This window comes from Bufo bufo, chromosome 3, assembly GCF_905171765.1.
Source record: "Bufo bufo chromosome 3, aBufBuf1.1, whole genome shotgun sequence".
In the NCBI taxonomy this organism is placed as follows: Eukaryota; Metazoa; Chordata; class Amphibia; order Anura; family Bufonidae; genus Bufo; species Bufo bufo.
The window spans coordinates 601,858,319-601,930,407 of NC_053391.1; the positions used below are offsets into that span (position 1 = coordinate 601,858,319).

The 72,089-nt window shown below is 44.7% G+C and overlaps 1 protein-coding gene across 1 annotated transcript; it reads right to left on the reverse strand.

Moving 5' to 3' along the window:
- Positions 1-2,525: 2,525 nt before the first annotated feature.
- TSPAN31 (tetraspanin 31) lies at positions 2,526-37,796 on the reverse strand. Its single transcript, XM_040425943.1, has 6 exons — positions 37,626-37,796; positions 15,446-15,613; positions 13,417-13,497; positions 11,980-12,120; positions 9,267-9,374; positions 2,526-4,488 (listed from the first exon to the last, which is right to left on the reverse strand). Exons 1-6 carry the CDS (start codon positions 37,686-37,688, stop codon positions 4,414-4,416), a joined length of 636 nt encoding a protein of 211 aa, XP_040281877.1. The 5' UTR covers positions 37,689-37,796; the 3' UTR covers positions 2,526-4,413.
- Positions 37,797-72,089: the final 34,293 nt, after the last annotated feature.

Sequence of the window (72,089 nt, forward strand, 5' to 3'; positions counted from 1 at the left end):
AAAGCATATAGGTGAAGGCTGTATTCTGCTGCAGGTTGGATGTCATCGTGGCTTCTCAGAATACAATCACTAGGAATTAAATTGTATGTGGCGCTGTGGTCATGTGTGTATTTGGAATAGATCTGTTAGCTTCCAAAATGTGCACAGTTGTTCTGAATTATTGCAGACTGAGTTATAAATCAGGAAGATGCCGTTGGGCGAATGGAACGCTATGGATCTATTTAAAGGGCATCTGTCAGCAGATTTGCACCTATGACACTGGCTGACCTGTTACATGTGCACTTGGCAGCTGAAGACATCTGTGTTGGTCCTATGTTCATATGTGTCCGCATTACTGAGAAAAATGATGGTTTATTATATGCAAATAAACCTCTAGGAGCAATCGGGGCGTTGCCGTTAAACCTAGAATATCCGCTCTTTGCAATGGCTGTGCACTTTGAGAGGGCCGGGCAATGTAAACATCCTGCCCTGGCAAAGTGCAGAGGGCATGGTGGTTGCAGAGAGAGCCTCTAGGTGTGACGGCAGTGCCTCAGTTATGCACATTTGGCATCCAATTTCTGGGATGTTTTTTTTAAGATGGGGGGGGGGAAGAAAGAATATAAAATCTAATGGATCAGAAGAATGGAAAATGAAACGGTGATGTGATCTCTCACTTAGTCTTTTGTATTCTTTACTGTAACCACTTGCAAAGCTACACAAATTCAGGATTATTGCTCATCTGGAACATCTCCATCCTGCCAGTAAATCGATGCTGAAGACCGCGGTCATGCAGCCACAATAAAAGCTGTACATAATGTCTGTAGTTGTGCCGAGCATGAATGCCAGACCTGAATCGGCAAATCATTTGATGATGCCATGCGTTTGAGGTTTCTATATGTGCATAGTAAAGAGGTGACATCACCATAAGCACATGACTGTATTTCCTATAAATGTGTCCATACTTTAGGATCCACTCCTGTTTTTTCTTTGAGAGACTGCAAGTGTTTTTTTTGTCTTTTTTTTTTTTAACCATATAAGGGCCCTTGCACATGACCATATGCCCTCCGAGACGTATGGTCTGTGAGCAACGTTGATCGTGCGCACGGGAGTACACGGCATCATAGATTACAATGATGCTGTGCACGCGGGGCTATTGTACTGTATGATTTCTGTAGCATTGAGTCTTACTAAACATCGTATAGCTCTAATGACACCGCTATATACATGCTGCATGTCCTTTTTTTTAGCACAGATTTGGATAGCATGGACATAGTCCCAAGAGCAACAAATGACTTCTTTGGAATATCTTGCGTACACAGACACAACACAGGCCCAATTTGGTAGTTCACTGGAATACTTCTGTTCCACCCTAGCACCTCCTTAAAGGGAACCTGTCAGATTAAACATGGTGTTTGAGCTGCAGGCAGCATGTTATGTTAAAAGGGGTTATCCAGAACTAAGAGTGGCCCAGACCTAGGGGGGTGGTGGTGGTGGTGATGCTTACCTGATCCCGGTCTCCTGGGCTGGCTGTCTCATTCCCACGTGGGCTGAGGACAACATCCGTTGACTGGGGCACATGTGATGCAGGTCACCGTTGCAGCCTTTGATTGCCCGATGTCCCCTGGTGCATGTGAGAGCGGAAATGCCTGACCAGGAGCCTAAGACCAGATCCAGTGGCAGGGATCAGATGAGCATCACACCCACCCTAGATCGGGCAGGTCCATGCCACTCTTTTAGTGTTGGATAACACCCTTTAACTTGCTGCTCACCGAGCTCTGGCATCCAGGAGGCAGTCCTATCAGTGGTTGACAGACTTTACTCTAGGACTGTGTATACAGAGATAGCCGTCAATCACTCCTTGACTTCAAAGCTCAGAATGACAGAACAGCATGCTGAAGTTCTCCGTATCTGGCTTTGCTCACCAGAACCCAGACTATAATGGGGTCCGGTGGAGATCTAGCCACTACTCATCAAATTTGTCAGGAGCCAGCCAGTTTTCTGCTGGAGAGTGCAGGCGGAGATGTGAAAATAGCCTGAACTCAAATCGTGCACATGTGGCAAGTCTTCCATTACAGATTTCTGGGCAGATGATCCACAGCAGCCCTTACACTGATCAGATGGTGAAAATCCACCTACTATATGGAGAATGTGATACTTTGCACAATGCATGTGACAATGTAATACCTTATGAGAGGACAGGGGAGGGTACCTGCTCAGCAGTTTGTGTGGATCATGTGGGCCAAACCAGTTGACAGTTACAACTTGGCTACCACGTTGTCAAAGAAAGTGATGACCTAGTACAGGATGTCACTTTGTTTGGTGGTAGGTCCAACAGCACAGTCCCCACACTAATATCGAGAATGAAAGGGCCATGGTCCAGGTTCATCGAGGCATCCAAGCCCCATTCACTTGAAGGAAGAAGTCTGACTTCATCCAGTTCTTCTGCATCTGTGTCAGTACGCTTGACTTCAGTTTGTGAATCTGGGCTGCTTGCTTACTTCAGGGCACATGGCTGTACACGCAGTGAAATCAGCACAAGAAACCAATTAGAGGGACAATACTTTATTGTGTCTTAAAGCAGTTATTTAAGTAAATAACCCACATTATGTACTTTAGTATTTTTCATGCCAATTATAGGGAAGATTCGACCCTGGGGGACTTCTGTTTTCTAAACGCATGAGAAAGGAGCGGGATAAAACATCAGGCAGGGTTCGAGCTATTGTTTATATCCACAGAAAGTTAGTCATGATTCAGCAGACAGTGAAATCAGATCCCAGCGTCCGACGTTCTTACGGTACCAGGTCCATCTGCCTGTCACCCAGCTTTACAAAGTCTTCGACCTGGGTATTCTGAAAGTAAATCTGGTAGCGGTCGACTCTTCAGAAAATACAATGTACATTTCTATAGATGCTGCAGGTTAATCGTACCCTATAAAAACAGACGCATAAAAAAACAGCACACCTAAAGCCCCATGCCAGCATCGTATCGTGTTACATAGATTTCTTATAAAAAACAGAATGCAGCTAAACGTCTAATTTATCATCACTGGGGCAGAACATGTTAATGGTAAGTGGCCCAACAACATTACATGCATTGGCAGAACAATCTGCTGGGTCAGGGTTTCATTGTCACTAGCTGCCCACATGGTATCTCCAGTTGGGAAGCCTTTACATTATAAACATGGGGGGGAGGGGGCAGTTCACATTTTTAACAAATGGTAGAACATGCAGGAGGATGCACAGAAATTATAGGAAGAATGATACATAAAAGTCATTCTGGAGGACAACCCCATGATTGTTGGGAGGGAAAGCCTAGGACACAACCAACAAACTAGTTACCAGAACTGGAGGTGAAGCTATAAAACGGAAAGGAATAGCATGCCCATTGCTTGTACACTATCCCCATGAATTATTGGTGACCTATCCTGAGGACAGATCAGCAGGGGTGTCTGACTCCTGGGACCCCAGCTGATCAACTGTTCGAAGAGGCCGCACCGTGAGGGATTAGACCTCTTCCTAGACCAATGGCATCATTGTACATTGGTCACGTGGACTAGGTGCAGCTCAGTCCCATGCAAGTGAGAGGGGCCGAGCTGAAATACCAAGCGCAGCCACTATACGATGTATGGCACTGTGCTTGGTAAGCTGTGAAGAGACCGCAGAGCTTCGGCCTCTTCAAACAGCTGACATCGGGACCCCCACTGATCTCATACTGATGACCTATCCTGAGAATAGGTCATCAATGTCTAATTCCCGAATGACCCATTTCAGGTCTATGTAAAGGGACACTTGCCTATAAATGTTCTGAAAATGCCATTAATATTTAAAAGAAAAACCATGAAGTATTTGATGATGTAATTGTAGCTGCTTTTACAGTCCGTAGTCCTGTATCAGAATTTCCAGGCCTTTATCCAATAGATTGCCATACAATGTCATTACTGATACTTTGGTGCCAACACGGGACCTTTTACACTTCGCCATGAACATAAAAAACATCATTTCAAGAACGACTGGCATGTATCTTTACATATATGTACACCTCAACATACCCTTCATTCAATCCGCCCTTTAAAAACATGGCAAGCTATACCTCATTACAAGCAGTAAAATGAAACCGGGCAGCCGAGGGCCATAGTACAAGTATTTCAAGAGCACAGATATCCTTGTACCCATTTTCCACTAAATGCTCAGCACCCCAAAACACAAACAGAAGAACCTCATAAAAGATTTGCTAAAACTGGTCTACTCTGATTGCATTCCTGATAGAGCCCCCATATTGGGGAGCTTGGTCTGACTTCTTCCCCTGCCGGGTCCCTTTCTCCTAGCTAAGTGAAACGTGTGTGTTTTAGGGTTAGAAATTACCGGCTAAGAGACAGGACTGAAAGGGGAAAATTAAATACATGACTGAAGGGTTGTGGGAGAAGCTTCAATAATACTATAGGAAAGCGCTGGGATTTGCTCGAGGATCTTTCTGGTTTCTGTATCTGAATGCAAGCCATACACCAAGAATCTGAAAAACAACGGGAAGAGCAAAGGCAAAGATGGTAAAACCAATTATTACTTACATTTATCATGTACAGACCCAATACCTCATCCCATGGTCTGATTAAGGGTTCACACCACATATTTGCTGTAGAATCTGCACTGAAAATTCTGGAAAAGTTCTGCACAAATGTTAGTGAATGGGGTTTGACAAACCGCATTCACTCAACAAAAAGAAAAAAAAAAAAAAAAAGCATTCTTCGTATGCTGCAAATATAATAATCTGCAGCATGCCCTATCTGTTGCCAAAATGCTACAAAATCTCCCCACAGATTTAATTCACTGCATGTGTCAGAAGTGAATTTCATTGTCAATTTTCTTGCAGAAAAATGACTTGTTACTTATTTGTGTGTGAAATCGCTCTTCAAATAACAAAAAAAAAATAATCTATATAAAAATTTCCTTTCTGCAAGTGAGCTGGTGTAGATTTATAGAAAACCTGTCACCATTCCTGACACGCCTGTTAATAGTTTCATGCATTCCCCCATGTAATAATAATTCTGGGGCCTCCATGTTGTGCCGTTCCTTTATTATTTCTAATAGAAGTTAGGAATGTATTGCTAACAGTCCGCAGTAAGGGTACAGAGGGGTGGTAACCAGTTGGGGGGGGGGGTTGTGTACCTGCACAGACTCACTCTATCCAATCAGTGCTGCCATTGTCAGACTGTGCAGGTATACCCCCCCCCCCCAAACTGGTTACACCCCACTGTACCCTTACTGCAGACTGCTAGCAATTCATTCCTAACTTCTAGTAGGAATAATAAAGGAGCGGCACAACATAGAGCCATAAGAATAGAGGCTCCAGAATTGTTATTACATGGGGAATGCATGAAGCTAGGGATCGACCGATATTGATTTTTTTAGGGCCGATACCGATAATTTGTGAACTTTCAGGCCGATAGCCGATAATTTATACCGATATTCTGGGAATTTTCATTTTTGAGAGAAAAAAAAATTCCTACACAAATCTGCTGAAAATTAATATGTTTATTGTTAATGTGTATTTTTTTGTTTATTGTTAATGTGTATTTTTTTTTTATAAATCTTTTTCATTTATACTTAATATTTTTTTTTTTTTTTTTTTACTAATTTTTAGCCCCCTTAGGGACTAGAACCGTTGTCCTATTCCCCCTGATAGATCTCTATCAGGGTGAATAGGAGCTCACACTGTCCCTGCTGCTCTGTGCTTTGTACACACAGCAGCATGGAGCTTACCATGGCAGCCAGGGCTTCAATAGCGTCCTGGCTGCCATGGTAACCGATCGGAGCCCCAGGATTACACAGCTGGGGCTCCGATCGGAGGAGCAGGGGAGGGGATCCTGTGGCCACTGCCACCAATGAGTAATACTGGGTGGGGGGCGCACTGCGCCACCAATGTTTTTACTATTGGCCGGGATTGGGATGGAGGTGGGGGGCGCACTGCGCCACCAATGATTAATACTGGGGGGCTTGGGGGGGGCGCACTGCTCCACCAATGAAGATAAGTCTCTCAATCATTCATATACAGGAGGCGGGAGCTGGCTGCAGAATCACATAGCCGGCTCCAGACCTCTATGAGCGGTAGCTGCGATCCGCGGCACCTGAGGAGTTAACTACCGCGGATCGCAGCTACCGCTCATAAAGGTCGGGAGCCGGCTATGTGATTCTGCAGCCAGCTCCCGCCTCCTGTATATGAATGATTGAGAGACTTATCTTCATTGGTGGCGCAGTGGCCACAGCCCCTCCCCTCCTCTTATGTTCTCTCCTCTCATTGGCGGCAGCAGCACAGGGGGGAGGAGACACTGCTTCCTTCTCCCCTGTGCTGCGGAGGGAACACAGAGAGCGCTGAGAGCAGCACGGTCTGTGTTCCCAATACGTTATCGGTATATCGGCAAAATAGATGCCGATAACGTTCAAAATCCTCAATATCGGCCGATAATATCGGCCAAACCGATAATCGGTCGATCCCTACATGAAGCTATTAAAACAGGCATGTCAGGAGAGACGACAGGTCCTCTAAGTCTGTTGCAGAGCCTGCTGGAGGAAGCGCCAAACTTGTTTAGGGGCCGGTGCCTCCACATAATTTTGGTGCCTCCAGCAGCGCAGAGGCACTTAAAACCGGTTTGAAAAAAGACGTTCTTAATAAAATGTCCCACAATGTTTTTTGTGGGCCCAGCTTAGTTCTGCAACCCCTCACAATTAGCAGGCCATGTGAGCTGGGGCCATAGCCACCGGGATTCTGCTGTTTCAAACAGTAGATACCCGCAGCAAATGTATGTGTTCAGCCCTACAGCTGATAGCATACATTTGACCTCGCCATCTGAGCGGTCCAGAAGCTGAGATCAGGGAACCTGTTACGGTATAGTAATAGCCTGAAGCCTCAGGCAGGCTTTGGTAGCTATTACTAAAATATACAAATACAGGCCAGCAGGTGGCAGCACTGTATTGGTATTACTGTTGTATGATGGCTATTCAGCCATCACAGAACACAATGGGCAATCTAATGACAAACAAAAAAATGTTTTTATAATTTATTTTTTTTCCCCCAGTATATAAACGCAAGAAAAAGTATACAAAGTGTGCTATCCATGTAATCATACTGACATGGAGAATGAAGGAAACAGGTCAATTTTATCACACAGAGAATGCCGGGAAAAAAAAAAAAAGCCAGAATTGCGTTTTTTTCTAATTCTACCCCATTTGGAAAAAAAATTCCAGCTCCCCTCTACATCATATGCAATATTAAATAGTGCAACTTGTCCCACAAAAAATAAGCCTTCATAAGGCTATGTGAACAAACAAAAAAAAAAAAAAAAAAAAAAAAAGAAGGAGGTTATGGCACTGGCAAGGTGGGGATTGAAAAACAAAAACAAGGAATATCGCAAGGTCCTCTAAGGGTTACCCAAAAAGTGAATGCAAACTGCTGGCAGCTAAAAGACATCTGTTTGCATCAGTATTAGGCCAGTTTCAGAAGAGCGTGTTCACTGTGTGAAACGCTATGTGTAGGAGTGTGGATTCCCATAGTGAACTTATTATTGATAATGCTGTGTGTCTCTGCCCCACCTGAACTGTAATGATTGACACTGACAGTATTATGCGAGTACAAATCATTACAGTTGGTCGGGCAGAGAGACACAGCATTATAAATTGTAATGCCATGCGGTCCTGTCAAACGAGCGGAGTTCTCTACAGGAATTCATGCTCCCAACACAGAGCATGTTTCATGTAGTGAAAGCGCTTGTATGAAACTGGTCCTAGACAGACTTCTATGTTAAAAAAAAAAAAAGTTGCCATCTGTTGGGCATCTGATAAACGGATCTGCTAAATTGATGATAAAAATTTGATGTGAGCAATAAAGCAACTAGCCACTCAAAAGGTGAATGCTTGTGACCATTTGGAGGGCAATCCAACACGGACGCTTCAGTCCAGAACAGGGACCTTCTTCAGATATGGATTGCAGTGGTATACACTGAGTAAACATAAATGATGCAGTGGTGTAGAGTGGAGATTCCCACTAGGAGCAGGCCTATGTGCGGACAAGAAGTCAGTTTCTCTAATTATTTCTCCATGCGAGTCTCATAGGAATAAATAGAGAAACTGACTTCCTGTTCACACAAGACAATGAGGGGCAGTCGTTAACCCATTTCCACCATTACTGTGGTTTTAAAGTGTCGCAAATTTGCAACATTTTGAGCTTCCCTCCATTTTTCTGAAGTGGCGATAAAAGGGGCGTGGTTTATTTTATGGTGCACAGAGCGCCAGAGAAGCGCCTATCAATAAATTAGGTGCATCTCACTCTAGGGCAGGGGGATCAAGAATGGAGTACTGGAACATCATTCTTGATAAATGTCTCCCACCGTGTCATCATACATGTATCATTGTGTACGGCTGACTTTACAGAAAGGTCCATATCTGTGGAGGGAGCCATGTTCAAAGCTTCCGTCACAGACTATGATTTGATAAGTAAAGCGGCATTCAACGCAGTACTAATTTTCCGGTCTAAACAAGAGACACCACAGTGGACCCAAAGGGGTTCCTCTAGAAGCCAAGGGGGTCCTTGAGCACCAGATCCAGCAAAGCCCCGATAGAAAGTATACAAGGAGGAAGTAGTTCTCCCCTAAAAAAACCAACACTGCTGACGTTTGCAGCCGATCACAGGCCTCTTCGGTCACATTTGCTTATACTATATGTCACAGCAGTGACGTACTGTTCAAGCAGATGTGAATGCTGAGGACTGTGACTGGCTGCAGCGGTAATGGGACCATGCCACTTGCTGGTCCTGTGAGGACTGGAAGCGTCCAGGAACAGGGCAGTGTTGTGGACAGGTGGATTTTTTAATTTAATTTTTTTATGGGTCACTTGTTAGGACCATAGGGGCTGTCAGCTCCTAGGCCGGAAAACCCCTTTAACACCTTCTTCCTGTATGCATTTTGCACATTAATGAGCAAACAATTTCTTTTTTTTTTCATTTTCGCATTCCAAGAGCTACAACCATTTTTTCCCTAGTTTTTATGTTCACCTTGCGGCATAAATAACCCAATAGGTTTACTCTCTGGGTCAGTATGATTACAGTCATACCAAATACATGGCGTGCAGTGCTTACACTAGGCCGTGGCCTAGAATAAGGCCCCTTAATGACTGGCGTGAAGAGGCATATTGGCAGTCATTAAGGGGTTAAGCTTTGGTGAAAACTCTCTTGAACAACATGGCTTGTCCTTGAAAGGGGCTGCTATTTACAATACTGCACCACTTAGGAAACCATGTTACCTCAGTAAAGCTGAAGAAGAGTCCAACACCACCAAGGATTTTGAGGGCTTCACCAGCATGGGTCAACATTTTGTTACCGCACGTCTCACATGTGGTTTTTTTACACTCCTAAAAGTAAAGAAAATAAATAAATAAAGTAAATAAATGAGCGAGGAAGTGTCTGGCTGTGCCATAGCAAGAATCAATCAAACTGCCAAAAATAAATGGGTAACATGATGAATTCTTAGAACTAAACAACATTAATAATTCTGTACATGGGTAGAATTCTTGCCCCTCTCCCCTTCAATCACATCCCTATCCGTCCCTTGAGTAAACTTGTATTTTTTTTAACTGTACTATGTAACGCCGGTCCATGATATGAAAACTAACTTTTGATCTGATACCAGAACGGACCTGCATAAAGTAACACTCTAGGTAAGACAGACAAACCTTTATGGGTTACACGGCAACTTTGCCTTCAAAAAATGTCACGTGACCCAAGACTGCTATACAGCAGTGCAGCTGTAAAACGTATCAGAGTTTTGAAAAAGTTTGCATAATGGCTGTGCTTCTTTGTGCAATCATAACTGAAGGAACAGTTATGTTTGGGCTTCCCTAATGTTTTTCTCAGCTATATTATGACCCGTTTCAGCTGCACAGCTAGATGCATTTCACTCAGAAACAGGGGGCATCTCCCTTCTGCCAGAACTGTGCCGTTGTGACATCCTTTCCCTTACTTCCCACTATGTTTGTTTTCAGCTCCGGAGCTCACAGAACAGATAAGGAGGGATAAATCACACTTACAGACACACAGAAGGCTACTGTGATGTTCAGAAGCTGTGTACAAGCAGTTCTCTCAGGCTCAGGATCTCAGCTAGCTCTGATCCCACCCCCCTACACTTCCTCTCAGCCGTCTTCTGAGTCTGTTGCCAGGGATGGATCTTGCCTGACAATAGGCAGTGAACTGCAACTTAGGTAGAAGTAAGACCCCTAGTGACTGATTTTACAGCTTTTTTTTTTAGGTGGGTGCAGGCATAGTTTTGAAATGACGAGATTTAGAAATTTTCTAGTTTCACCATTCTCTACTAAATGAGCTGAAATTGTTTGAAAGTACAATGACTCTGTAATTTGCAATGCATAAGGGCAATGCACAGCAGATTCTCCATATAGTAATCGTCTGAACTGAATTTTAGACACTATCAATTTTAAAGGGGATATCCAGTAATATATAATGATGATCTATCCTCAGGTCCAAGTCCCGGCACCCCCGTCATTCAGCTATTAAGGGTATCTCTCCCAAGCACAACGTGTATAGTGGCTGTGCTTGCTATGGCAGCCCAGCCCCATTTATGTCAAAGGGGCTGAGCTGCAATGAGGCCACGTGACCGATGTACAGTGACGTCAAATGGCCTAGGAAGAGGCCGCGGCACTCACGGAGCTCCAGCCTCTTCCTACAGCTGATCGGCGGGGATCCTGGGTGTTGGACCCCCACCAATCTGATATTGATGACCTATTCTGGGGAAAGACATTCAAATAGTAGGTGACGGCAGCATCCTTCTCCAAAAATTCTTTATTAGTAATCACTCCATGAAAAATGTAAAAAAAAAGTACAAAAAAACTATTTGATACATATGCAAATTAACCTGAGATGAGTCCTGTCCCTGACTCATCTCACGTACAGGACTCATCTCAGGTTAATTTGCGTATTTATCAAATCGTTTTTTTAACACAATAAAAGCACACAGAGCTATGGGGACTGGGTATTGCGGATGTGCTAGTGGCTATCTAGCAACCCATGTCCTCAGCTCTATACCCAAAATCCCGGTGACAGGTTTCCTTTAAATCCCGATCACATGATCGGGTCACGCACTTACCGCCGGTCAATCAAGCCGGCGTCCAACGCCAAAAGCATTAAGTTGCTTAGAAAAGGATCGGGAACAATCAAATCCAATGTGTTGTCTGACTGACTATTCCACGCTATTAGGGGAGCTGGGATACCCCCATACACATTAAATGGACAGACAGCCTCACCACAAATTGGCAGGGTTCAGCTGACATTCGTTTGATGCTTAAGGCCAACTTTACTTTACTGTGAAATGTCAGATTTTTGTGCGATGATTAGTATTTGTACATTTTGTTTCCGTACTAAATACTAATTACAAACTGGTCTCCAGGGAAGAACCCAGCTCTGGTCATAAGGCCTATTGCACACGGACGTTTTTTTTTCCCGTTTACTGGACGTTTTTTGCGTTCCGTATACGGAACCATTCATTTCAATGGGTCCGCAAAAAAAAACGGAATGTACTCCGTATGCATTCCGTTTCCGTATTTCCGTTTTTCCGTTCCGTTTTAACATAGAACATGTCCTATTATTGCCCGCAAATCACAGTCCGTGGCTCCATTCAAGTCAATGGGTCCGCAAAAAAACGGAACACATACGGAAATGCATCCGTATGTCTTCCGTTTCCGTTCCGTTTTTTGCTGAACCATCTATTGAAAATGTTATGCCCAGCCCAATTTTATCTATGTAATTACTGTATACTGTATATGCCATACGGAAAAACGGAACGGAAAAACGAAACAGAAACACAATGGAAACAAAAAACGGAACAACGGATCCGTGAAAAACGGATCGCAAAACACTGAAAAAGCCATACGGTCGTGTGCAATAGGCCTAAGAGTGAAGAATGGAAAACCACCATCGACGTTGCCTACAAGAGATGGGAGCGCTCACCGCAGTGCAGACTGAAAACTCTTCTTTAAACTGTGCATATTTGTCTGTGGTGTTCAACCATCCACAACAGTTCACATTCTTCTCCATCTCTCTCCTGGTCACGTTGCCCATACTGGTCCATGCTTCGTTCAGAAACCGCTCCTGCAGAAAGCAAAGTGGTGCTGGTCACAGATGAGGTGGGGGAGCTGAGGGCATCCAAAATGCATGGTAATAGGTGTACTGCACATTGTTATACTGCAGCTTTACAACATGCAAGGGGTGAAAGCTTCCAATCTACAATGTGGCTATGAAACCTTTCAGCATAACTGGTCAGGACATCTAGAAGTCTGCACATATGATCACCATTTGCAGACCCACTTATGCTGTATTTACCAGTTACTTAAAGAGGACCCGTCTCCTCTCCTTACCTGCCAATTTTAATAGCTACATGCATTCCCCATGTGATAACAATTCTGGAGCATCTATTCTTATGTCTCTATGTTGTGCCGTTCCTTTATTATTTGCACTAGAAGTTATGAATGAATTGCTAGCAGTCTGCAGTAAGGGTACAGAGGGGAGGTAACCAGTTGGGGGCGTGTCCCTGCACAGACTGACAATGGCAGCACTGATTGGATAGAACAAGACTGTGCAGGTACCCCCCCCCCCCCCCCTCCCCTCTGTACCCTTACTGAAGGCTAATAGCAATTCATAACTTGAAGTGCAAATAATATAGGACTGGCACAACATAGAGACATAATAGATGCTCCATAATTATTATTACATGAGGAATGCATGGAGCTATCAAAACAGGAATGTGAGGGGTGGTGAAAGATGATCTATCACATGTGTAAGCTTTTAAAGGGGTTCTTTGGGCATTTCATCTAATCAGCAGTTGGCACTAACCAGTGAGAGGAAGATCCTTTAGATCGTACCCACCCTTTTGTCCCTCCACCGATGCTTCCACTGCACTTGCACCTTTCGGCTCTTCCACCCAGGTCCTGACCGGATGCATCTGCTTAATATGGTGTTCAGCTGCATAGTAGTAATTGCAGCCGAAAAAGAAGTGCGTACATCCAGTGGGATCCCAGGCACAGCGAAGGCATCACTGGAGGGCCGGACGGGTAAGTACCATCTAAAAGATCTTCCTTCCACTGGTTACTACCAACTACTGATTAGATGAACTTCCTGAAGAACCCCCTTGAATCTAGATACCTCCATCAACTGGCACCTCCCAATTGTTCTTTATGGCTTTATTTTCTTTGCATCAACATCCCCCCCCCCCCCCCCCACTTCTGAGCCACAGGGCCTGTTAGCTTGGTAGCCTCATATGCCAACAAGGCAGTGGTTAGCCAAGGAGGTGCCACCAGCACTCTTTTCCCCAAGTATAGACAGAGCATAGGTGACCGCCTGACCAGTCTCCTTTAAGAAAAGGTGTCCATATTTACAGCTGTCTCTTACCTGTAGAGAGCTATTCAAAGCCAAGCAGGAGCACGAGACCACCAGTTGGAAAATAAAGATGAGAATTAACACCACCATGTACTGGTACATGTCAGTTAAGGACACTGGAAAATGGGTATTGATTAACTAAGAACATTCTAAAAAGCAAACATTACATTTACATTGGGAATAATCTTCACAAATACGAACCTCCTCAGCTACAATAAATAGAAAACAACAATGGTTTTCTTCTGACTTCGGCTCACAAAACTGCATGTGTGGCTCCAGCCTACAAGCGGACTTGAGCATCCATGTATTACATAGCCGGGTACTCAACTGAATTGCCGCCGGCAGCTTTCCCTGGAAAAATCCGCTATTTGCCAGCGATGCAGGACCTGTGGTGATCAGCTACTGGGACAGATCTAACCTCTGATGAGACAATCCCATTAATAACGTATATCAACAAGAACAAGACCAATAGATATATAAAGTTGTATTTCAGTAGAACGTTGATTACACTAATTAGCAGTGAGCGCCGTGTACGTTATATGGTGTCTCTAGTATGCATTAAAGGGATTGTCTGGGAGTTTAAAGGGGTTTTCCAAGAATTTTGAAAATTAAAATACTTAAATATTACTTTATTATAAATATATTCCCAAATACCTTTCATTAGTTTTAATAGCTCAATTTGTTTAGGGAGCAATCATTTGGAGAAATAAAATGGCCGCTGTCCTATTAGTGCACACAAAACCTGTCCTAATTACACAGAGGACAAGTTACTTCACAACACTGAGATAGAGGAGGCTGAGACAACTCTTTCCTACTTGTCAGGGATTATGATACTGAATACAGATAAGAATGTTAGCCGAATCTCTGTAGGAATGGAGTTCATGAGGAGACATGAAGTACAGAAAGGACGGACTATAGCTCAGTGTAAAGAAGAGGACCGGCACTCGCAAATGGAATTTTCACTGCTGTGGTTTATTCAGTCACTTATAAACACATAGGGACGCCGACCTATTGACACGTGCACCGCAACCATCACAAGGCAGTGCCGACCCTTATCTTCAATATTATAGCTCAGTGTAGTAACTCGTCCTGCTGAATGATTAGGACAGGTTTTGTGTGCACTAATAGGACGGTGACCATTTTATTTCCCCTAATGATTGCTTCCTAGAAAAAATGAGCCATTATAACTAATGAAAGGTATTTGGGAATATATTTATAATAAAGTAATATTTAAGTATTTTCATTTTCTTAATTCCTGGAGAACTCCTTTAAGAAACTACCATATTTTTCGGACTATAATATGCACTTTTTAGCTAGAAAAAAAAATAATCTTGCTAAAAAGCATTGTGTCTTATAATCCAGTCTGGGTGCTCCAGCAGTGCCAGACCTCTCTGACCGCTTCCCTAATGATCCAGCAGAGCGCTCATACAGCAGACCTGGAAGTGCAGAAAAAGGAGTTTTCATGCAGCAGAGTATACTTGGATACATTTAATGAGGTCATCACATGTGCCATTGCCGTTTGTGTCCAGTGCAGAAAACATGCGCGATTCCCCATTTAGGACACTGCTCGTGGCACAGGATCGCATGTCATTACGTTTTAGAATGCTGTGCTTCTCTGCATGACCCGTGCCGAGACACACGTCAGCATAATTCTGTAGAAGCAAGGTCGGGCAGAGAGACACCGCATTATAAATCAATATCATGCCATGCGATCCATAATGGGAAATCACACGGAGCGCGATTTCCGCACTGGACACGTTCATCTGACAGAGGCCTAACAATGGTTAGCTTCATTTCTTAAACTCCTGGACAACTTTTTAAGAGGATCCCTTTGTCCCTTGGATAAAATATTGCATAGTTTAGGTGCCATTTCACCAGTTTTATTTGCCCAGCAGTAAAGACTTTCACGTGAGATGTATTTTCTGTTGCTGGCTCACACAAGGACTAGTCTTGCTGGCCACACTCATCTGCTGTAAGGTATTCTGACTGGGCTTACGGCACAAATTAACATAACTGGATATGAAGATGGCTGAAAGGATACAATGAACAGCATCACTTGATGATGACTAACTGCTCCGATCAATCCGATGATGGCAATTAGTAGAAGGAAAACACCGATTGCTATGACGCCGCCGATGATGTGGATGCTGGACACTATCCCGAAGCCTTTGCCCCATGCTGCTACACCAATTAACAAGAGGCCTACCAGCTGAAAGAAAGCAAGAAGGGTTAACATCGGTATACAGTCAGGGTTCCTGCACACATACAGTCATGGCTTTTTTCTTGCCCCAAAAAAGCCTGATCTGATGGTTTAGTTGTCCATAGCAACCAATCAGATTCTACGTTTTGTTTTTAACAGCTCTTTTGGAAAATGAAAAGTGGAATCTGGTTGCCATGGGCAACTAAGCTAGTTTTCTATTAATATTTATATAGCGCCACCATATTCTGCAGTGCTTTACAATTCAGAGGGTTCATGTACAAAACAAAAGATATCACAACGTACCTGGCTAATATACAACTGAAACACTAGGAGTGAGGGCTCCGATCGCAAGAGCTTACAATCTATGATTTACACCATTTTCCGAGCTGTGTGTGTCCTACTTTCACTTTGTGCTGGTCATCTAATAACCTTTATCTCTAAATTACCAAGAGGTCAAACACATTTAAAGTGTAACAATCATTCTTTTTTTATTTTTATTTTGATGCTGACCATTATTGTAGTATACCGTATTTTTCGCTTTATGACGCACCCAGGTTTTAAAGGAGGAAGACAGGAAAAAAATATTTTGAACCAAAAAGGTGCTAAAATATTTAATAAAATAGAAATAATAGTTTACACTGTTATGGGGGATCTACGGATGACACACTGTTATGAGGATATTTGGGAGATCTTTGGATGACGCACTGTTATGTGACTATAACCCCCCTCATCCTTTAGAATACACCCATGTACTGCAGTACATTGGTGTATTCTTAAGGCCTCTTTCACACTACCGTTTTTTTTTTTCCGTTTTGCGGGCCGTTTTTTGCGTTCCGTATATGGAACCATTCATTTCAATGGTTCCGCAAAAAAAAAACGTTTCCGTATTTCCATTCCGTTGAAAGATAGAACATGTCCTATATTTGGCCGCAAATCACGTTCCGTGGCTCCATTAAAGTCAATGGGTCCGCAAAAAAAAGGAACACATACGGAAATGCATCCGTATGTCTTCCGTATCCGTTCCGTTTTTTGCGGAACCATCTATTGAAAATGTTATGCCCAGCCCAATTTTCTCTATGAAATTACTGTATATGCCATATGGAAAAAACGGAACGGAAACACAACGGAAACAAAAAAACGGATCCGTGAAAAACGGAACGCAAAACACTGAAATCGACATACTGTAGTGTGAAAGAGGCCTAAAGATGAGGGGGGGGGGGGGGGGGGTTATAGTCACACTTAATATTAGTAATGTAATTGGCCTGTGTTTATATAAAAATGACAATAACCCTCCTCATCCATAAGAATGCATCTATTTACTGCAGTACATGGGTGTATTCTTAACTCCTTAAGGACACAGCCTTATTTCACCTTAAGGACCAGGCCATTTTTTGAAAATCTGACCAGTGTCACTTTAAGTGGTGATAACTTTAAAACACTGACTTATCCAGGCCATTCTGAGATAGTTTTTTCATCACATATTGAACTTCATGACAATGGTAAAATGAAGTAAAAAAATATAAAATAAAAATAAAAATGTATTTATAAAAACATACTAAACTTACCAAAAATGTGTAAAAAAAAATTGCTAATTTCCAAGTTTCAATTTCTTTACTTCTATAATACATAGTAATACCTCAAAAAATAGTTATTACTTTACATTCCCCATATGTCCACTTCATGTTTGGATCATTTTGGTAATGACATTTTATTTTTTGGGGATGTTACAAGGCTTAGAAGTTTAGAAGCAAATCTTGAAATTTTTCAGAAATTTTCAAAAACCCAATTTTTAGGGACCAGTTCAGGTCTGAAGTCACTTTGTGAGGCTTACATAATAGAAACCACCCAAAAATGACCCCATTCTAGAAACTACACCCCTCAAGGTATTCAAAACTGATTTTACAAACTTTGTTAACCCTTTAGGTGTTGCACAAGAGTTATTGCCAAATGGGGATGAAATTAGAGAATTTCATTTTTTTGCCACATTTTCCATTGTAACCCATTTTTTCCACTAACAAAGCAAGGGTTAACAGCCAAACAAGACTGTATCTTTATTGCCCTGACTCTGCTGTTTACAGAAACACCCCATATGTGGCCGTAAACTACTGTACGGCCACACACCGGGGCGTAGAGGGAAAGGTGCGCAGTTTGGTTTTTGGAGGGCTGATTTTTATGGACTGGTTTATTTACACCGTGTCCTGTTTCAAGGTATTCAAAACGTCGTTAACCCTTAAGGTGTTCCACAAGAATTAATGGAAAATAGAGATTCAAAATTTCACTTTTTTGGCAGATTTTTCACTTTAATATTTTTTTTCCCAGTTAATAGCCAAACAAAACTCAATATTTATGGCCCTGATACTGTAGTTTACAGAAACGCCCCATATGTGGTCGTAAACTGCTGTACGGGCACACGGCAGGGCGCAGAAGGAAAGGAATGCCATATGGTTTTTGGAAGGCGGATTTTGCTGGACAGTTTTTTTTGACACCATGTCCCATTTGAAGCCCCTCTGATGCACCCCTAGAGTAGAAACTCCAAAAAAGTGACCCCATTTTAGAAACTACGGGATAGGGTGGCAGTATTGTTGGTACTAGTTTAGGGTACATATGATTTTTGGTTACTCATTATTACACTTTTTGTGAGGCAAGGTAACAAGAAATAGCTGTTTTGGCACCGTTTTTATTTTTTGTTATTTACAACATTCATCTGACAGGTTAGGTCATGTGATATGTTTATAGAGCCGGTCAATACGGACGCGACGATACCCAATATGTATACTTTTTTTCCCCTATTTGTTACCAATTTTTTTAAACTCTATTTGGGGAAAATTACGTTTTTGTTTATTTTTACTCGAAACTTACTTTTTTGGGGGGGAAAACTTTATTTTTAAACATTTTTTTTCACTTTATTTTTTGTCTCACTTTGGGATTTTTGGGGGTCTAATCCTTTACAATGCATTCCAATACTTCTGTATTGGAATGCATTGGCTGTATGAGTAGTACAATGAGTATTACTCATACAGCTTCCGGCCTTGTGAGATCCAGGGGGCTGGATCTCCCAGGCTCGTCACTGGAAGGCAGCGGGACCCCCCCGCGCATTTGAGCAGGCACCGGGTTCCAATCACCACCCGCCGGTGATTGGAATATACATGTGTCCTGAAGAGGTTAAGGATGAGGGGGAAGTTATAGTCACACTTAATATTAATACTGTAATGTAATTGACATGTGTTTTTATAAAATGTGACTATAACACCCCCTATCCTTAAGAATGCACCCATGTACTGCAGTACATGGGTGCATTCTTATGGATGAGGGGGGTTATAGTCCTATTTAACACACAGTTAATTTTTAGGTCAGCCCCTGAGCTGTCACTTACCAGGGACTTTAGGTGACACAGGATAGAACAGGGCGACGGTCTCACAGCAGTTTCATTGGTGGTCTGTGGCAACGGCGATTATGGCCGCACTGGAGGGAGGGGGTAAGCTTATTGGTGGAGGCGGCAGTTCCTGCCGCGCTCACCACCAAACAGCGCGACATGCAGGGTGGCAGTGGAGAAGGAGAATGGCTTTCGTCTCTCCTCCTCGTCTGAAATGGACCCCAGCTGCAGATAGACGTGCGGGCTTGCGGCATTCAGCTGAATGTTTCACTGTCGCCGCCCACTCCTAAGTGCTTCATACCCGCTGCCTGCAGCACTGACACGAGGGGAAAAAAGTCAGTGCGTCTTATAAAGCGCATGTGCCAAAATCATGGTGGCCGGCACATTGCAGGAGCTTTAATAAGTGAGCCGGCCACTATGATTTTGGCACATGCGCTTTATAAGACGCACTGACTTTTCCCCCCATGTTGGGGGGACAAAGAAGTGCGTCTTATAAAGCGAAAAATATTGCATCTTTACAAAATCACAAACACAAACTCATTCAAGTCCCCCAAGAAGGCTGGTCGCCCTCGAAAAAGACAAATCCAAGAGAGGACAGGATAATGCGGAGAATCTCCATAGGTAATCGTTTCAACACTGCAGCTGAATTGCTCGCCAGTTCCGCACTGAACAGGGTGAGGATCGGTCTCGTCATACAGGGTCTCGACGTGTAAGAGCATTTGGACTGAAAGCCCACTCTGCAGTGACCAAACCTCTAATTAGCAGAAAGAATCAAAAGGCTAGACTCGCCTTTGCTGAGGAGCATATTGTGTGGACAGAGGAGAAGTGCTCCAGAGTTCATTTTAGTGATGAAAAAAAGTTTACATTTATTTGGGTCTGATGGGAAACATTATCAGGGCTCCAGATGGCGACCAAAACGGTCGCCAATGCGCCTTAAAATTTGCAGATGGCGACAAGACTTTTTAGTCTTGTCGCCATTTGCGACTGTACCGCCGCGATCCTGCGCAGCCTACGTTCTCTTCACTAGCACACTGCACAGTGGAGAAGGAAGAAGTCCCTCCCTCTCCACTGTGACGCGGCCGCCACTACCACCAATGGGGATATAGCAGGGAGGAGGAGGGGAGGAGCTGTCGCCACTGTGCCACCAATGAATGTAAAACATAAGTATAGGCAGCGGTATCACAGACCCGGCACGCAGGGCATGCGATCCGCGGCCATTAACCCCTCAGGTGCCCCAGATCGCATGCCCTGTTACTGAGGCCGGGTGCCCGGTCTGTGATACCGCTGCAGACAATTGTATAAAGGAGTTAGAGGACCTTTCGTGGGTCCAAAGAATATGAACTTATCAGCAGGCTGCATAGAGCGGCGCCCAGGGATCTAAGTGCACTTACTATTATTCCTGGGCGCCGCTCCGTTCGTCCGCTGTGGCCCCTGGTATTTTCAGCATTCAGAGGAAGGAGGAGGAGACGCCAGTGTCTCTCCTTCTCCCTGACAGCAGCGCTGTCCAATCACAGCGCAGAGCTCAGAGCCAGGGAGGAAAAAACCTCCCTGGCTCTGAGCTCTGCGCTGTGATTGGACAGCGCTGCTGTCAGGGAGAAGGAGAGACACTGGCGTCTCCTCCTCCTCCTTCCTCTGAATGCTGAAAATACCGGGGGCCACAGCGGACGAACGGAGCGGCGCCCAGGAATAATAGTAAGTGCACTTAGATCCCTGGGCGCCGCTCTATGCAGCCTGCTACTAAGTACATATTCTTTGGACCCATGAAAGGTCCTCTTTAAACATTCATTGGTGGTGCAGTGCGCTCTCCCAAAGCCTCTCCCCCCCCCCCCCCCATTATCACTGGCCACAAGTCGTCGTGTCCCCCCCCCCCATTGTTATATGGTGGCCACAGGGTCCCATCCCGTTCATTGGTGGCAGTGGCAGATTACACTGCTGGGGCTCCGATCGGTTACAATGGCAGCCAGGATGCTACTGAAGCCCTGGCTGCCATGTTCAGCTCCCTGCTGCTGTGTGCACAGAGCCCAGGGCAGCAGGGAGATGTGAGATCCTATTCACCCTGATAGAGCTCTATCAGGGTGAATAGCACAAGGGATGAAAAAAATCCAGGTTCTAGTCCCTAAGGGAAGAAATGGTTATTAAATAAAAAGTAAAAAAAAAAGAAACACCAAAATACTAAAAAAGTTTAAATGGCCCCCTTCCCAGTTTTACATATAAAATTTAAAAACAATAAAAGAATAAACATATTACATATCGCCACGTCCCAAAAAGTGTGAGCTATTAAAATATAAAAAAATATTCCCGCTCTGTGAAGGCCGTAACAGAAAAAAAAAAACTCTAAACCACGCAATTTGCCATTTTTAGTCACCTTGTCCCCCAGAAAATGTCCCTGGATGTGAGAGGTATGTGGTGCTGTTTTCTCCTATATGTAGTGCACCTGCGTCTCATCTTCTCAAAGTCCTTTTTTAAAAATTATATGCATTTTAAATTTGGCGACTAAAAAAATTGAATTTGGCTCCTAAATTTTTTAGTTTAGGAACCAATGGCTCCTGGTCATTTTTTTTTGTCTGGAGCACTGATTATGTTCATCGACAAACTGGGGAAATACTGAACCCAAAGTGTGTAAAGAACTCAGTAAAAGGTGGAGGAGGAAGTGTCATGGTTTGGGGAATGTTTTCTGCAGCAGGAGTTGGACCTCTCATACAGCTACATGGCAGAGTGAATGCAAGTGTGAATCAAAACCTTCTTCAACTACACATGGTTCCTTTCTTGCGTTCATCACTCAATCAGCCAGCAATTTTCATGCAGGACAATGTCCCCTGTCAGACAGCAAAACGGGTAAAGCAGTTCCTTAAAACTGAAAACATTGAAACAATGAAATGGCTAGCCCAGAGTCCTGATCTAAACCCAATAGAAAACCCTCTGGAAAAATCAAAGTTAAGGTCAATAAACCCACAACAGGCACAGAACTGTTGGAGACTGGAAGACGAGTGGACCAAAATCCCACCAGAGCAGTGTGAAGGACTAGCGATGTCCTGTGGCTGGAGATGTGCGGAAGTCATTCAAAGCAAGGGCCTGTACACTTCTACTGATTGGTGACTGGTGTAACCTCCAGAAAATGTAGTTAGAATCTTTCTGTGCTACAGTCATTGCTGTTCTCTAATTATGATCATCAAGTTTTTTTGAAAAATAAAAAGGTTTTATGTTGATATACACTCACCTAAAGAATTATTAGGAACACCATACTAATACGGTGTTGAACCCCCTTTTGCCTTCAGAACTGCCTTAATTCTATGTGGCATTGATTCAACAAGGTGCTGATAGCATTCTTTAGAAATGTTGGCCCATATTGATAGGATAGCATCTTGTAGTTGATGGAGATTTGAGGGACGCACATCCAGGGCACGAAGCTCCCGTTCCACCACATCCCAAAGATGCTCTATTGGGTTGAGATCTGGTGACTGTGGGGGCCATTTTAGTACAGTGAACTCATTGTCATGTTGAAGAAACCAATTTGAAATGATTCGAGCTTTGTGACATGGTGCATTATCCTGCTGGAAGTAGCCATCAGAGGATGGATACATGTTCTTACTCTGTTTACGGCAAATTCGGACTCTACCATTTGAATGTCTCAACAGAAATCGAGACTCATCAGACCAGGCAACATTTTTTCAGTCTTCAACAGTCCAATTTTGGTGAGCTCGTGCAAATTGTAGCCTCTTTTTCCTATTTGTAGTTGAGATGAGTGGTACCCGGTGAGGTCTTCTGCTGTTGTAGCCCATCCGCCTCAAGGTTGTGCATGTTGTGGCTTCACAAATGCTTTGCTGCATACCTCGGTTGTAACGAGTGGTTATTTCAGTCAACGTTGCTCTTCTATCAGCTTGAATCAGTCGGCCCATTCTCCTCTGACCTCTAGCATCCACAAGGCATTTTTGCCCACAGGACTGCCGCATACTGGATGTTTTTCCCTTTTCACACCATTCTTTGTAAACCCTAGAAATGGTTGTGCGTGAAAATCCCAGTAACTGAGCAGATTGTGAAATACTCAGACCGGCCCGTCTGGCACCAACAACCATGCCACGCTCAAAATTGCTTAAATCACCTTTCTTTCCCATTCTGACATTCAGTTTGGAGTTCAGGAGATTGTCTTGACCAGGAGCACCCCCCTAAATGCATTGAAGCAACTGCCATGTGATTGGTTGACTAGATAATTGCATTAATGAGAAATAGAACAGGTGTTCCTAATAATTCTTTAGGTGAGTGTACTTTGGTTATTTTGGCAAACACTGTTCTAATGGCATGGTGTACCCCTTACAAAAAAAATCCTTCAAATGAAGGTCAATGTAAACTACATTATTTCTGTTCATAATTAGTGTTCATAAATTGTTCTCCAATTTTGATTGCCAGTGTACATTAAGCTGACATCAAACATTAGGAGCCTCTGATCATTTGGAATCCACTGGAGTTGATAAAATTATCCTGACCTATATATTTGTCTTAAATGTTTATTTGAGACCTTCTGTCTGATTAAATAAACTGGTGTGGAAAGGTTTGTCCATGTTATCTGATAGGCAGGACAAAGAAGAAATCGTGTATTCAAGACATTTATCCGATTTATCTAAATGAACAAGGACTTGCTTGGAAATATGTGTACAAGAGAGTTAGGCTACTTTCACACTTGCGTTCGGGGCTCCGCTTGTGAGTTCCGTTTGAAGGCTCTCACAAGCGGCCCCGAACCGATTCGTCCAGCCCTAATGCATTCTGAGTGGAGGCGGATCCGCTCAGAATGCATCTGTCTGGCACAGTTTGTCCTCCGCTCCGCTCAGCAGGCAGACCCCTGAACGCAGCTTGCAGCATTCGGGTGCCCGCCTGGCCGTGCCGAGGCAAACGGATCCGTCCAGACTTACAATGTAAGTCAATGGGGACGGATCCGTTTGAAGTTGACACAGTATGACGGATCCGTCCCCCATTGACTTTCAATGTAAAGTCTGGACGGATCCGTTGGCATTATCATGAAAAAAATATATAAAAAAAAATAAAAATATATATTTTTTTTTTGTTCATGGTAATGCAAACGGATCCGTTCTGAACGGATCTAAGCGTTTGCATTATAGGTGCGGATCCGTCTGTGCAGGTGTGAAAGTAGCCTTAGCAGTGTCTGCATAGTCTTGGGATTCTGATTTATTGCAGACCTTGGAATTGGCCGCTCCAAGGTCCAAAATAACAGATAAAGAAGAAGATATACACAGTGACCATTATGGCTACATTCCATTAGGGGGGTGAAACTCTTTGGTTAAGGGCTCATTCAGACGACCATGCCGTGTTTTGCAGTCCACAAATTTCAGAATGGAAGGCCCATTATAGAAATGCCTATTTTTGTCAGCAATTGCTGACAAGAATGGGACATGCTCTCTTTTTTTGCAGGGCCGCACGGTGTGCTGTGCGCATCTTTTGCGGCCCCATTGAAATGAATGGGTCTGCGCCCGTTCTGCAAAATTGCAGAACAGAAGTGAACTCATTCATGTGGTCGTCTGAATGAGCCCTAAAACAGTATAAAAGCAGGACCTATTCAGTTAAAAAAAAAAAAAAAAAGTCGGAGTTCACTTACGGAGAGACGTCTTGCATAGGAAAATTGTTGTTCCCAATAGAGTCTGACTACTTTTGCTGAAACGGGTTCCCCAGCGAATTTCGCTGTCAGATGATGACATTGGTGATGTCAGGACCTTCTATATCTGGATGTAGTCAGGACTCTAGATTACGTGTGGATGTAATTACGTAATTAGTAGTTGTGTGTTGTCTTATCTAACCCTTATTGATTGCAGGTTTTTTCATTCGGTGTATTTACCTAGTTTGCAAAGCAAAACCAAAACACACCCATTCCCTATTCCTTTAATACATTTACTTTATATTTTATAGCGTCTGTAGTCTCTCTTTAAAAAAAAGGTATCTGAAACCTGATATGGGTTATTTGTTAGTAGTGATGGACAAACATTGGCCGGGACGTACGCGATCAAATGTTCGCGAACCGTGCGTTTGTGGCGGGCCCGATTAACTTTAATGCCAGGTGAACCTGAAAAACCTTTGGGTCATATTTGGAGCCACCAAATGCTTACTAGAAGTGCACAAATAGTCCTACAACATGGACAGTGACATACCAGAGGGGGATCATTGGCAAAAATTCCCACAAAAATATGTATTTTAATCGGGCCATTTTTATGAGTCTCAAAAATGTGCCCAGCTGGAGCCTAGAAAGTTTTTATTTTAGGCCACGGGAGTACAGGCCCCAAAAATTAGGCATTCATCTGACAGAAAAGATCTTTTATGCCACTGTATATACATAAGACAAGGACCATTCTTTGTTCTGGATGATGGCAGATATGTGTAGGCTGGCATGAGGAAATTCAATTCCACGTGGTCGTCACAGGTGTTGAAATCCTCAGAGATCAATTTTTAGAAATGTGAGGTCGTGAGCTAGGCGAGTGCGCTTATTGGTCACGATCCCCCCTGCTATGCTGAACGTCCTTTTGGACAGGACACTCGACGAGGGGCAAGCCAAGAGTTTCATGGCAAATTGTGCCAGCTCTGGCCACAGGTCAAGCCTGCACACCCAGTAGTCCAGCGATTCCTCGCTTCTCGGAGCGTCCACATCGGCCGTTAACCCGATGTAGTCGGACACCTGTCAGTCCAGGCGTTCCCTGAGGCTGGATCCGGAGGACGGCTGTCGATGGGTTGGCTGAAAAAATAATCTGATATCCGAAGTGACCAACACATCTTCAAACCGCTCTCTTCTTGCAGGCGCGGTAGGATTGGTACTTGCACCTATTTCGCTGTGGGTGGAAATTCCTCTGCCAGCGCCCGCAAAAGAAGAATGCACCATCTCTCGCAGCAAGTCTTGGAAATGCTGCATTCTGCCAGCCCTCTGTGATGCTGGTAACATGTCCGCCATTTTGTGTTTGTACCGGGGGCCTAAGTACGTTGCCACCCAGTACTGGTCCTTCCCCTTTATGCTTTTTATACGGGGGTCCCTCTTTAAACACTGGAGCATGAAGGCCCCCATTTGCACTAAATTGGAAGCGGTGGAGCGCCCTGGTTCCTGCTCATCGCCCAGGAGAATGTCGTCCTTGGTCTCCTCCCCCCAGCCACAGACAACACCAGGGATCCCAGAAAAGTTTAAAGTCCCCCTCAAACCCTGCTCTTCTTGCTCCTCCTCCCCCAGCTACCATCCTCCTCTGACTCCTCTTCAGACTCCTGCTGACTTGTCTCAGATGGAGTAGCCCCGCCCTGGGAATTCATCCAGCATTGCAACTTCCTCATCTTCCTGCTCCTGCTCCTCGATGGCTTGATCAATGACACAAAGCAATGCACGCTCCAGAAAGAAGGCGTAAGGTACGATGTCACCAATGGCGCCCTGGCTGCGACTGACCAGTTTGGTGATCTCATCAAATGGCCGCAGAAGTCTGCATGCATCACACATGAGCAGCCACTGGCGCAGTAAAAAGAAACCAAGCTCCCCAGAACCTGTCCTGCCGCAGAGTTCGTACAGGTAGTCGTTGCTGCTGGAGCAGCCCATCAAGCATATACAAAGGTGGAGTTCTAGGTGTGTCACAAATCAGATATCTGACGGGCAGGTGGTGTCGCCGCTGAAGGTCAGCAAGGCGAGCCATGGCCATGTAACATCTTCTAAAATGGCCAGAGATTTTCCTGGCCTGCCGCAAGATGTCCTGGACCCCAGGGTATTTGGCAACGAATCGGTGCACGACGTGTGCTATGCACGGCACGTGTGTCATTTTACCCTGTTTCAGCACACTCAGCAGATTGTAAAGTGGTGTGCGACAACGGTGCCAAACTGTCAAATTGAGCGGGGTTAGCCACTGATCAGCCCGTGATCGCAGAGCTGAAAGCAGTGCAGGACCGGTGTGGCTCTTGGCTTCCAGGAACAACAGCCGCAGCACAGCATGGCAACGTCTCACCTGGCACGTCGAATAGGTTCTGGGGAGCAGCGGAAAAGGCGGTAGCAGTGGAAAAGGAGGAGTCAGCCGAGGAGGAGACGGAGGATGGAGTTGGAGGAGAAGAGGCAGGTCTGCATGCAATCCATGGCGATAACACCAAATCCACACGGGAGCCATGTGTTACATGCTTGACGGCCGTCAGGAGGTTCACCCAGTGGGCAGTAAAAGTTATGTACCTTCCCTGCCTTGTTTGCTAGACCACGTGTCTGTGGAGAGATGTATCTTGGCACCGACACTGTGCCAGAGATATATTCACTTGCCGCTGAACGTGGCCATATAGCTCTGGGAAAAATATTTCCTTCCGGAGCCTTGTACTGGCGTCCTGAGAGCGCCAGAAGTGACCGTGCATGGCGAGTGGCTCGCTCCAGAAACAGTTGCAGTCTGCTTTTTGCCTCTTGTGCACTGCGAGTTTTGCCTGCTTCTCCTCCCCATCTGCTGCTCCATCTCTCCCTCTGAACTCCCCTTCTCTTCCTCTTGTGGACACCCACGTGACATACATCGACACATCATCGTCAACTTCACCACCACTGACATTTGAGATCTCGAAGTAGGCAGCAACAGCGGGGACCACCCTCCTTGGGCTGATCTGGCTACTGTCTTCAGACCGCAGGGTGGCGGCCGTTGCTACCTCCTCTTCCTCGGCCGATGTCAAGAATGGCTGTGCATTGGTAAGGTCTAGGAATGGATGGGAAAATAATTCCTCTGACTCGAGTGGAGGGACTATGGTGTTTGTGTCTTTGGAGGTGCACACAGCAGAGAGTGAGGAGGGTGTAGATACAGAGGATGAGGAGGGTGCAGAAGCGGAAGGCCTAGTGAGCCACTCAACCAACTCTGGTGCGTCCTTTGAAGTAATCGCACGCACCTTCTCCAACTTCCCACTTAGGCTCCGGCCTGGTGCACCTGCCCAACCACTACCACCCCTGCGGAACGACCTGCCTCTTCCTCTGCCTGTCGAGTCTGTCGCCTCTAATGGCCATATACAGTGGTACCTTTGTTATTTTCTTTAGACTTGCAGAAGCTAGAAAAACAAAGTTTCATTCATATGCAAATTACGAATAGGCATTTCTATCATAGGGCTGACCGTGTGCATTCTGCAAAATGCAGAACGGACACGGCTGGTATCCCTGTTTGCAGACCTGATTTGGTCTTTTGAATGTACCGGAATACTGAATGCACTGGGGGATAGTGGAGCTGATCGCACAGGGGGAACCAAGGGTGTTGGGGACTGATGGCAGAGGGTCTGATGAGTTTTTCATAAAGGAAAACAGTCTATTAATTCATTTTTTCTTATTAGATTAATAGTAAAAAAATAATCGATAGAATACTTGATTTCTAAAATAAATCGTTTACTGCAGCCCTTATTCAATTTCAAATTAAAAATATTGAGCCATTTTATCACAAAGTGTTTAATGCCACTTGCTGAGACAACCCATTGATCATGTAGAGAAAGTTAATACAAGACACTTACTAATGTATTGTGATTGTCCATATTGCTTCCTTTGCTGGCTGGATTCATTCATCCATCACATTATACACTGCTCGTTTCCATGGTTACAGACCACCCTGCAATCCATCAGTGGTGGCCATGCTTGCACAATATAGGAAAAGGCACCAGCCTATGTGCGCACACACAGTCCTGGTCACCAGAGAGGCTGACGCTTTTGCCTATAGTGTGTAAGCACGACCACCAATGAAGGATTCCAGGGTGGTATGTAACCATGGAAACGAGCAGTGTATAATGTGATGGATGAATGAATCCAGCAAAGGAGGCAATATGGACAATCACAATACATTAGTAAGTGCCTTGTATTAACTTTCTCTACATGATAAATGCCATTTACTGAAGTGGGACAACCCTTTAACTGTTTTTCTAGCTATGTGACTGGTACTTTCACTTTGTGCCAGTCATCTAATAACCCTCATCTCTAAACTACTAAGAGGTCATAAACACTTATTTAATCCACATTCTTATCAGTCAGATAAGGATTGAGCGACAATGAGTGTTTATAATGTCAGAGAGCAGAGATAAGGAGCCATCAGCTGCCTTTCTGACTGAAAAGAGAAAATCCAAAGGGTGCTACTAGAGCATATTAGCTATATACAGAAAAAGGGCTCCATATTTTTTATAAAGATGAATCAAAAAGATTATTTTTAGCTCATAACGAGTACAAAGTAATAATAATAAAAATTGCCCCCGAAAATGTGTACATAGCCTTTAAAGGGTTTCTGTCACCAGAATTAACCCTATTAAACTGTCTGACATTAGCGATGTGCTAATGTCAGCAGACCCTAACTGTACTATTTTTATGCTTATTGATGGCCCTGTTACTGCACAATTTTAACTTTGATGATATGCAAATTAGCCTCTAGGAGCAAGGGGGGGGGGGGCGTTGCTCCTGCTCCTAGAGGCTCGGTTCTCCCACCTCAAGTCACACCCTGCCGTCCTTGATTGACAGGGCCAGGCAAGCGTTAGTCTCCTCCTGCCGACTGTGTGCTGGGACTGAGCAGGCGCGAGATTTATACAGCGCACAGGGCTGGCAGGAGAAGACGAACGCATATCACTAATGTCAGCCAGTTTAATAGGGTTAATTCTGGTGACAGAAACCCTTCAAGAGCCCCTTTGACTTTTCAAGCCCTGGAAATACAAAATTTGCCAGAACAGAAAAAAATTCATAATAATCTGCATGGTCTCCATGTGCTACCTTGGGTTTATTCTATGTTTTCACACCCCAAACATATCAACTAGCTAAGTGCATGCAGTTCCTGTTAATGCTGGCACTGCCAGTTGTATGACCGTAGTCCATGTCGGATCTCCGTAGCGCTGACGCGGAACTGCTCATCTACACCTCTGTTCATATGGACAAATCTGGGGCCAATCCTGTTCCTATGGATATGGCTAGCTTTGTCCAGAACACAGAACTATCCATGAGAAACTTTGTTGAAAGTCTGCAGTAAAGTCCTGTGTACTTGTGAAAAACTCTGCCAAAAATGCTATTTGCCTACACAGTGCGAATAAACATTAAAAGGGCATCTGTCAGCAGCTTTGTACCTATGACACTGGCTGACCTGCTGCATGTGCGCTTGGCAGCTGAAGGCATCTGTGTTGGTCCCATGTTCATATGTGTCCGCATTGCTGAGTAAAATGATGTTTTAACATATGCAAATGAGCCACTAGGAGCAACGGGGGCGTTGGCATTACACCTAGAGGCTCTGCTCTCTCTGCAACTGCCAGGTCCTCTGCACTTTGACAGGGCCAGGCGTGAAAACGTCATCCTGCCTAACCCTTTCAAAGTGGAGAGGACACGGCAATTGCAGAGAGAGCAGAGGCTCTAGGCAACGCCCTCGTGATCACTTCATCTAGAGGCTTTAAGGACCACGTTCGGCATTATTGCCGGTCCGGGTCATTAGCCGCGGGTCTCTACTGTATGAAATAGCGGACACGTTTCCCCCCCACAAATTACAACATCGCCGAGATGTGTGACAGCACCCTTACACGGACCGATGTGTCAGGCAATTATTAGAAATTAACCAGACGCTCCCAATAACTGCCTGATCGTCAGAGGAGATGAGGGCCACATTTACATGCAGCAATCACCTCCAATGTATGGGGACAAGCGATCACTAATGTCTCCTAATAAATTAGGCACATGTCTGGCACTCTGTAATCTACGCCAGTTTCTGGCATAAAGTCATAGTAATCCCAGCGTGCCACGCAAAGCCTCACCCCTTTTCTTGCCATTTTAGAAAAGTGGTGCGAAGCTTCAAAAGTCACACATTTTTATGCACATATGTCGTGCGCCATAATTGACGACTTTTTATGCTACTGTTATGCAGCGCAAAGATATTAGTAAATGCTCCTCCTTGTGTTAAAACTTAGTGACAGTTTTCATCTATCCACACAGAAAGACAACCCCATGTCGGGTGCACTTTTCCCTATTGAAAAAAAAAAGTGGAAAAACAAAACCCAAGGTCACATTCTAGTATCTGCCAGATCAGCGATACACTGAGGACGAGCCAGCACAAAGGACAAAAGTCACACACAACAGAAACCCGGATGACTTAGCAGGGACAGGTTCATATGAATGTGTTACCATATTGTGACTGGTCACAGAGATAGCTACACCCCTGATGAGGCCTATAGGGGGTGCAGAGGTAGCAGTCGCTACTGGGCCCAGGAGCCTGAGGGGGCCCCAAAGACCCTTGTGCCACATAAGACACTGGCATAATAGAAAGTGAATACTGGTCAATTTACACCTCTGGCTGGAGGGAAGGGGTTAGGTTAAGAATTTGGCATGAGGGGGTGCCCTTTCAATGTTTGCCTCTGGCAGCAGGAAGGCCCCTTGCCAACAAGCACTGAGGGACAGGGGCCCAAGCTGAACTCTTTCACCAGGGCCCATGAGCTTTTAGCTATGCCCCTGGGCCTCATGCACACGACCGCAAATTGCGAATCAGCAAAACACGGAAGCCGCCTATGTGCCTTCCGCAATTTGCGGAACGGAACAGGCGGCCCATTGTAGAAATGCCTATTCTTGTCCGCAAAACGGACAAGAATAGGACAGGTTATATTTTTTTGCGGGGCCACGGAACTGTGGCTCAGATGCGGACCAGAACGGTCGTATGCATGAGGCCATAGATGAAGCATCAGGTGATTTTTCGCTGGAGTTCTTGTTCTAGTGATTGCTGCAAGTGTGAAAGAACCCTAACGCCCAGAGGATTCCAGCAGGCAGTTCCGTCAATCAGGACGCAAACGGATGGCATTTGTCAGACAGATCCGGATGTGGATCCGTCTGACAAATGCATTGAAATACCGGATCAGTCTCTCCAGTGTCATCCGGAAAAACGGATTTGGTATATATATTTTTTTGCATGCGCAGACCGGAAAGCCGGATCCTTTTTGCCGAAACACTATATAAATTAATGCCGGATCCGGCATTCCGGCAAGTGTTCGGAGAACACTGCAGCATGCTGCGGTATTTTCTCCGTCCAAAAAACGTAAGAGGGACTGAACTGATGCATCCTGAACGGATTGCTCTCCATTCACAATGCATTAGGATAAAACTGATCTGTTTTTTTCTGGTATTGAGCCCCTAGGACGGAACTCAGCGCCGGAAAAGAAAAACGCTAGTGTGAAAGTACCCTTAGAGGACAGGAATTAGTGCACAAAGGTGCATTACACACCAGTACAGACCATTCATACAGGTGACTTCAGCTAGGTTCACACATGGCGATGGGAACGCTCTTACCAGTGGCTGTATTTGAGTTAAAACCTCCCTTCTGATCCTCAGCTGTGTCATGTGACCAACTCTCTGATCTCCAACTGACACAGGACAGGGAGTCTGTTACTTTTCTATTCATTCCTATGAGACAGAGTGAGGCTCCCATAGGAATACATAGAGAAACTGACTTCCTGTCCACACATAAGATGCTGTGTCAGGTGGAGAGTCTGATTGCTGGTCACATGACACAGCTGAGGATCAGAAGGGAGGGGATAGCTCACAAACACTGTCATCTTCTCACCAGAGACTTTCACTACAGATTACATCATGGACCTTTCTAACAGGTCAGAGAATAAAAATGTCCTTTGCGGGAATGCTTCTTTAAAGGGAGTCTGTCACCTACCTGACCGGTTTCAAACAGGCGACATTGTTCAGTGGAGCACAAGGACATGACACAGATGTTACCCGTGTTTAGTTCTTCAGATGTTTCAAATCGCCCAAAAAGTCGTTTTTATCATGTGCTAATGAGCCGTCGCAAGTGCCCAGGGGCGGAGAGTTTTCTGAAAGTGCCCAAGTGATGCGCGAACAGCCTATAGGGAAATATGATGTCACAGAGCCACAGGGCTGGCCTGAGCTTACTGAGGGGCGGAGTTAGGCGCGAGTAAGGCGGGGGAACTTGGGCACTTTCAGAAAACTCATTAGCATATGATAAAAACAACTTTTTGGGCGATTTGAAGCATCTGAAGAACTAAACGGAAACCCCCAAATTTTCCTACCTACCGAAGCAAATTCTGACTTCACAAGCCGTTCTTTGTCAAGCTTATTTACTTGTGTCTTACTAATAAGCCATACAGCTTCTCGTGATTTACTAAAATGTACCCACCTACATTGTCTCAACCAGGACTATCCACTGAGGCCTCACCAGCCAGAACATGGTAATGCCCAGGTCTTGCCACTGATCATAGTCCCCATAAAACATTTTATCATTATTTAAAGGCTAGGTACAGCTTTGGTGGAAGAGAAAAAAAGAGAAAAAAGGGAACCGGCCATTAAAGTCCCCTTCACAGTACCAGTTACAAAGATAAGCGGCACAATCCCTTTTCTACTACACTCTACAGAGGTGTGAAATGTGGAACCAGCTCCTGGTTCACCGGACCACAATGCGCATGGGAGATATGGCAACAAACTGCAAAAAAAAAATATTATCTTCTCGGTTTATTAACATGAATATTACCCTATATTAACCCAATGAAGGTCAGGCAGATGAATGAAAAACAGGACAGTAGAAAGGTGCCTTAAGTACCCCAGGATAGCAAGCCATTGCCTGGTGAAGAATAAGGGGGGCACATACTGGTACTGTAACATCGGAGAGGAGCGTGCATGTGCCCCGTATGAGCAGAGAAAGGCATAGCTGACAAGAAGCAGACAGCATCCTGCGTGGAGGGACAGAGCTACTGCACCAGCCAAGCCCGCCACGAGGAGGGGAGAGAGCCCATTGGGGTCCAAGCTGCCAATACACAAGTGTGCTGGAGCAAGTGAACAGGGTGGGCACTATAACAGATTCCCTGTAAAAATAAAATATCTATCTATCTATCTATATATATATATATATACACACACACACACACACACATATACACACAAGCTACTGTAGACTGATCACTGATTATTTTGATAACTTGCTTCTATTTCTCTCTATCATTATAGAATCAGTGTCCTGGAAAACCCCTTGAAGTTGTGCATAAAATGAGTCCAAACCAGAGATTGTGCAACCACAGAGAGTCCTGCGCAGCCGTCCAAACTGCTTCCTCTGCTGCATCACACCAACAAAACAAAAACCATACATAATCTAGTACAGGACAACCTCTAACAAAGCACGAACCAGCCCTGCACCTCACATGGATCCAGAGATCTCCCTCGATTTACCATATTTCAAGCTGGCAGCTTAGGGGGCGTACCCTTTCTGCTGCAGCAGGTGGCAGTTGAAGAATGGAACTGAGCATAGGCTTCCATCTCAGTGAGGTGGACAGAGAATTTACAAAAAGAGCAAACAGCAGGTGGCGCTATACAGACAGATTTCATTGAATAACTCAGTAGCTATAATACATTTTTAATTACCAAACTATTCAGATCCAGGTGCTGGCTTGAAAACCGTAGAATATTATTTGTGGGACAACCCCTTTAAGCATACAAACTATACACACGCAAGGAACTTCCCCATGAGGTACCTTTACACACTATGGGCCTTTCAGAACCAGTTCCCGTTACGAATAGCGGATGTAACGCCGTCATCTTACGTTTTCCACTTAAACTACCAAAAGGGAAGTAAATGAGAGAAAGACTGAAAAAGTGCGTTACAGACAAAAGGTCAAGTCCAATCTCCATACAGCATGAAAACGGAAAGTGCCGCCCCCCGTGCTCACGTCTCCCCTTCACCAGTCCCTATGTTCTACAGTCACCCTGGGTAAGACCCCCTGCCTTTTTGGTACAGGGTACGGCATTCTGACGACCGTGTGAAGGAAGCAGTGGGAGACGTGTAGGTGTCCGAAGAATTCAAGAAACATCATCCACCCAGTTCTAAAGCCAAGTCCTGTCAGAGTGCGGACCGGCCTCCAGTATGGAAGTCCTGAATATGGAGTTGGTCCTATTTGCCCATCTACCACGTCCACTCTTCTGGAAACATGTTAAATTGATTGTTTAGTCACCGTCAATCCACCTTTTTACTGGGGCCTTAAGCTAGCCCACCACCATTTTACGGCCATCTAGTCAGAGTGCCACGCGGGTCTCCCATGCAGCAGAGATCAGGAGCTCGGCTCTCACATGACAGCCTGCGAGTAGATCCCCGATCACCCCACGTGGCTGCTGAGGTCATGTCATGGCTGCAGCGCAAGAAGCACAGACCACCAGGAGCACCAGGGTGTGTAAGGTTTCTTTATTTTAGAACACTGCTTTTCCCACAATTTTGGGGATCCCAGGAAACCGTATACTCACCCACCTTGTCCTTCTGTGAGATCCCAGAAACACCTTCAAAGGGCACCCGTCACCGGGATTTTGTGTATAGAGCTGAGGACATGGGTTGCTAGATGGCCGCTAGCACATCCGCAATACCCAGTCCCCATAGCTCTGTGTGCTTTTATTGTGTCAAAAAACTATTTGATACATATGCAAATTAACCTGAGAGGAGTCCTGTAGGTGAGAGGAGTCAGGGACAGGACTCCTCTCAGGGTAATTTGCATATGTATCAAATCGTTTAGTTTTTTTACACAATAAAAGCACACAGAGCTATGGGGACTGGGTATTGCGGATGTGCTAGCGGCCATCTAGCAACCCATGTCCTCAGCTCTATGCACAAAATCCCGGTGACAGGTTCCCTTTAAAGCAGCTCTGTCACCATGAGCATATAGCCTAGTAGGGTTGATCCAGCCGAGTAAAAAGATACTTCTCTTTTTTTCTAGGTGCTGATGTTTTGGAGAAATTTACGCTTTTATTTTTATGCAGAATAGGCACTGGAGCACCAGGAGGCGGCCTTGTGTGGTTCAAACCCCACTCCAGCGACACGCCTGGTGCTCAATACGGATGCAGTCGATGTCAGTGAACCCAGTAGTGGAGGCGCCTTCGGCTTCATCTGCGGTCACCTCCGGTTCCGGGTTCAGTGACATAAACGGCGCGTGCGCACTAATCATCTTCACTGCTCGGCAAGCAGAAGACGTGGTGCGCATGCGCTGTGCTGAACCAATGCACAGGATCGAGAAACCAACGCTAGACATGAAGTCTTGTGCTGTCAATCTAAGGGGAAGGGGGAGCGTTTTTAAAGGGTTTCTGTCACCTGTAAAATGGGTATTAAGCTTGGGGGGGGGGGGGGCGTTGCACCTGCTCCTAGAGCAGGGGTGGGCAACCTCCGGCACTCCAGGTGTTGTGAAACTACAACTCCCAGCATGCATACTTGCTCTGCTCTTCTCAGAACTCTCATAGAAATGAATGGAGCATGCTGGGAATTGTAGTTTCACAACAGCTGGAGTGCCGATGGTTGCCGATCCCTGTCCTAGAGGCTCCGTTTGCCCACCTCTTTTCACGCCCTTCTCTTGATTGACAGGTCCAGGGCAGTGCTGCTCTCCTCCCACCGTCCATGTCCACTAAGAAAATCTCACACCTGCGCCGCCCCGTTCAGTATTCGGAGCAGGCGCAGTGAGGGAAGGACGCTCGGCAGCTGCTGGCTTCCTCACTGCTCCTGTGCTGAATACGTCACAGTGAGGAAGCCGAATGTCAGAGAACGTCCTGCCCATACTGCGCGTGCGCCGTCACATTCAGTATTCGGCACAGGCGCAGGGTGGGAAGGACACAAGATTTTTTTTTAGTAGACAGGGTCAGCGGGAGGAGAGCAGCGCTGCCTGGCCCTGTCAATCAAGAGAAGGGCGTGAAAAGAGGTGGGCAAACGGAGCCTCTAGGAGCAAGTGCAACACCCCCCCCCCCCTCCCCTGCACCTAGAGGCTAATTAGCATATTATAAAAGTTAGTTTTTCTCAATAAAGGCTTTAGGCAGTGAGATTGCACTAATATAGTTATGTTGAGCTGACATTAGCACATCGCTACTGTCAGCCAGCTTAATACCCATTTTTCAGGTGACAGAAACCTTTAACAATGGAGGCATCTGTACGGCACACCAGGGGCGTCGCTGGGCGGTGCTCAAACCACATAAGCCGCCTCCTGGTGCTCCAATGTCTCTTCTGCATAAAAAAATAAAAGCGTATGTTTTTCCAAAAGGCCTGCACCTACAAAAAAGAAAAAAGGCAAGTATCATTTTACTCAGCTGGATCAACCCTACTAGGCTTTATACCTGGTTTAATAGGGTGGATCCTGGTGACAGAGCCTCTTTAAAGGGCATGTCCTGCTTTCTTACATTTCACCTCCAGCTGGCTGTACCTGTAGAAAAGCACACCTATCTGGTCCACCTCCCTTCAGGTCCTCGTCCATCAGCTTCTAGATGGACATGGTCACGTGTGCCACTGCAGCCAACCACAGGCCCAAGGAGGTATGTCACTGCTGGGTCACATGTGTCAGCTGAAGCCAGTCATTGGCTGCAGCAGCAGCACACGTGACCACGTCCATTAGGAAGCTGACGGACAAGGACCCGAGGACCAGTGAATGGAGGTGGAGATTATGGGGAGGTTCTTCTACAGGTACAGCCGGCTGGGGGTGATATGTTATATAACACCGGCTCTCCACATCATAAGTTCACAGCGCAGGGCACAAAGGGGTTAAAAGAGGGTGCCAGCATTGAGGGAAGAGATAGTTGCATAAGGACAAACTTCAACCCCTCAACATTTTCAAGAGCTCCGTTTGCTGTCAGTGAATGAGAGCCTTCCTGGCAGGACATCTCCCCCCGGTCGGATAGCATAGCAGGTAAGAATGAGGGCGCCTCCTACTCACCATGTACACCACATTAAGCGCACACAGCGCGTTCTTGGAGCAGGTGAAGCCGCCGCACACCATCCTCCTGCTCACACCGGGGGCCAAGCCAATAACGGGGATGTCTCTTTAAGAGGGAAGCCTCTTCTCTTTTCCTCAGTCTCTGCACCGCTAGCCAGTGACGTCAGGGCCCGCCCACAGGTGAGTCAGTGCCGGGCGCTGATTGGCCACACGTCAGGCAGCCCTCCCATTACACAGCCTACTCTAGTTCCAGGAGGGTTACGTGCCGCCGGCGCACGGGTGACGTCACCGGAAGTCAGCCATGTTACTACCCCTGCCACTCCCTTCTGTAGTGGCTAAATCCCATGCGCCATAAGGACGACGCGAGGTCACGTGGCTTTAGAAGCCTCGGTCCCAACTTCAATCCCCCGTTTCTCTGAAGGACTGAGGAGGAGGGCTTAATAATGACGTCATAGTCCCCATCTAATGCTTGTTGCTTAAAGGGGTATTCCAGTTGTTACAAGTTACCCCCTGTCTGCAGGATAGGGGATAACTCAGATCGGTGGGGGTCCTACCGCTGGGACCCCCACCGATCACGAGCACTGGGGCTCTGTACCCCTGAAAGGTGCACGTCGCTCCATTAATTTCTATGGGAGTTTCGGAGATAGGGGAGTGATGTACTCGGCTATCTCATATAGTTATCCCCTATCCACAGACTTTTACCTACCGGCATACCCTTTTAAGGGTCCATTCACATGTCCGTATGAATGGGTCCGGATCTGTTCTTCAATTTAGCGGAACCAAACGGATCCGTCCTGGCACACAATGTAAGTCAATGGGGACGGATCCGTTTTCTCTGGGACAATAGAAAACAGATCCGTCCCCATTGACTTTCAATGGAGTTCATGACGGATCCGTCTTGGCAATGTTACAGATAATACAAACGGATCCGTTCATGACGGATGCCTGCGGTTGTATTATTGTAATGACGGATCCGCACAAAACACGAGTGTGAAAGTAGCCTAAGGCCTCTTTCACACGACCGTATGGCTTTTTCAGTGTTTTGTGGTCCATTTTTCACAGATCCGTTCCGTTTTTTGTTTCCGTTCCGTTTTTCCGTAAGGCATATACAGTATACAGTAATTACATGAAAAAAATTGGGCTGGGCATAACATTTTCAATAGATGGTTCCGCAAAAACGGAACGGATATGGAACACATACGGATGCATTTCCGTATGTGTTCAGTTTTTGTTGCAGACCCATTGACTTGAATGGAGCCACGGAACGTGATTTGCGGGCAATAATAGGACATGTTCTATCAACGGAACGGAAACGGAATGCATACACAGTACATTCCTTTTTTTTTGCGGAACCATTGAAATGAATGGTTCCGTATACAGAACGCAAAAAACAGCCCGTAAACGTAAAATAAAGACGGTCGTGTGAAAGAGGCCTTAGTCATATTTCTGGCTCAGACTTTTCCCTGCTCACGCCAGGTCTAATAGAGTGGGCATGGTGTGTTTTAGGCTTAGAAGGTGGTCTGAATGTGAGCCAGATAGGAAGCTGGCTGACATTTACACTGGCGCTGGATGCGCAGAAGTTCTGGAGAGGCCGGCACCTGCCCAGGTTACTGCCGAGGCCATTGACTGTCAACGGCAGTGACGTGCATGTAGATGGCACGTCACACTTCTGGTCCAGTGGGGACCAAAAGCAGTATAGGTCCTGGAGGCGGATTGCTGTAAGGGTCTGGCGACACGGTCAGGTTTCCTGATGCAGTTTTGGAAGCCAAAATCAGGAGCGGATCATAAAAGAAAAGCAATTGTAAAGGACAGATATCACTTCTATTTTTTTTATATTTGTTCCTGGCTTTGACTTCTAAAACTGCCTGCAGAAACCTGACCGTGTAGCTGGACCCCATCAGGTGAGTCTGTGGCTTTGTTTTACTCTTACACCACACCAGGCCCATCCCGATCTCGGGGAACACCATGAACTTTCATTGCCTTTTACTTAGTATGCTTTGTTGCCGACATTTGAACAGTTTTCTAGGAAGACTTCAGACTTTGAAAGGGCCTGATTTTAAGGGTGTGGTTTATCATTAGGCAGGGGTTGTTATAATGTACATTTCTTTATCCAGATATTCAGTTTATACTATCCTAACTGAAAATGTTTGCCATTAAAGGGATTTTCCAAGACTTTTATACTGATGACCTATCCTCTAGATAGGTCATCAGTATCTGATTGGTGCGGGTCTGACACCGGGGACTCCGACGATCAGCCGGTTGAGAAGGAAGAAGCATTGCGTCCATCTCGTAGCTTAACCCCTTAAGGACTTAGCCCTATTTCACCTTAAAGGGCTTCTGTCACCCCACTAAACAATTTTTTTTTTTTGTGTACTTATAATCCCTATCCTGCGATATATCTATACATTATGTTATTAATAATTTTCTTTCAGTAGATATGTCAAAAAACGTACTTTTATAATATGCTAATTACCTGTCTACCAGCAAGTAGGGCGTCTACTTGCTGGTAGCAGCCGCAAAAAACCGCCCCCTCCTCCTGTTGATTGACAGGGCCAGCTGCAATCTCCTCCTCCGACTGGCCCTGTCAGCATTTCAAAAATCGCGCACCTGTGTTGATTTGGCGCAGGTGCTCTGAGATAAGGCGGCTCGCCTCCTCAGCACTCCCTCAGTGCGCCTGCGCCGATGACGTCTTCTCTTTCGGTGACGTCATCGGCGCAGGCGCACTGAGGGAGTGCTGAGGAGCCGAGCCTCCTTATCTCAGAGCGTATGCGCCGAATCAACACAGGCGTGCGATTTTTGAATTGCTGACAGGGCCAGTCGGAGGAGGAGATCGCGGCTGGCCCTGTCAATCAACAGGAGGAGCCCTACTTGCTGGTAGACAGGTAATTAGCATATTATAAAAGTACGTTTTTTGACATATCTACTGAACGAAAATGATTAATAACATAATGTATAGATATATCGCAGGATAGGGATTATAAGTACACAAAAAAAAAAAAAAAAGAGTTTAGTGGGGTGACAGAAGCCCTTTAATCACTTAAGGACCACAGGTTTATACCCCCCTAAAGACCAGGCCCTTTTTTACAAATCGGCACTACACTACTTTCACCGTTTATTGCTCGGTCATGCAACTTACCACCCAAATGAATTTTACCTCCTTTTCTTCTCACTAATAGAGCTTTCATTTGGTGGTATTTCATTGCTGCTGCCATTTTTACTTTTTTTGTTATTAATCGAAATTTAACGATTTTTTTGCAAAAAAATGACATTTTTCACTTTCAGTTGTAAAATTTTGCAAAAAAAACGAGATCCATATATAAATTTTGCTCTAAATTTATTGTTCTACATGTCTTTGATAAAAAAAAAATGTTTGGGTAAAAAAAAAATGGTTTGGGTAAAAGTTATAGCGTTTACAAACTATGGTACAAAAATTTGAATTTCCGCTTTTTGAAGCAGCTCTGACTTTCTGAGCACCTGTCATGTTTCCTGAGGTCCTACAATGCCCAGACAGTACAAACACCCCACAAATGACCCCATTTCGGAAAGTAGACACCCTAAGGTATTCGCTGATGGGCATAGTGAGTTCATAGAACTTTTTATTTTTTGTCACAAGTTAGCGGAAAATGATGATTTATTTATTTATTTTATTTTTCTTACAAAGTCTCATATTCCACTAACTTCTGACAAAAAATAAAAGCTTCCATGAACTCACTATGCCCATCAGCGAATACCTTGGGATGTCTTCTTTCCAAAATGGGGTCACTTGTGGGGTAGTTATACTGCCCTGGCATTCTAGGGGCCCAAATGTGTGGTAAGGAGTTTGAAATCAAATTCTGTAAAAAATGGCTGGTGAAATCCAAAAGGTGCTCTTTGGAATGTGGGCCCCTTTGCCCACCTAGGCTGCAAAAAAGTGTCACACATGTGGTATCTCCGTATTCAGGAGAAGTTGGGGAATGTGTTTTGGGGTGTCATTTTACATATACCCATGCTGGGTGAGAGAAATATCTTGGCAAAAGACAACTTTGTATAAAAAAATGGTAAAAGTTGTTTTTTGCCAAGATATTTCTCTCACCCAGCATGGGTATATGTAAAATGACACCCCAAAACACATTCCCCAACTTCTCCTGAATACGGAGATACCACATGTGTGACACTTTTTTGCAGCCTAGGTGGGCAAAGGGGCCCATATTCCAAAGAGCACCTTTCGGATTTCACTGGTCATTTTTTACAGAATTTGATTTCAAACTCCTTACCACACATTTGGGCCCCTAGAATGCCAGGGCAGTATAACTACCCCACAAGTGACCCCATTTTGGAAAGAAGACACCCCAAGGTATTCGCTGATGGGCATAGTGAGTTCATGGAAGTTTTTATTTTTTGTCACAAGTTAGTGGAATATGAGACTTTGTAAGAAAAAAAAAAAAAAAATCATCATTTTCCACTAACTTGTGACAAAAAATAAAAACTTCCATGAACTCACTATGCCCATCAGCGAATACGTTGGGATGTCTTCTTTCCAAAATGGGGTCACTTGTGGGATAGTTATACTGCCCTGGCATTCTAGGGGCCCAAATGTGTGGTAAGGAGTTTGAAATCAAATTCTGTAAAAAATGGCCAGTGAAATCCGAAAGGTGCTCTTTGGAATATGGGCCTTTTTGCCCACCTAGGCTGCAAAAAAGTGTCACACATCTGGTATCTCCGTATTCAGGAGAAGTTGGGGAATGTGTTTTGGGGTGTCATTTTACATATACCCATGCTGGGTGAGAGAAATATCTTGGCAAAAGACAACTTTGTATAAAAAAAATTGTAAAAGTTGTCTTTTGCCAAGATATTTCTCTCACCCAGCATGGGTATATGTAAAATGACACCCCAAAACACATTCCCCAACTTCTCCTGAATACGGAGATACCAGATGTGTGACAATTTTTTGCAGCCTAGGTGGGCAAAGGGGCCCATATTCCAAAGAGCACCTTTCGGATTTCACTGGTCATTTTTTACAGAATTTGATTTCAAACTCCTTACCACACATTTGGGCCCCTAGAATGCCAGGGCAGTATAACTACCCCACAAGTGACCCCATTTTGGAAAGAAGACACCCCAAGGTATTCGCTGATGGGCATAGTGAGTTCATGGAAGTTTTTATTTTTTGTCACAAGTTAGTGGAATATGAGACTTTGTAAGAAAAAAAAAAATTTCCACTAACTTGTGACAAAAAATAAAAAATTCTAGGAACTCGCCATGCCCCTCACGGAATACCTTGGGGTGTCTTCTTTCCAAAATGGGGTCACTTGTGGGGTAGTTATACTGCCCTGGCATTTTCCAGGGGCCCTAATGTGTGGTAAGTAGGTAAATGACCTGTGAAATCCTAAAGGTGCTCTTTGGAATATGGGCCCCTTTGCCCACCTAGGCTGCAAAAAAGTGTCACACATCTGGTATCGCCGTATTCAGGAGAAGTTGGGGAATGTGTTTTGGGGGGTCATTTTACATATACCCATGCTGGGTGAGAGAAATATCTTGGCAAAAGACAACTTTTCCCATTTTTTTATACAAAGTTGGCATTTGACCAAGATATTTCTCTCACCCAGCATGGGTATATGTAAAATGACACCCCAAAACACATTCCCCAACTTCTCCTGAGTACGGCGATACCAGATGTGTGACACTTTTTTTGCAGCCTAGATGCGCAAAGGTGCCCAAATTCCTTTTAGGAGGGCATTTTTAGACATTTGGATACCAGACTTCTTCTCACGCTTTGGGGCCCCTAGAATGCCAGGGCAGTATAAATACCCCACATGTGACCCCATTTTGGAAAGAAGACACCCCAAGGTATTCAATGAGGGGCATGGCGAGTTCATAGAATTTTTTTTTTTTTGGCACAAGTTAGCGGAAATTGATATTTTTTATTTTTTTCTCACAAAGTCTCCCTTTCCGCTAACTTGGGACAGAAATTTCAATCTTTCATGGACTCAATATGCCCCTCACGGAATACCTGGGGGTGTCTTCTTTTCGAAATGGGGTCACATGTGGGGTATTTATACTGCCCTGGCATTCTAGGGGCCCTAAAGCGTGAGAAGAAGTCTGGAATATAAATGTCGAAAATTTTTTACGCATTTGGATTCCGTGAGCGGTATGGTGAGTTCATGTGAGATTTAATTTTTTGACACAAGTTAGTGGAATATGAGACTTTGTAAGAAAAAAAAAATAATTTCCGCTAACTTGGGCCAAAAAAATGTCTGAATGGAGCCTGACAGGGGGGTGATCAATGACAGGGGGGTGATCAATGACAGGGGGGTGATCAATGACAGGGGGGTGATCAATGACAGGGGGGGTGATCAATGACAGGGGGGGTGATCAGGGAGTCTATATGGGGTGATCACCCCCCTGTCATTGATCACCCCCCTATAAGGCTCCATTCAGATGTCCGTATGTGTTTTGCGGATCCGATCCATGTATCCGTGGATCCGTAAAAATCATACGGACATCTGAATGCAGCCTGACAGGGGGGGTGATCAATGACAGGGGGGTAATCAATGACAGGGGGGTGATCAGGGAGTCTATATGGGGTGATCACCACAGTCATTGATCATGCCCCTGTAAGGCTCCATTCAGACGTCCGTATGCGTTTTGCGGATCCGATCCATCTATCAGTGGATCCGTAAAAATCATGCGGACGTCTGAATGGAGCTTTACAGGGGGTTATCAATGACAGGGGGGTAATCAATGACAGGGGGGTGATGAGGGAGTCTATATGGGGTGATCACCACAGTCATTGATCACGCCCCTGTAAGGCTCCATTCAAACGTCCGTATGATTTTTACGGATCCGATCAGTCTATCAGTGGATCTGTAAAAATCATGCGGATATCTGAATGGAGCTTTACAGGGGGGTGATCAATGACAGGGGGGTGATCAATGACAGAGGGGTAATCAATGACAGGGGGGTGATCAGGGAGTCTATATGGGGTGATCACCACAGTCATTGATCACTCCCCTGTAAGGCTCCATTCAGACGTCCGTATGATTTCTACGGATCCGATCAGTCTATCAGTGGATCCGTAAAAATCATGCGGACATCTGAATGGAGCTTTACAGGGGGGTGATCAATGACAGGGGGGTAATCAATGACAGGGGGGTGATCAGGGAGTCTATATGGGGTGATCACCACAGTCATTGATCACTCCCCTGTAAGGCTCCATTCAGACGTCCGTATGATTTTTACGGATCCGATCAGTCTATCAGTGGATCCGTAAAAATCATGCGGACATCTGAATGAAGCTTTACAGGGGGGTGATCAATGACAGGGGGGTGATCAGGGAGTCTATATGGGGTAATCACCACAGTCATTGATCATTCCCCTGTAAGGCTCCATTCAGACGTCCGTATGATTTTTACGGATCCGATCAGTCTATCAGTGCATCCGTAAAAATCATGCGGACATCTGAATGGAGCTTTACAGGGGTGTGATCAATGACAGGGGGGTAATCAATGACAGGGGGGTGATCAGGGACTCTATATGGGGTGATCAGGGGCTAATAAGGGGTTAATAAGTGACGGGGGGGGGGGGGGTGTAGTGTAGTGTAGTGGTGCTTGGTGCTACTTTACTGAGCTACCTGTGTCCTCTGGTGGTTGATCCAAACAAAGGGGACCACCAGAGGACCAGGTAGCAGGTATATTAGACGCTGTTATCAAAACAGCGTCTAATATACCTGTTAGGGGTTAAAAAAAACACATCTCCAGCCTGCCAGCGAACGATCGCCGCTGGCAGGCTGGAGATCAACTCTCTTACCTTCCGTTCCTGTGAGCGCGCACGCCTGTGTGCGCGCGTTCACAGGAAATCTCGGCTCACGCGAGATGACGCCTATTGGCGTTAGCGTAGCCTGGGGGAGCCGCCGCAATGACGCCTTTCGGCGTTAGCGTGGCGGCAAGCGGTTAAGGACCAGGCCATTTTTTGCAAATCTGACCAGTGTCACTTTAAGTTGTGATAACTTTAAAACGCTTTGACTTATCCAGGCCATTCTGAGATTGTTTTCTCGTCACATATTGTACTTCATGACACTGGTAAAATGGAGTAAAAAAAATTCATTTTTATTTATAAAAAAATACCAAATTTGGAAAAATTTGCAAATTTCCAAGTTTAAAATTTCTCTACTTCTATAATATATATTAATACCTGCAAAAATAGTTATTACTTTACATTTCCCATATGTCTACTTCATGTTAGGATCATTTTGGGAATGACATTTTATTTTTGGGGGACGTTACAGGGCTTAGAAGTTTAGAAGTAAATCTTGAAATTTCTCAGAAATTTTCAAAAACCAACTTTTTAAGGACCAGTTCAGGTCTGAAGTCACTTTGTGAGGCTTACATAATAGAAACCACCCAAAAATGACCCCATCTAAGAAACTACTGTACGGGCACATGGCAGGGCGCAGAAGGAAAGGAATGCCATACGCTTTTTGGAAGGCAGATTTTGCTGGACTGTTTTTTTTGACACACTGTCCCATTTGAAGCCCCCCTGATGCACCCCTAGAGTAGAAACTCCATAAAAGTGACCCCATCTAAGAAACTACACCCCTCAACCTATTCAAAACTGATTTTACAAACGTCGTTAACCCTTTAGGTGTTCCACAAGAATTAATAGAAAATAGAGATACAATTTAAAAATTTCACTTTTTGGGCAGATTTTCCATTTTAATATTTTTTTTTCCAGTTACAAAGCAAGGGTTAACAGCCAAACAAAACTCAATATTTATGGCCCTGATTCTGTTGTTTACAGAAACACCCCATATATGGTCGTTAACTGCTCTAAGGGCACACGGCAGGGCACAGAAAGAAAGGAATGCCATACGGTTTTTGGAAGGCAGATTTTGCTGGACTGGTTTTTTGACACAATGTCCCATTTGAAGCCCCCCTGATGCACCCCTAGAGTAGAAGCTCCCAAAAAGTGACCCCATTTTAGAAACTACGGGATAGGGTGGAAGTTTTGTTGGTACTAGTTTAGGGTACATATGATTTTTGGTTGCTCTATATTACACTTTTTGTGAGGCAAGGTAACAAGAAATAGCTGTTTTGGCACCGTTTTTTATTTTTTTATTTACAACATTTTTCTGACAGGTTAGATCATGTGGTATTTTTATAGAGCAGGTTGTCACAAACGCGGCGATACCTATTATGTATGCTTTTTTTTTTATTTATGTAAGTTTTACACAATGATTTTATTTTTGAAACAAAAAAAATCATGTTTAAGGCTGGGTTCACACTTGAGCGTTTTACAGCGCGTTCAAACGCACTGTAAAACGCTCAACACATAAAAACCAATGCTTCCCTATGGCCCTGGTTCTCACTTGAGCGTTTTACAGCGCTGAAAAACGCGCTGTAAAACGCCCTACGCTCAAACAAGTACTTGAGCTTCTTTGGGGCGTTTTGACGCGCGTTTGTGGCCATAGGACATTGCAGTCAATCACACAAACGCGCGTTTACTATTGCAAAAAACGCTCGTCAAAAACGCGCGTCAAAAACGCGCGTTAAACGCGCATATCAAAGACGCTCAGGTCTGAACCCAGCCTTAGTGTCTCCATAGTCTGAGAGCCATAATTTTTTCAGTTTTTGGGCGATTATCTTAGGTAGGGTCTCATTTTTTGAGATGACGGTTTGATTGGCACTATTTTGGGGTGCATATGACTTTTTGATCGCTTGCTATTACACTTTTTGTGATGTAAGGTGACAAAAAATGGCTTTTTTTACACCATTTTTATTTTTATTTTTTTACGGTGTTCACCTGAGGGGTTAGGTCATGTGATATTTTTATAGAGCCGGTCGATACGGACGCGGCGATACCTAATATGTGTACTTTTTTTAATTTACTTAAGTTTTACACATTAACAGCTTTTTTAAAACAAAAGAAAAATATATTTTAGTGTCTCCATATTCTGAGCCACAGTTTTTTAATTTTTTGGGCGATTGTCATAGGTAGGGGCTCATTTTTTGCGGCATGAGGTGACTGTTAGATTGGTACTATTTTGGTGGGCATACGCGTTTTTGATCGCTTACTGTTGTACTTTTTGTGATGTAAGGTGACAAAGAAATTGTTTATTTAGCACAGTTTTTATTTTTTATTGTGTTCATCTGAGGGGTCAGGTCATGTGATATTTTTATAGAGCCGATCGATACGGACGCGGTGATACCTAATATGTCTACCTTATTTTTTTCCCTATTTTTTCCCTTTTTTTTTTTTACTTTATTTGGGGAAAATGAAGTTTTTGTTTATTTTTACTTGAAACTTTGAATTTTTTGGGGGGAAAACTTTCACTTTATTTTTTGTCCCACTTTGGGACTTCAACTTTTGGGGTCTAATCCTTTACAATGCATTCCAATACTTCTGTATTGGAATGCATTGGCTCTATGAGTAATACTGTGTGTATTACTCATACAGCTTCCTGCCTGTGAGATACAGGGGGCTGGATCTCACAGGCACGTCAGAGGAAGGCAGCGGCGATGCCTCAGGAAGGCATCGCGCTGCCTTCCATGCCATCGGGTCCCCCCTACAGCATGGGGACCCGATGGCACCTGCGCCCGCCGCACCATTGAAAAGCCACAAACCGCAGGTCTGAATTGACCTGCGGTTTGCGGCTATCGCCGACACGGGGGGGTCACGGGACCCTCCTCGCATTTAGCCAAGGTGCCTGCTCAATGATTTGTGTTCGTAGCAGGTTAACCTAGGCCATGTGAAGTCACGTTTATCAGTCACATGTTCTTGGCGCAGCTTAGCTCCATTGAAGCTGCGATACCAAGCACAGCCGCTGTACAATGTATGGTGCTGTGCTTGGTGAGCTGAGGGAAGGCCACAGTGCTACTGCCTTCTCGAACAGCTGATCGGCGAGGGTCCCTGGTGTCGGATCCAGAGGATAGGTCATCAGCATAAAAGTCTTGGGAAACCCCTGTAAAATTAAAATTTTTAGATAACCTAACTAACCCCTTCAATCCAGACCAGACCCCATGATTCAGATTCCATACCAGGCCCAAAATTCTGACTCTAGATCAAACTCCATAACTCCATAGCTTCTGTTACTCGCCTCTCCTCACTCCCAGCTTTCCATCAGCAGATGCTGGTGCTGGGACAAATATTTTCCAGAATTGTCCTTAGAAAATAAAGACAAACTAGGCAAATTTGGGACTATTGGAAACTATGGGCTTAATATTGTTATAACATACTGTACCAATTACAAGACAATGTGGTACAGAGAAATAAAATAGCTACATCAGGTAGCAGCCATGTCCTTGAGCTTATATTCTATAAGGAATAAGTACAAGAGGTCAATAAATGGAGTAAGCAGCTCTAGACATGTCAGGTAAACGTAGCGTTGTAATCCCGGTTGGGGTCTTTTTAGGTCACCGTTTGGAACCACAGACAGCAAACTCAAAAACTGCTACCAGCCTAACAGCTACTATCCCTGTGTTATGAGTCCTTGTGAGAAAAGTGCATTAGAAATGTTTGTCATGGTCATTAACCACTCCAATTGGTAGGAAGCTAAAGCTACCTCTAGGTTCCTCACCAGAGCCTGTTGGAAGGCTGGATGGACTTGGTTGCCAGAGACCCAGGTTATGTCAGTGGAGTAAGGTAGGCGAAAACTGGTGCAAGCTGACTAGAAGTAGACCTACCAGAATGACCAGGGTGCAAAACATAGCAGACAAGCAGGGTCAGAACCAGGAGAGGGAAATAGAGTCCAAACAGCAGATGAGTGGTTAGTCTGGAAACTAGCCATGGTTAGAATACCAGGAGAATCAATAGAAGCCAATACAGCAGAATAAAGGTTAATTCAGAAACTAAGCTGTGGTTGGTATACAGAGCCAAAAAAAAACAAGTCTTGCATTCAGGTAAAAAACACATAGGTACAAACTAAACCTGGACACAGTCATTAGCAGCTGGCAATGACTGAGTAGTAGGATTAAATTCCACGCCTAGCTCTAGGATTGGGTGCTGAGCCAGGAGTTGATTAGCCTGACTTCCATCTTCAATGATAGGTCAACCAACCATGCACATAATTTTTGCTGGGGAAACTCCTGACAGCCAGGTTATAGACTTGTTGAAGGAGGTAGGTCTTCAGTGAGCATTTAAAAGTTTTTAATGGTTGGAGAATTTCAGTTGAAATGAGGGAGGAAATTCCAAAGGTGAGGGGAAGCATGAGAGAAGTCTTGAATTCAAGTGTGTGTAGAGTGGAGGTTGTGATTGGAGATGTGTTTGTTTATTGGCAAGCGGCAAACGTTGGTGTTGTGGTCGTGTAATCATGATCTTATTCATGTGTGTACTAGCATATTAGTATTCTCTTGTGTACGGTAGGGGGAGATATGGAAGATGTTTTCTTGGAAAGGAGCGGAAATGTTGAGAGTGTGAATGCGAGGTTTAAAGACTATGTACACATTTGGGGGCATTTTTAATGACTGCCTTCTAATTATCTTGGGCTAAAATAATTTTTTTCCAATTGGTCTTTATTTAAAAATTTTGACCAGTTTTTCTCTGACTCCGCAGACTGTCACTTAATCAGTCCTGAAGCTGATTAGACGGTTCAATCTGTATCCCTTATCTGTATTTTTTTTAAAAGCTCATAAACACTCATTTACGTTAAGTTCGTATAGGTTTAATCATAATTAAGACTAGGGATGAGCGAACCCGAACATTTTAGTAAAAGTCTGGGTTCGGGTTCGGTGTTCGTCGTTTTCTTGGCGCTTTTTGAAAGGCTGCAAAGCAGCCAATCAACAAGCGTCATACTACTTGCCCCACGAGGCCATCACAGCCATGCCTACTATTGGCATGGCTGTGATTGGCCAGTGCAGCATGTGACCCAGCCTCTATTTAAGCTGGAGTCACGTAGCGCCGCACGTCACTCTGCTGTGCTTAGTGTAGGGAGAGGTTGCAGCTGCGACGTTAGGGCGAGATTAGGCAGTGATTAACTCCTCCAAAACACTTAAGTCAGTGATCGATCTACAGCTGTGGATCATTGAACTGCTGCTATTCAATTGCTCACTGTTTTTAGGCTGCCCAGAGCGTTTTTCAGTCACTTTTTTCTGGGGTGATCGGCGGCCATTTTGCGGCTTGTGGTGCGCCAGCACAAGCTGCCACCAAGTCCATTTAACCATCAATAGTGTGGTTATTTTTTTTGCTATATCCTACATCAGGGGCAAGCTGTCACCAAGTCCATTTAACCATCAATAGTGTGGTTATTTTTTTGCTATATCCTACATCAGGGGCAAGCTGTCACAAAGTCCATTTAACCATCAATAGTGTGGTTATTTTTTGGCTATATCCTACATCAGGGGCAAGCTGCCACCAAGTCCATTTAACCATCAATAGTGTGGTTATTTTTTGGCTATATCCTACATCAGGGGCAAGCTGCTACCAAGTCCATTTAACCATCAATAGTGTGGTTATTTTTTGGCTATATCCTACATCAGGGGCAAACTGCCACCAAGTCCATTTAACCATCAATAGTGTGGTTATTTTTTTGCTATATCCTACATCAGGGGCAAGCTGTCACCAAGTCCATTTAACCATCAATAGTGTGGTTATTTTTTGGCTATATCCTACATCAGGGGCAAGCTGCCACAAAGTCCATTTAACCATCAATAGTGTGGTTATTTTTTTTGCTATATCCTACATCAGGGGAAAGCTGTCACCAAGTCCATTTAACCATCAATAGTGTGGTTATTTTTTGGCTATATCCTACATCAGGGGCAAGCTGCCACCAAGTCCATTTAACCATCAATAGTGTGGTTATTTTTTTGCTATATCCTACATCAGGGGCAAGCTGTCACCAAGTCCATTTAACCATCAATAGTGTGGTTATTTTTTGGCTATATCCTACATCAGGGGCAAGCTGCCACCAAGTCCATTTAACCATCAATAGTGTGGTTATTTTTTGGCTATATCCTACATCAGGGGCAAGCTGCCACCAAGTCCATTTAACCATCAATAGTGTGGTTATTTTTTTGCTATATCCTACATCAGGGGCTTGGCTGTGCTTGCTATTTTATTGAGGGGTGAAATACAATTGCCAAAATAGCAGTACCCTAAATCTGGTGTTTCAGCTGTTGCCAGCCAATTGTAATACTGTCTGCTGTCTGGCAAAGGATATATTTTTGTTCTGGGTTGAAATACAATTCCCAACTTAGCAATTTCCTAAATTAGTGGTTTCTGCTGTATCAGGGCTACTTTAAATCTATTCATTAAAAGGGTATATTAGATTCAAGGTGCTGATAGGGTCATTCTCAATAACTTCACACACACGCTACTGTGCATATCCAAGTCTAATTCTGTCCGTAAACGTATACCTGTCACCCAGCGCCTAAATAATAGGCCTCAAATTTATATTCAGCTAAATCTGTGGTTATTGCTGTAGCTGGTCAAGTTATTTTGTGTCCGTCAAAGCACAGTTTTTGTTCTGGGTTGAAATACAATTCCCAACCTAGCAATTTCCTAAATTAGTGGTTTCTGCTGTATCAGGCCTACTTTAAATCTATCCCTAAAAGGGTATATTAGATTCAAGGTGCTGATAGGGTCATTCTCAATAACTTCACACACACGCTACTGTGCATATCCAAGTCTAATTCTGTCCGTAAACGTATACCTGTCACCCAGCGCCTAAATAATAGGCCTCAAATTTATATTCAGCTAAATCTGTTGTTATTGCTGTAGCTGGTCAAGTTATTTTGTGTCCGTCAAAGCACAGTTTTTGTTCTGGGTTGAAATACAATTCCCAACCTAGCAATTTCCTAAATTAGTGGTTTCTGCTGTATCAGGCCTACTTTAAATCTATCCCTAAAAGGGTATATTAGATTCAAGCTGCTGATAGGGTCATTCTCAATAACTTCACACACACGCTACTGTATATCCAAGTCTAATTCTGTCCGTAAACGTATACCTGTCACCCAGCGCCTAAATAATAGGCCTCAAATTTATATTCAGCTAAATCTGTGGTTATTGCTGTAGCTGGTCAAGTTATTTTGTGTCCGTCAAAGCACAGTCTTTGTTCTGGGTTGAAATACAATTCCCAACCTAGCAATTTCCTAAATTAGTGGTTTCTGCTGTATCAGGCCTACTTTAAATCTATCCCTAAAAGGGTCTATTAGATTCAAGGTGCTGATAGGGTCATTCTCAATAACTTCACACACACGCTACTGTGCATATCCAAGTCTAATTCTGTCCGTAAACGTATACCTGTCACCCAGCGCCTAAATAATAGGCCTCAAATTTATATTTAGCTAAATCTGTCATTACTGCTGTGCCTGTATTAGTGTAATACGGTACCTAAATAGATAGCCAGATAGTGTTAGGTGTCTGTAAAAAAAGGCCTGAATTTGAATTCAATACATTGGGCCAAATAATATTTTTCTTATTGTGGTGAACGGTAACAATGAGGAAAACATCTAGTAAGGTACGCGGACTTGGTCGTGGTGGTGTTAGTGGACCCTCTGGTGCTGGGAGAGGACGTGGCCGTTCTGCCACAGCCACACGTCCTAGTGTACCAACTACCTCAGGTCCCAGTAGCCGCCAGAATTTACAGGGATATTTGGTGGGGCCCAATGCCGTTCTAAGGATGGTAAGGCCTGAGCAGGTACAGGCATTAGTCAATTGGGTGGCCGACAGTGGATCCAGCACGTTCACATTATCTCCCACCCAGTCTTCTGCAGAAAGCGCACAGATGGTGCCTGAAAACCAAGCCCATCAGTCTGTCACATCACCCCCATACATACCAGGGAAACTGTCTGAGCCTCAAGTTATGCAGCAGTCTCTTATGCTGTTTGAAGACTCTGCTGGCAGGGTTTCCCAAGGGCATCCACCTAGCCCTTCCCCAGGGGTGGAAGACATAGAATGCACTAACGCACAACCACTTATGTTTCCTGATGATGAGGACATGGGAATACCACCTCAGCACGTCTCTGATGATGACGAAACACATGTGCCAACTGCTGCGTCTTTCTGCAGTGTGCAGACTGAACAGGAGGTCAGGGATCAAGACTGGGTGGAAGACGATGCAGGGGACGATGAGGTCCTAGACCCCACATGGAATGAAGGTCGTGCCACTGACTTTCACAGTTCGGAGGAAGAGGCAGTGGTGAGACCGAGCCAACAGCGTAGCAAAAGAGGGAGCAGTGGGCAAAAGCAGAACACCTGCCTTCAAAAGACTCAGTCTGCTACTGACCGCCACCATCTGGGACCGAGCACCCCAAAGGCAGCTTCAAGGAGTTCCCTGGCATGGCACTTCTTCAAACAATGTGCTGACGACAAGACCCGAGTGGTTTGCACGCTGTGCCATCAGAGCCTGAAGCGAGGCATTAACGTTCTGAACCTTAGCACAACCTGCATGACCAGGCACCTGCATGCAAAGCATGAACTGCAGTGGAGTAAACACCTTAAAAACAAGGAAGTCACTCAGGCTCCCCCTGCTACCTCTTCTGCTGCTGCCGCCTCGGCCTCTTCTGCTGCTGCCGCCTCGGCCTCTTCCTCCGCCTCTGGAGGAACGTTGGCACCTGCCGCCCAGCAAACATGGGATGTACCACCAACACCACCACCTGCGTCACCAAGCATCTCAACCATGTCACACGGCAGCGTTCAGCTCTCCATCTCACAAACATTTGAGAGAAAGCTTAAATTCCCACTTCCCATAGGCATTTCTAAACTACTGGCCCATGAAATGCTGTCATTCAGGCTGGTGGACACAGACAGCTTCAAACAGCTCATGTCGCTTGCTGTCCCACAGTATGTTGTTCCCAGCCGCCACTACTTCTCCAAGAGAGCCATGCCTTCCCTGCACAACCAAGTATCCGATAAAATCAAGTGTGCACTGCGCAACGCCATCTGTGGCAAGGTCCACCTAACCACAGATACGTGGACCAGTAAGCACGGCTAGGGACGCTATATCTCCCTAACTGCACACTGGGTAAATGTAGTGGCGGCTGGGCCCCAGGCGGAGAGCTGTTTGGCGCACGTCCTTCCGCCGCCAAGGATCGCAGGGCAAGATTCTTTGCCTCCTGTCTCCTCCTCCTCCTACTCAGCTTCCTCCTCCTCTTCTTCCACCTGCTCATCCAGTCAGCCACACACCTTCACCACCAACTTCAGCACAGCCCGGGGTAAACGTCAGCAGGCCATTCTGAAACTCATATGTTTGGGGGACAGGCCCCACACCACACAGGAGTTGTGGCGGGGTATAGAACAACAGACCGACGAGTGGTTGCTGCTGGTGAGCCTCAAGCCCGGCCTGGTGGTGTGCGATAATGGGCGAAATCTCGTTGCAGCTCTGGGACTAGCCGGTTTGATGCACATCCCTTGCCTGGCGCATGTGCTGAATTTGGTGGTGCAGAAGTTCATTCACAACTACCCCGACATGTCAGAGCTGCTGCATAAAGTGCGGGCCGTCTGTTCGCGCTTCCGGCGTTCACATCCTGCCGCTGCTCGCCTGTCTGTGCTACAGCGTAACTTCCCGCTCACCGCCTCATATGCGACGTGCCCACCAGGTGGAACTCCACCTTGCACATGCTGGACAGACTGTACGAGCAGCAGCAGGCCATAGTGGAGTTTCAGCTGCAGCACGCACGGGTCAGTCGCACTGCGGAACAGCACCACTTCACCACCAATGACTGGGCCTCCATGCGAGACCTGTGTGCCCTGTTGCGCTGTTTCGAGTACTCCACCAACATGGCCAGTGGCGATGACGCCGTTATCAGCGTTACAATACCACTTCTATGTCTCCTTGAGAAAACACTTAGGGCGATGATGGAAGAGGAGGTGGCCCAGGAGGAGGAGGAGGAAGAGGGGTCATTTTTAGCACTTTCAGGCCAGTCTCTTCGAAGTGACTCAGAGGGAGGTTTCTTGCAACAGCAGAGGCCAGGTACAAATGTGGCCAGACAGGGCCCACTACTGGAGGAGGATGAGGATGAAGCATGTTCACAGCGGGGTGGCACCCAACGCAGCTCGGGCCCATCACTGGTGCGTGGCTGGGGGGAAACGCAGGACGATGACGATACGCCTCCCACAGAGGACAGCTTGTCCTTATTTCTGGGCAGCCTGGCACACATGAGCGACTACATGCTGCAGTGCCTGCGCAACGACAGCAGAGTTGCCCACATTTTAACGTGTGCGGACTACTGGGTTGCCACCCTGCTGGATCCACGGTACAAAGACAATGTGCCCACCTTACTTCCTGCACTGGAGCGTGATAGGAAGATGCGCGAGTACAAGCGCACGTTGGTAGACGCGCTACTGAGAGCATTCGCAAATGTCACAGGGGAACAAGTGGAAGCCCAAGGCGAAGGCAGAGGAGGAACAAGAGGTCGCCAACGCAGCTGTGTCACGGCCAGCTCGTCTGAGAGCAGGGTTAGCATGGCAGAGATGTGGAAAAGTTTTGTCACCACGCCACAGCTAACTGCACCACCACCTGATACGGAACGTGTTAGCAGGAGGCAACATTTCACTAACATGGTGGAACAGTACATGTGCACACCCCTCCACGTACTGACTGATGGTTCGGCCCCATTCAACTTCTGGGTCTCCAAATTGTCCACGTGGCCAGAGCTAGCCTTTTATGCCTTGGAGGTGCTGGCCTGCCCGGCGGCCAGCGTTTTGTCTGAACGTGTATTCAGCACGGCAGGGGGCGTCATTACAGACAAACGCAGCCGCCTGTTTACAGCCAATGTGGACAAGCTGACGTTCATAAAAATGAACCAGGCATGGATCCCACAGGACCTGTCCATCCCTTGTGCAGATTAGACATTAACTACCTCCCCTTAACCATATATTATTGTACTCCAGGGCACTTCCTCATTCAATCCTATTTTTATTTTCATTTTACCATTATATTGCGGGGCAACCCAAAGTTGAATGAACCTCTCCTCTGTCTGAGTGCCGGGGCCTAAAAATATCTGACAGTGGCCTGTTCCATTGGTGGGTGACGTGAAGCCTGATTCTCTGCTATGACATGAAGCCTGATTCTCTGCTATGACATGAAGACTGATTCTCTGCTGACATGAAGCCTGAATCTTTGTTATGGGACCTCTCTCCTCTGCCTGGGTGCCGGGGCCTAAATATATGACAATGGACTGTTCCAGTGTTGGGTGACGTGAAGCCTGATTCTCTGCTATGACATGAAGACTGATTCTCTGCTGACATGAAGCCAGATTCTCTGCTATGGGACCTCTCTCCAATTGATATTGGTTAATTTTTATTTATTTAATTTTTAATTTAATTAATTTTCCTATCCACATTTGTTTGCAGGGGATTTAACTACATGTTGCTGCCTTTTGCAGCCCTCTAGCCCTTTCCTGGACTGTTTTACAGCCTTTTTAGTGCCGAAAAGTTTGGGTCCCCATTGACTTCAATGGGGTTCGGGTTCGGGACGAAGTTCGGGTCGGGTTCGGATCCCGAACCCGAACATTTCTGGGAAGTTCGGCCGAACTTCTCGAACCCGAACATCCAGGTGTTCGCTCAACTCTAATTAAGACTAATCGAGTGGTTATGAGCTGTCAGGAGTTTAGAGATAAGGACTACAGATGGAGCCCACAGAAAAACTCTTTGATGGATATCAGTGAGAAGCAGAAGGAACAGTCTGTAGAATCAGCGAAAACCAGAAGACAAATGCTTAACAATTTTTAATAAAGACCAGTTGGAAAATTTACCGTATTTTTAGCCAAAAGCACAAATGCAATAATTAAAAAATGTTGATAGTCTTGAAATGTGAGTACTTAGTCAAATGTTACTCCTAGGTGACGTGCTGTGGAGAAGGGGATAGGGGGTTTTGTTAAAGGGTTTGTACACTTTCAAAAATATTTATTAAAGGTCCTAAACTGTATTGTTGTACACATACATCTCATCAAATGTTCAGATACAGAGGTTCTGTCTTCCATATCTGTGCATGTGTGGGCCACCTTCAGTTATCATTTAGCGACTGCACAGAAGAGGATGTGTCCATGACTGGCCAAGATAGAGGTCTCTTGGGTAACTCATGTGTTTACCAAGTCTGGTGTCCATAACATATTTTATTTGTTCATTGGGGGAATTTATCATGTCCTGCACCCCAAAATTCTGTCTTCAAACATTCACAAAATAGGGCTTATGCTACTTTTTTACACCACCCACTCCAGTTTTAAAAAGTAGGTTGAAAGTGGGTGTGGTCAGCTATAGAACTGGAACATTTTTTAAAGTTGCAAAATAAGTCCTAACGTAGGGGGGGGGGGGGGGTACAGAAAACTGCAGTAGCATTTCTATATAAAACTGTTAGGTTTAAGAAACAAGTTTGATAAATTGGGTGCAAAGTACTCCAACACAGACTCGAGGAAAAGTGACTGCAGATATTCTTCTCATGATAGGTTCCCCCAATCAGGTTTCCTCTGTGCCTTGTAATGAACTATTCTGGAGGTTTAGTGCAATAATAATAGTACTGTTCTGAACAGCCCCTAACTTTGTGAATCCTTAAAGTGGTTTTGCAGTTTGTTTTAACTGATGATCTATCCCCTGGATAGATCATCAGCATCTTACCGGCGGGGGTCCGACACCCAGGACCCCCGCCGATCAGCTGTTTGAGAAGGCAGCAGCGCGGCAGCAGCGCTCCAGCAGCGCCGCGGCCTTCTCACTGTTTACCGCTGGCCCAGTGACTAGTATCAACTGGCTTGGGCGCGGCTAAACTCCGTTCACTTGAATGAAGCTTAGCCTGCCCAGGCCAGTTGATACTAGTCGTGACGTCACTGGGCCAGCGGTAAACAGCGAAAAGGCCGTGGCGCTGCTGGAGCGCCGCTGCCCTCTCAAACAGCTGATCGGCGGGGGTCAATAAGTTCATTCATCATTTTCTACGTCTGTTTTAGGCACAGAAAATGGTCTAACTGTAAGGCTACATGCACACGACCGTATGTGTTTTGCGGTCCGCAAAAAAAAACTGCTGACTTTCCGTATGGCATCCGTTTTTTTTGCGGGACTGTTTTTTTTGCAGATCCATTGTAATAATGCCTATCCTTGTCCACAAACTAGAAAAAAATAGGACATGCACTATTTTTTTGGCGGAGCAACGGAACGGAGATACTGATGCGGACAGCACACGGTGTGCTGTCCGGGTTTTTTGCGGACCCATTGAAATGAATGGGTCCGCATCTTATCCGCAAAAAAAACGGAACGGACACAGAAACAAAATACGGTCGTGTGCATGAGGCCTAAGACAGCAAGGAATCTGGATGCGCCGAAGTTATGGAGAGGCCGGCACCTCTTCATAACTTCGGTGGATCCACCGCCAGATATAGAGGTTATTAAGACCGGCATCTAAAACACGGGTCTTAATAAATGACCCCCTTTATATATTGTATTAACTTATAAATCATATGTATTAAAAAGTACTAGTGCATCTCGATAAATTAGAATATCGTTGAAAAGTTAATTTATTTCAGTAATTCAGTTCAAAAAGTGAAACTCATACTCTATAGATTTATTACACTGAGTGATCTATTTCAAGCAGTTATTTCTTTTATTGTTGATGATTATGGCTTACAGCTCAGAAAATTAGAATATCGTATAAGACCAATTAAGAAAAATATTTTTAATACAGAAATATTGGCCTATTGAAAAGTATGTATAGTATATGAACTCAATACTTGGTCGGACTCCTTTTGCATGAATTACCATATTTTTCACCTCATAAGACCTTGGCTGTCGGCTGTGCTGTGGCTGCACACAGCGTGAGGGCGCTCTGTGACCTCACGCTGTGCTCGTCGGGTCACAGCACAGCCGAAGAGCAGGAGGAGCACTGGAGGAGAGGAGTGGCGGCATCCGAAGCAGGAGAGGTAAGTGGATTTTTTATTTTGTGATCTGAGGCTTTGGGCTGGTGAAATATGGCTGCGGGCTGATATGAGGCATGGGGGGATGATATGAGGTATGGGGGATCTCATCTGAGGTCTGAATGGGGGATCTTCTTTATATTGGGCGCTGATCTGAGGTCTGATTGGGGGTCATTCACATTGGGGTCTGAGCTGAGGTCTGATTGTGAGTCTGATCTGGGGGTCTTATTAACATTGATGGTCTGATCTGAGGTATAATGAAAAATATATTTTTCTTATTGTACTCCTCTAAAACCTAGGTGCATCTTATAGGGCAAAAAATACGGTACTGCATCAATGTAGCGTGGCACTGCTGGAGTGTTATGGAAGCCCAGGTACTTACTTTTGGGTTCTCGTTAGCCATACTCATCAACATTAAAATAAATAAACACTTAAATAGGACCTTTCACCTGGATATCCTTAATCTAATTATTATCTTACCTTATAGTGCGGCCCCCACTGATGTCTTGGCACTTATATTTATTTTTTCGTCCGCTGTGGTCCCCGTATCTTTTTGTGCCTCATATGCTAATGAGGCGACTCGGTTATACTAGGCGTGGACTTGTATTTCTCTTGGGCGCGGTTATCTTCTCCCTGGCTGCGAGCGCATCCAATCAGCGCGCCCCGCTCTTAGCCAGGGAAAAGGAGCTCTTGCGGGAGAAGGAGCTGCGATTCTCACGAGAACTTGAACTCCTTCTCCCTGGCTAAGAGCGGAGCGCTCTGATTGGATGCGCTCGCAGGCAGGGAGGAGATAACCGCGCCCAGGAGAAATACAAGTCCACATAAACCAAGAGAAAAGTGGGTTACCTTTAAAATATAACTTTTAATTATATATTTCAAAAAAATGCCCATAAGTGATAAAGTGCAAGTTAAATGAGCGGGATATCATGTACCCCGATATTAGGTAGGTAGGTGGTGTGTCTAGGGAGGGGAAAGGAAAGAGGGGGAGGGGCTGCTGGGTCTCTGCCCCTACTACACACCCTAGTTATAGAGTCCCTGTCCTAGTCAGCCACACACCTCCTAAACCGTCCCTATTGCCTTCCCTAGAGTAGACAGTGCACCGACTGCCCAGCTTTGTCCTGAAGGGGAAGGGAAGAGAGGGGAGGGAACCCTAATTCACCAGGCTACCTACCAAGTCCACGCCTAGTATAACCGAGTCGCCTCATTAGCATATGAGGCGCCAAAAGATACGGGGACCACAGCGGACTGAAAAAAAAATAAAGTGCCAAGACATCAGTGGGGGCCGCACTATAAGGTAGGATAATTATTAGATTAAGGATATCCACGTAAAAGGTCCTCTTTAACCCCTTAGGGACCCATGATGTACCGGTACGGCATGGTTCCCGAGTCCTTAAGGACCCATGACGTACCGGTACGTCATCTATAGTTCCAATCACCGCCGCCCGGTGGGCGGTGATCGGAACACGGTGCCTGCTCAAATCATTGAGCAGGCACCACGGCTAAATGCGCGGGGGGGTCCCGTGACCCCCCGGTGTCGGCGATCGCCGCAAACCGCAGGTCAATTCAGACCTGCGGTTTGCGGCTTTTACCTGATGCGGCGGCGGTGGTCGGCGGTGCCATCGGGTCCCCATGCGGCTGTGGGGGGGGACCCGATGGCATGGAAGGCATCGCGATGCCTAAGGAAGGCATTGCGCAGCGTTCCGGTGAAGAGCCTGTGAGATTCAGCCCCCTGGATCTCACAGGCCGGAAGTTGTATGAGTAATACACACAGTATTACTCATACAGCCAATGCATTCCAATACAGAAGTATTGGAATGCATTGTAAAGGATTAGACCCCCAAAAGTTCAAGTCCCGAAGTGGGACAAAAAATAAAGTGAAAAATAAAGTTTTCTCCCCAAAAAATTTAAAGTTTCAAGTAAAAATAAACAAAAACATAATTTTCCCCAAATAAAGTTAAAGAAAATTGGTAAAAAATAAGGGGGAAAAAGAAGTATACATATTAGGTATCGCCGCGTCCGTATCGACTGGCTCTATAAACATATCACATGACCTAACCCCTCAGATGAACACCGTAAAAAATAAAAACTGTGCTAAATAAACTATTTTTTGTCACCTTACATCACAAAAAGTACAACAGCAAGCGATCAAAAAGGCATTTGCCCACCAAAATAGTACCAATCTAACCGTCACCTCATCCCGCAAAAAATGAGCCCCTACCTGAGACAATCGCCCAAAAAATAAAAAAAACTATGGCTCAGAATATGGAGACACTAAAACATAATTTTTTTGTTTTAAAAAAGCTGTTATTGTGTAAAACTTACATAAATAAATAAAAAGTTTACATATTTGGTATCGCCGCCTTCGTATCGACCGGCTCTATAAAAATATCACATGACCTAACCCCTCAGATGAACACCGTAAAAAATAAAAAAAACTGTGCTAAATAAACCATTTGTCACCTTACATCATAAAAAGTGTAATAGCAAGCGATAAAAAAGTCATATGCACCCCAAAATAGTGCCAATCAAACCGCCATCTCATCCTGCAAAAAATGAGACCGTACCTAAGATAATTGCCCAAAAACTGAAAAAACTATGGCTCTCAGAATATGGAGACACTAAAACATGATTATTTTTTTTTTCAAAAATTATATTATTGTGTAAAACTTACATAAATAAAAAAAAAGTATACATATTAGGGCAGGGCTTAACAAATTTCCTTGGAATCTAGGAGCCAGCTAAAAAAGTTAGGAGCCAGGCGGAGCTGCGTCATAAAATCTATATTGCGATATAATTTTAAGCATGTGCGATATGCGATATATATCGCGATATATTGTTTTCTATATTTGGGGGGGTGTTTAAACTTTTTTTTTTTTTACTTTTTATTTAATAACTATTAGCCTCCTTAACGGCTAGAACCCCTTGTCATATTCACCCTAATAGAGCTCTATCAGGGTGAATATGACTTTACACTCTCCCTGCTGCCCTGTGCTTTGTGCACACAACAGCAGGGAGCTGACCATGGCAGCCAGCCTATCATGTGCCCTCCAGCCTCTGATCAGCCCCTCCAGCCTCTAATCAGCCCCTCCAGCCTCTGATCAGCGCCCCCCCCTTCCCCTCTGATCAGCCCCTCCAGCCTCTCCCTCTTATCAGCCCCCTCTGGTAACAAACCCATCCCCCCTCCCTCCCCAGTATTAATCATTGGCGGCAGTGGCCACAGGGTCCCCCTCCTCCTCCCCCCCCATCATTGGTGGCAGTGGGCAGTTCCGATCGGAGTCCCAGCAGTGTAATGCTGGGGCTCCGATCGGTTACCATGGCAGCCAGGACGCTACTGAAGTCCTGGCTGCGATGGTATGTTAGTAAGCAGCATTATACTCATGTGTGCCGTGATTGCCGGGAGCTCCTTCTTCTCATAGGTCTGTGCGGCGCATTGCTAATGCTATAAGCATTAGCATTGAGCCGCACAGACAGAAGAAGGAGCGCCCGGTGGCCACGGCGCACGTGAGTATAATTCTCGTGGAACACCTAAAGGGTTAACACAGTTTGTAAAATCAGTTTTGAATACCTTGAGGGGTGTAGTTTATAGAATGGGGTCCTTTTTGGGTGGTTTCTATTATGTAAGCCTTGCAAAGTGACTTCAGACCTGAACTGGTCCCTAAAAATTGGGTTTTTGAAAATTTCAGAAAAATTTCAAGATTTGCTTCTAAACTGTTAAGCCTTGTAACATCCCCAAAAAATAAAATATCATTCCCAAAATGATCCAAACATGAAGTAGACATATAGGGAATGTAAAGTAATAACTATTTCTGGAGGTATTACTATGTATTATAGAAGTAGAGTAATTGAAACTTGGAAATTTGCCATTTTTAAAAAATATTTGGTAAATTTGGTATTTTTTTATAAATAAAAATGAATTTTCTTTACTTCATTTTACCAGTTTCATGAAGTACAATATGTGACGAAAAAACTGTCTCAGAATGGCCTGGATAAGTCAAAGCGTTTTAAAGTTATTAGCACTTAAAGTGACACTGGTCAGATTTGCCGTAAGGTAAAATAGGGCCGAGTCCTTAAGGGGTTAAAATAGATCAATTTGTGTGTAATGAATCTATACAATATATGAGTTTCACTTTTTGAAATTGATTACTGAAATAAAATTACTTTTTGATGATACTCTAATTTATTGAGATGCACTAGTATATAGCAATTCTACAGGGTGGCTCATGAAAAAGTAGCCCGCCTCCAGGAATAGTATGAAAAGATGAACGAAGAAGTGGATTGTTCAGCTTCAGATAGGCCATACGTGTTTTGTGGTCCGCACATGGCTAGTTCTATGAAAGAAATGCCCATTCTTGCCTGCGATTGCAGACAAGAATAGGACACGGTGTGCTATCTGCATCTTTTGCGGCCCCATTGAAATTAATGGGTCCGCACATGGTCTGCGAAATTGCGGAACGAATGTGAACCCATTCATACGGTCATCTGCATAAGCCCTTACCCACAAGTCACAAAAGATGCTGAAAGTGATGTGATGCTGCAGAAGAAAAAATCACCTGCTTTTTCCAACAAGATGGGGCAACATGCCTCACCTCACGGATCCCACTGGCACGGGTTCATGAACTGTTTACGGGGAAGCGAACTGTGAGCAAGGGGTTATGGCCACCACGTGTCACGGTCCCGCCTGTGACAGGGACTAGAAGATCGAGAAGACTGGCTGCACGTGATTGACAGTCTCTATGGTTTCACCTTTCTGTGTTGTTGCTGGGGATGACCACACCTCTTGTCTCAGGTGTAGCTTAAGTGGACATTCCTTCTCTATTTAGTCTTGCCTCACCCATCATGCTATGCAGTTGATAGCTCCTTGTTTGTGGAAGTCCTGGTGTTGGTTCTCTCTGAGTTCTTGCTCGTCCGCATACTTCTGGACGTTAAGCGTATCTTCTTTGTTGTCTGTTGTTTTTCACTACCTCCTGATATTAGGCCTGAGGGGGTCTCCTATCCCTTTATCCGGGAAGGAATAGGCCATCCGTGTCCTGAGTCTCCTGACACTATCTGCAAGGCCCTGTTAGGGTGAGCTAGGGCTTAGCTTCCTGCGTATGAACATTTCTACCATCAAGGTCTGTTCATACTGATAACAGTCAGGGCTCGGCATAGGGACTCACTAGGTGTAACCATTTCCCTTTCCCTAGGTTTCAGGCCTAATACCTTTTCCCTTCTCTTCTGTGTTCAGTGGTGAGTGTATTTACCACACTGCGCCGTGACATTATCAACCGCCGCAAACCGTCATTTTTTGTCTGTGTCAGTGAGACTATGGATCCTATCGCTGCACTGGCTGGACAATTGCAAGGTCTGTCTTTGGTGTCAGTTGTACTGCTGGTGTCAGTTGTACTTACCAGGCCTGTCCTGAACCTAAGGTTGTACTTCCAGACAGGTTTTTTTGGGGGGAGTGACAACTTCATAAGAAAACATTTTCCCATCTCACTCTTGGTGGTGTGGGTGGAGAGTCAGAGAACTTTCTTTTGCCATTTACTGGTAGTACCTGATTTCACCTGTCTGCCGAGGTGGCGCTAGAGTCCAAAACTGTGAGAATTGAGTTGTTCATTGACAGTGGGGCAGGGGTTAACCTAGTTGATGGTCAGTTCGTCCGTATGCATGGGTTGACATTTCAGTGTTCGCAATAGACTCTGCACCATCTACTCAGAAATGTTTGTCACAGATGGTGCAGGACATCCGTTTAAGAGTGGGTGATTTTCAGCAGGAATCCATTTTGTGTTTTGTGCTGGAGGGTCTGCCTGCTCCATTGGTTCTGGGTTTACCATGGTTGAGCAAACATAATCCTACCATTGACTGGCAAGCGAGACAGATTCTCGATTGGAGTGATTATTGCATCTCTTTCTGTCTAGACCACTAACACTGTTCTCTCTTTTATTTCAGATTTTTCTGTTGTATTTTCTGAGTGGTTGTCAGGGTTTACCCCCACATCAGGAATATGATTGTCCTATCAATCTTATTCCCGGAGTGAAGTTGCCCAAATCTAGGTTGTATAACCTCTCTGAACCCGAAAAAGAGGCCATGCGAGAGTATATTGCCGAGAGTTTGACTAAGGGACATATTAGACCTTCCAAGTCCCCAGTGGCGGCGGGGTTTTTCTTTGTAAAGAAGAAAGACGGAACCCTTAGGCCATGCCCCCTTCCTTTGATTCCTGACTTGTTTAATCAGATTGTTGGTGCCAAAGTGTTCTCCAAGTTGGACTTTAAGGGGGCATATAATCTGGTCAGGATCAAGGAAGGGGATTAATGAAAGATGGCATTTAATACCCCAGAGGGTCATTTTGAGAGTCTGGTCATGCTGTTTGGACTAACTAATGCTCCTGCGGTTTTTGGGATTCACCAACTACTACCGTAAATTTATTTTTAACTACTCGACTGTAGTCAAACCTTTGACGGACATGACTAAGAAAGGTTTGGATGTCTCAGTCTGGTCTGATGCGGCATTACAAGCCTTTTCTGCGGTGAAGGAGTGTTTTGCTTTTGCTCCTATACTGGTGCAACCTGATGTGTCACAACCATTCATTGTGGAAGTTGACGCATCCGAGGTGGGGCTAGGAGCTGTTTTGTCGCAGGGTCCTCCACCTAGTAAATGGCGCCCATGTGCTTTCTTCTCTAAAACTCTCGGCCGCAAAAAGTAATTATGACGTGGGTAATAGAGAGAATTGCTGGCCATTAAGTTGGCTTTTGAGGAATGGCGTCATTGATTGGAAGGAGCTATTCATCCTATTACTGTGCTTACTGACCACTAAAATCTGGCTTACTGTATCGAGTCAGCTAAACGACTGAACCCTTGGCAGGCCAGATTGTTGTTGTTTTTCACCAGATTTAATTTCGTCACCTATCGCCCTGGGGTTAAGAATGTCAAGGCTGATGCTTTGTCGCGTAGCTTTCCTGGGGGGGTGATTTGGAAGATCCTGGTCCGATATTGTCTGAAAGGGTAGTCATATCCGCTCTATATCTCGACCTTGAGGCACAGGTGTTGGAGGCCCAGGGAGATGCATCGGATTCTTGTCCTCCGGGGAAGTTGTTTGTTCCTTCTGAATTACGTCACAAGGGGTTCGAGGAACATCACTATACGGTTCTCAAAGGACACCCTGGGAGCAGATCCACTGTCAATCTCATCTCTCGTAGATTCTGGTGGCCCGGGTTGCGTAAGAGTGTTGAGGACTATGTGTCTGCTTGTAGAACTTGTGCACTTTTTAAGGTGACACATACTCGGCCTTCTGGATCTTTACTTCTGTTGCCCATCCCATCCAGACCTTGGACTCATTTTTCCATGGATTTTATCACAGATTTGTCTAATTCTTCAGGAAAAACTGTGATTTTGGTGGTTGTTGATCGCTTTAGTAAGATGGCGCACTTTATAGCATTGCCAGGTCTACCTAATGCTAAAACTCTTGCACAAGTGTTTGTCGATAACATTGTGAAATGACATGGTATTCCTTCTGATGTTGTGTCTGATAGGGGACTCAGTTTGTTTCCAGATTCTGGAAAGCGTTCTGTACTCGTCTGGGGGTACAATTGTCCTTCTCTTCGGCCTTTCATCCTCAGTCGAACGGACAGACTGAACGCCCTAACCATAATCTGGAGACTTATTTGAGATGTTTTGTCTCGGAGAACCAGGAGGAGTGGTCTTCATTTTTATCTTTAGCCGAATTTGCCATAAATAACCGTAGACAGGAGTCCACTGATAAGTCGCCGTTTCTTGGGGCATATGGGTTCCACCCGCAATTTGGCACATTTTCTGGTACGGAAACTTCTGGTATACCGGAAGAGGAACAATTTTCCTCTTCTTTGTCATCTATTTGGCGGAAGATTCAAAATAATCTACAAAAATTGCCAATAAGTATGAACATATGGCTGACAAGAGACGTATAAAGTGGTCCGGACCTGAGAGTGGGGGATTCTGTGTGGCTATCCACAAGAAACATTAAGTTGAAAGTACCCTCTTGGAAGTTGGGTCCAAGGTTTATTTCTCTATACAAAATCATTGCCATTGTTAACCCAGTTGCCTTTTGTCTTAAACTCCCTCAGGCTTTGAAGATTCATAATGTGTTCCATAAGTCGTTGTTGAAGAGATATGTCAAACCTGTTGAACTGTCCTCCTTGACTCCCACGCCTGTCATGGTGGACGGTAATCTAGAATTTCAAATAGCCATGATAGTGGGCTCCTGAATTCTCCGTAGATCCCTCCAGTATCTTGTCCACTGGAAGGGTTACGGACCATAGGAGAGGATGTAGGTTCCAGCAGCCGACGTTAATGCTAATCGTCTTGTCCACATGCGATATTTATCTGTGGGTAAATTTTAAACAGAAAGTGTCCACTAACAATCCACATCCACTGGATGAACTCCAGGAAAACATCACAAACATCATCCACAGCATCACTGCTGAAGAGCTGCAAGCAGTATCAGCCAACATAATCCTAGGCGCCCAAAGATGCAGAGACCTGAACGGGGACCACCTTCAGCATCTTTTGTGGCTTGTGGGTAATTAAAAGAAAACAATCCACTTGCTCGTTCATCTTGTCATACAATCGCTGGAGGTGGGCTACTTTTTCGTGGGCCACCCTGTATATAACAATATAGCTGAATGTTTCCAGAGATGTCTGAATTGCCACCTTGTGGCCATAGATAGTGAGACAGATATTTATTTTTGCATATTGGGTCTACACTTTTGGTTTAGGTCTCACTATAATATACTGAATACTGCTAGTACTGTATAAGTGCTATTATTGAATTTTAGGATTAATGTAAAATATGCACTTCTCTTTAACGAGAACCTGTCAACCTGGCCGGACGATGGTTTAGTGGTTAGTAGTGCAGGGTCCCTAGGGTCAAATCAGATCTAGGTTATTCATGGAGTTTGTATATTCTCCCGATGCTTCTGTGGGTTTCCTCAGGGTACTTCAGTTTCCTCCCACACTCCAAAAAAATACTGAGAGGGAAGTTAGATTGTGAGCCCCATTGGAGACAGCGAGTGATTTTCAGGGTTGCCAGCCATCCAGAAATTTCTGGACAGTCTGTAAAAATAAGCACTTTGTTCCTGTGTCTTAAAAAAATAAAATAAATAGATGTGTCCGTGATTTTTTTGAGGCTGGTAATAACCATCAGTATATTGTGCTATAGGCATATTTATATATACCGTACTTAGAATTTTTATCATTCATTATGGTTTTCCGATATGTTGGCTGTTTTGGGATAAGTTGTCCAGAAAAAAGAAAAATTCTAGTTGGCAATGCTGGTGATGATGATGTATGTAAAGTGCTATGGAATATGTCAGCGCTATATAATTGAGAGAAAAAAACAAAAGTGTCTTAGAACTCTCTTGTCTCTGTAATTCCTCCTGGGAATCTATGAATAAATGGACACTGATCCCCCCTGTCCAAGGTGTGCGACTCGCATGCCTGATCCGAGAATTTCACTGCCATTCCTATTCTTGGACATTTTTGCAGATGAGAATACCCCTTTCTGTTGATGAGAGTGAGAAAAAAATAAAATAAAATTCAAGGATCCATCTTTGCGGACCAAAAATCCTGTATGGCAGTCTGCATGAGGACATCACCCTGTGCTGATATTTCCAGTATCCACTGGAGGCTCATTCATTGCACAGAATGTTTTTAATGATTTGGGCCACTTCTGCTGAGTACCACAGTGGTCTCTTCCTTTTTTTGCTTAGACTTGTCAGTAAAAGCAAAAAAAGGAAGAGACCACTGTGGTACTCAGCAGAAGTGGCCCAAATCATTAAAAATAAAAAGCTAGCGTTTTGTAATTATAAAAAAACCCAGAGCAATGAAGATAAGGAAATCTACAAGATTAGGCAGAAAGAGGCCAAGCAAGTTATAAGAACTTCTAAAGCGCAGGCAGAAGAAAAACTAGCTCAGTCTATGAAAAAAGGGGATAAGACATTCTTCAGATATATAAATGAAAAAAGGAAATTAAAACAAGGATTAACTAAATTAAAAACAAAGGACGGAAGGTATGTAGAAGAGAATAAAGGGCTAGCCGACTGCCTTAATGAATACTTCTGTTCAGTTTTTACAAAAGAAAAAGAAGGAGAAGGACCTCCACTAGAAAGGATGACTAATAAATCGTTTGATGCATGTGTCTTTACAGAGGAAGATGTTGTAAATTTGCTGTCTAAAGTGAAGACAAATAAGTCACAGGGGCCTGATGAGATACACCCAAAATTATTAAAAGAGCTTAGTGGTGAGCTGGCAAAACCGTTAACAGATTTATTTAACCAATCATTAGTAACAGGAGTCGTCCCGGAAGATTGGAAATTGGCAAATGTCGTGCCCATTCACAAGAAAGGTAGTAGGGAGGAAGCGAGCAACTATAGACCAGTGAGTCTGACATCAATAGCAGGCAAATTAATGGAAACCCTATTAAAGGATAGGATTGTGGAACATCTAAAATCCCATGGATTGCAAGATGAAAAACAACATGGGTTTACTTCAGGGAGATCATGTCAAACAAATCTTATAGATTTTTTTGACTGGGTGACTAAAATAATAGACGGTGGAGGTGCAGTAGACATCGCATATCTAGATTTTAGTAAGGCTTTTGACACTGTCCCACATAGAAGACTTATCAATAAACTGCAGTCATTGAGCATGGACTCCCATATTGTTGAGTGGATTAGGCAGTGGCTGAGTGACAGACAGCAGAGGGTTGTAGTCAATGGAGAACATTCAAAACAAGGTCATGTTACCAGTGGGGTTCCACAGGGATCTGTACTGGAACCAATTTTGTTTAATATCTTCATAAGTGATATTTCAAAAGGCCTCGATGGTAAGGTTTGTCTTTTTGCTGATGACACAAAGATATGTAACAGGGTTGATGTTCCTGGAGGGAAACGCCAAATGGAAAAGGATTTAGGAAAACTAGAAGAATGGTCAGAACTCTGGCAACTGAAATTTAATGTGGATAAGTGCAAGATAATGCACCTGGGGCGTAAAAACCCAAGGGCAGGATATAGAATATTTGACACAGTCCTGACCTCAGTATCTGAGGAAAGGGATTTAGGAGTAATTATTTCAGAAGACTTAAAGGTGGGAAGACAATGTAATAGGGCAGCACGAAATGCCAGCAGAATGCTTGGATGTATAGGGAGAGGTATAAGCAGTAGAAAGAGTGAAGTGCTTATGCCGCTGTACAGAACACTGGTGAGACCTCACTTGGAGTATTGTGCGCAGTACTGGAGGCCATATCTCCAGAAGGATATAGATACTCTAGAGAGAGTTCAGAGAAGAGCTACTAAACTAGTACATGGATTGCAGGATAAAACTTACCAGGAAAGGTTAAAGGACCTTAATATGTATAGCATGGAAGAAAGAAGAGACAGAGGGGATATGATAGAAACTTTTAAATACATAAAGGGAATCAACTCGGTAAAGGAGGAGAGCATATTTAAAAGAAGAAAAACTACCACAAGAGGACACAGTTTTAAATTAGAGGGGCATAGGTTTAAAAGTAATATAAGGAAGTATTACTTTACTGAGAGAGTAGTGGATGCATGGAATAGCCTTCCTGCAGAAGTGGTAGCTGCAAATACAGTGGAGGAGTTTAAGCATGCATGGGATAGGCATAAGGCCATCCTTCATATAAGATAGGGCCAGGGACTATTAATAGGATTCAGATATATTGGGCAGACTAGATGGGCCAAATGGTTCTTATCTGCCGACACATTCTATGTTTCTATGTTTCTATGTTGGTTTGCACTTCAGAAAGTGTAGTTTATACACCATGCAGTGTACTTTAAATAGAAACTGTACCAAAGCATTATGGAAACTCAGTTAAAGGAGTTTCTCTATGTTAAAAAAAATGTGAAAGTGGTAAAAGACGTTATGCTCACTGGTTCAAGCCCTGTATTCTAACGCTGCTACTCCAATCCTCTATGATGTACCTGTATACAACATGTGACCACCAGCCAATCACTGGTCTCAGCAATATATGAAATGTAATGAGACCACTGAGGCCAGTGATTGGCTACAGTGGTAATGTACAGTATACAGTATTCTTTATTTTCTTTCATTTTTTGCTTTTCTTTTCTTTTACTCAAACAACCCCTTTAAACCATTAAGAACATTTCTCTGCATTAGATAAGCCACAAATGACCAGAGCGAACTGTGGCCCCTTTGAACAACAGCAGTCCTCCAAACTGAAAACACAGTCGCGAATTGTAATAAAGTCTTCAAAAGAGAGTCCTATAGGTCCAGATCAAGCTTTGGACCAGGTTCCTCCATGCATATTATACCTTTACACTTAAACACTGCCACTGGTTAGTCCACAGTCTTGTGTATACACTGCCACTGTTCAGTCCACAGTCTGGTGTATACAATGCCACTGGTCAGTCCACAGTCTAGTGTATACGCTGCCACTCTCAGTCCTCAGTCTAGTGTATACACTGCCACCGTTAGTCCAAAGTCTAATGTATACACTGCCACCAGTCAATCCGCAGTCTAGTGTATATGCTGCCACTCTCAGTCAACAGTCTAGTGTAAATACTGTCACTGGTCATTCTGCAGTCTAGTGTATACACTGCCACAGGTCAGTCCACAGTCTAGTGTATACACTGCCGTTGTTAGTCTACAGTCTAGTGTATACACTGCT

Bases quoted from the DNA above. Each gene is read 5' to 3' on its own strand.
- TSPAN31 (XM_040425943.1), bottom strand. From the start codon at position 37,688: ATGGTGTGCGGCGGCTTCACCTGCTCCAAGAACGCGCTGTGTGCGCTT. The intron at 13,498-15,445 runs GTATCCTTTCAG...GACATGTACCAG, and splicing joins ATCAAGTGATGCTGTTCATT to TACATGGTGGTGTTAATTCT. The intron at 9,375-11,979 runs GTGAGCGCTCCC...CTTTACTTTTAG, and splicing joins AGTTTTCAGTCTGCACTGCG to GAGTGTAAAAAAACCACATG.